General features: G+C 37.2%; 1 protein-coding gene across 14 annotated transcripts; it reads left to right on the forward strand.

The window, feature by feature from the left end:
• Positions 1-14,027: 14,027 nt before the first annotated feature.
• LOC127988079 (target of Nesh-SH3) lies at positions 14,028-39,146 on the forward strand. 14 transcript variants are annotated; one of them, XM_052590594.1, is made up of 22 exons: positions 14,029-14,373; positions 19,403-19,578; positions 22,010-22,078; positions 22,280-22,412; positions 23,157-23,338; positions 23,416-23,468; positions 24,316-24,352; positions 25,148-25,225; positions 25,416-25,490; positions 27,258-27,458; positions 28,892-29,062; positions 29,822-29,887; positions 32,101-32,172; positions 32,359-32,472; positions 32,589-32,678; positions 32,796-33,005; positions 33,983-34,088; positions 34,685-34,764; positions 36,018-36,047; positions 36,664-36,822; positions 36,915-37,037; positions 37,777-39,146. In XM_052590594.1, the coding sequence occupies exons 1-22, from the start codon at positions 14,279-14,281 to the stop codon at positions 37,890-37,892; spliced, it is 2,436 nt and encodes an 811-aa protein (XP_052446554.1). In that variant the 5' UTR covers positions 14,029-14,278; the 3' UTR covers positions 37,893-39,146. The 14 variants fall into 14 exon arrangements, with proteins under 14 accessions (XP_052446556.1, XP_052446558.1, XP_052446554.1 ...); XM_052590595.1 differs by having other exon boundaries at positions 14,030-14,373; positions 32,362-32,472; XM_052590596.1 differs by lacking the exon at positions 29,822-29,887 and having other exon boundaries at positions 14,028-14,373.
• The last annotated feature ends 32,943 nt before the right edge of the window (positions 39,147-72,089 follow it).

Genomic DNA, 72,089 nt, shown 5'->3' on the forward strand with positions numbered 1-72,089 from the left:
CTATAAAATCTATGTATCTCTATTGTGATTGGGGTTCGGCATAAGGCTTATGGGGGGGAAAATCATATATATATATATATATATATATATATATACATATATATATATATATATATATATATATATACATATATATATATATATATATATATATATATATATATATATATATATATATATATGTATATATATATAATTCCCCCCCCCCATAAGCCTTATGCCGAACCTCAATATATATATACAAAGCATAAGACAAATTCATGTACACTGTCTTCTATCTGGCGAAACCTAACCCTCTTAATTCAAAACAATCGTTTCCTTAGATCCTGGCTCCAGAAAGGAGTCGCACATCTTAGATACATTATGTATGATCGTAACAGCTCCAAGAACAGTCTTGACCATGATCTCTAAACACCTTTTGTTTCTATTCACTATCAGATCCAGTCACGAATGAATTCATTTCAAAACATCACACCATTACACTAAGAGACTGCATGTGGTGGTTAATTGGCATGTTAAACTAAGCTAATCATCATTTAAGTTACATCAAATACCCAGTTTTATGTCTGTGCTGCAATTTCTGCAGAATGATAGTACATTGCTTTTTGAAACAGAGGAACATGAATCTGGTAGCGTTTAAATATTACATTGGTTGCTATTGTGAAATGTCAGACGAATGGTGCTAAAAGATTAATGCTCTCGCATTTAAAACCGACACTTAACCCAATCCTACACCTAACCAACAGTGTTAACAAAAGCAAACGTGAGATAAAAATGCGTTTGCAATTTCTGAGCTTTCAGTTTATTTCCCAAGTCTTTTAGCTCTTTATCATGATTCATGTTTTAAGAGACTCTAAAGGCCGTTTCACACTGAGCGCGACGCGGAAAAGTGAGGCGAATTGCTGACGAACGGAGCTTTCACAATGAGCGTGAAACGATTCCCACCTGCATGTGGTTGCCAGCAATGCATTTTTCCTCAGACACAGTAAACATCTCTTCTGTGGTCAGCTGCTCAAAATACAGCATTCAATTAAGATAAATAAAGTTTGGCTCTATGCAGAAACACAAACTATATATAAAGCTTTAAGTGAATAGCTCGATAAGGATTGATTGTTTCAATTGAAAGGTGTCATCGCTCTAAACATTCGTACCAAATTTTTACGTTCAGATTGTTACACACGTGTGAAAAGGCCTTAATAGAGAACTTTGCATTATGCAGTGCTCTTCCAGGTGAGCCACGGAGCAAGTTTATTATGCCAGGAAAGGCATTCATTTGGAGCTGGTTTTGTGATGCAAATTTCTAAATATATTCGTTTACACAGCATGCACTACGGTAAAAGCTTTTGAGGTCATAAAATAGTATGGCGCAAGGATCTGCATGAAAATAAGTCTTTGTTAATCAACGATGTTTTGAAAAAGCTCAATTACCATTAACTGAATGAACCCATTAGCTTTCCAAGGGAGGACAGTTCAGGAAAGCATGTTTAATTGTTACCTGCTTTCTCTTGACTTCTAAGCTGATGTTTGATGTTAGTATTAGACATATGTGCATTTACTTTCCTACTTCTTTGTATTCAGGCTGGGCCTCCACAGTGCTACTTACAGTCTCTTTTCTTCAAAAAGCAATAAATTATGAGCAGCTTGGCAAGCTGCATGTTAAATTAGCTTCCCCAACACTAATAGCTGTCCTTGATTAACTTAGATTGAGTGTTACATGTACCTCATCCTGAGAACCAATTTTTTTTCTACCAAGTTTGACTATCTTTAGAGGGAAACCTGGCAATAACAAAGAAAATCTAAATCTCATGAGCTGAGAAAACATCAGCTGTGTAAATACATAAAGGACATCTCTGTGGAACGGAGACATTACTAAAACATGGCTCTAGAGGAAATGTTCTTCTTTTGGAGACCTCCATTTTCCCCAGAATCAATTTATTATGTTTTTTTTTTTTTTTTTTTTTTTTTTTTGGCATTTTAAGGATTTAAAACATTAACATTTTGTGGTTTCCCATATTGTCATATAAGGATGTATGGTTTTGTTAGAATACATTGCAATACATGTACAGGCCTCACTTATAGGATATTGCTGTCACCAATATAATAATTTTACAACTTGGATATATACCATTACTTAACTGTTACATGGTATTTGGTACATGGAATTTCAAAGAGACATAAATACTTAAAAAGTTAGATGGGGGGTGGTAAGATGTTTTAAAAGAGTCATCTATGCTTACCAAGGTTGTATTTATTTCATTCAAATAATAATAATAATAATTAAAATACAGTAAAACCTCTAATATTGTAAAATATTATTACTGTTTTCTAATTGAATACATTTTAAAATTTAGCAAAGCTGAATTTTCAGCATCATGACTCCAGTCTTTAGCGTCACATGATCCTATAGAAATCATCCTAATATTCCTATTTGTGTCAGGAGTCTGGACTATGTTCGTGTTCGTGTGTCACTACTCGTTCCTATTTCCTGAGCTGGATTTACCCCTGTGTCTTGGATCTAATAAAGACTATTTTGTGTATTCGATAGCTCCATGTTCTTTTTGGCAGCGATCGTGACAGAAGCCCCGACCAAAACAGACTCCGTGTGTTCCCTCCGTTTTTGTTTCCGTTTTTTCCTCCGTGTTTTTTGTTTCCATTGTGTCCACGGATCCCCTCTTTCGTCCTGAATATCTCCTCCTCCTGTTGGAGCAGGGGGAGAGATCTCTCGAGGGCCACACCAGACTGTTCCTTGTGCTTGCCAGCCTCTCCAGCTACCCGGACGATGTGCTCTGTGCATTCTATGACGCCAGTTTAAACTCTGCATACAGAGCGCCAGAGTCAGAGCCTGCTGGAACCAACAAGTCATTGCCACACAGAGCGAGAAGCTGCTGAACTCATCAGACCAGGTGCGAGAGCCGGTAACCATGCCTGTCATGATGGAGAGTGCTGTGGACAGTGAGAGCATAAAGAGGAGCTACACTCCCTATACCGTGGCTGAGGGTGAGCTAAGTATGGTGTAGGAAAAGTGCCACACCGAATGAGAGAGGGTTCCTGTTCCCATGTCAAGGCCAGAGAAAGTTACTGTTCCCATGTCTAGACCAGAGAATGCTCATTTTACCACGTCCATCTCTGAGAGGGCAGTTGATCCCAAGTTAAGCCAGGAGGATCACAAAGGCCCGCCCACCCACCCGCTCCTGCCTCCTCCACCACTGTGGCCTGGTTGCCCCTCTGCTCACCCTCAGCCCACCATCAGCACAGTGTGAGCTCTGCGGGACTGCCATCCTTCAGCGCTGGCGTGGAGTTTCCACTGACTTCACCTCCAGCCTCTAAGCCCCAGACTCCACCTCGGCCTGTGGAACCGTGGGCTCCACCATGGCTCTTAGCTCCCTCCTCTCCGCCGTGGCCTGTCAGTCCACTTGCTCCGCCGGGCTCCCTCGTCTCTCCGGCTCCACCTTGGTCTCACATTGACCATCCCACACCTCGGGACTCCCCTCGTCTGACAGCGCCTCCTCCATTCTTCCCTCCGGCTCCATCAGGCTCTGAATCCTCCCCATCACCCTGGCTCATTGGCTCTCTGTCTCCGTCTTGGGCTCCTCTGCCACCTGCTCCTCCACCGTTGGTCGGCCCCCTGGAGTCGCCGGCCATTCCTCCTTCATTGCTCCTCCATCTGTCCACCTTGGGCTGCCATCATGGCTGTGGCTTGGGTCCCACCCGGCTACTCCTGTTCCAGCTCCAAGTCCTTCTGTTTTCTTCCTAGCTCCTCCCTCCTTCGACACCTCCCTGGACTCTGTCTGTCTGTCCTCTCCATGGTGTCTGTCCTCCTGAGCCGCCTCCGAAGTTCCCACCTGCCCTTCCCTTTCTACAGTGTGTGGATGCACCTTCCTGGAGGGGAAGTAATGTCAGGATTCTGGACTATGTTGTGTTTGTGTGTCATTCCTCGTTCCTGGGTTGGATTTACCCCTGGGTCTTGGATCTAATAAAGACTATTTTGTGTATTTCCCAGCTCTGTGTTCCTATAAAAAGCATTTTATAAATATCCAATTGCATGTAAAGACTGTTTACCTTTGTTTACTCTCATTTAATGCATATGTCCAAATCTGTAAACACTCATTTCCATGGTATTCTGGTCCAATAAATACATCTATGTCCAAATGCCTGGTACCTGAAGTGTGATAAGCCTTGTATTGATTGCTTTCCATTTGGCAGGGTTCACGTCTGAGATCACTGTAAGCATATGGTCTCCAGACAGACTTTATTTATCTTACACCATGCAAAATGGCGAACAAATCTTGAATTGATTCCAGAGATTCCATACTAGAGAACACCTTTCATAAACCCAAACATGAGGCCTTCAAGATGTTTGCCTACCAGCCACATCCATCCATGTGAAACCGACAGTGGCTACCGTTCTGGTGTGACAGCCGGTTGAAACAGGATTGATAATTTAAGTAAAAAGACCAAATTCACTGGCTGGAGCGGGTGCTGGACTTGGCTGTTTTGTATTGATCTTACAGTGGTTGGAAACTATCTACGACTGGCAGGTTGTGCTGTTTGGAACAGCAATAATGAAACTGTGAAAACAAGAGTCTCCCTACATCCTCAGCCTGGGGAGATGGTAAAAAAAATTGGATTTGCATCAAAACTCTGTCATCGTCCTTTAACAGCGTCATCACTTGGTGCCATAATTAAATCGTGTTTTGTATCCAAATTCAAGGGTCTTTCCCTACCAGGTTTTCTGTGGTTGTAAAAACACTGTTACGTAACCGCCGATGCCTCTACGATACATCAGGGTTATGCTGGATCAGTAATTAACACCATCTGTGCAGGAGATCCTTTTGCTTATGTCCTTAACGGATGTGAACTGAGGCCACGAAGGCACTACCTAACCTTTTCCAAAGGAAGTGGAAAACAAGTAACATGAACTAAAATAAACCAGAACAAACATTTACAAAAACACAATATTTCACAGAACAGAAAAATTGGTTTCCCTACATGTTTTTAAACTAAGTGGATTCTGAATGCAACTTAACATTTAATTAAGATGCACAATATTGTATTTAAAATATGTTTTTCTAAGTCATTTTCTAAATATGCTTTATTGTTTCAGTAAAGTAAGTGTGTACATCTAAATAGTGAGTAAAAAACATATTTTTTTATTTAGTCGTTATGTTAAGCGATAAATTAAATTTACATTACTATAATTTTTTTTTTTTTACAATTAAAAAGCCTCTCTGAAGGCTGGCACAGCACCTACTGGGCTTTGCTCATCAGCAAAAACATACACCCACATTTGTCCAAAAAGCAGGCTAACCTGACTAGAAATAGCAACATTACAAAAACTGGACTGTAACGCGACTAATTTGTCAAGAATTTCAACTTCATCACAGCAGGCTTTTAATGAGCGTCTTATGGGCTCACTCACTGATGTCCACTTACATAACTTTCTGGACACACTGTAAGGAAATCTATGATAGCTGATTGTAATCCAAACATCGATCTACAGCTGCAAGTCTCTCTACAGCTGCTGAGGGGTTAGTCACGGCTATAGATAAAAAGAATAAATAAATAAATAAACACATGATGGGTTGAACCATCGTTACTTCAAAAACACTTCAAGATATTGCGTATCCGTTTTTCTAAAAGGAATATATTAAAGGAATATATTTAAAGAATAACAATAAGAGAATGATTAAGTGATCACAGAATCTCACACACTCGAAACAGCCGCATAACTACAAGAATTGGGCAGAGATGCAACTAATAAATGCGTAGCCACTGTTTTACTAGCCGTGCACACAGAAGCTCAGCTTCATCACAGCAGGTATTTAACAAGCTTCTGACGAACAGAGCCCATTCACTGACGTGAACCTGCATCACTTTCTGGATGCACCGCAAGGAAATCTATGATAGCTAATCGTAATCCAAGCACTGAACTACATCTGCAATTCAGACTACAGCTACTGACGGGTTAGTCATTGCCTGCAGATAAGAAAAACACACACAATAGCACTGAACCAACATTTCCTCAAAAACACTCAGAGCTAAAACAGTTTTTAAAGTAGTGCCTGGATTTATGATGGAAGAGAGATTAAAAACACTTCCTGCTTCTGTTTTCCACTTAGATTTAAGGGGATAATCAAGCTTTAGTTACACCTAGAGCAACTTTTATGGTGTTTGTGGTGCTTTTTGTCGGCATTAAATGGAAATTCACCCTAAAATTAAACAGTTCAACAATATGTTATTTTTTTACCTCAGAATTTTAAATCAAAATATTCTTTTACAACTTGGTTACATATGACATTCTTTTCCTATCATGTCTTTCATTCAGATCTGCTTCAATCGATTCAACAAATTAAGCATTAGCGTTAGTTCTGGCAGGTCATGTGAGTCAAGCTTGCTTTATCTGATTCTTAGCTGATCACATCTACCTAAAGGAGTACAACAACTATCGCGGCATTCCTATATAAGCTCTATTCAGTAGTATTCAGCAGCTTTTAAGCTTGCTTAGGAGCAAATTACCCTTCTCCATCCCCAGCTCCTCCTTTCGCCACAGTCAGAACATGTCTTTCTGATATTCCTTGCAAATCAGACTTATTTATCTTAAATAAAGTGTTACACTTAAATATCATTAAGTACAGTAATTATATCTGCCTTATTCTGTTCTGTTTACCCCGGGAGGTTATTATTGCTGCTCTCCCTGCTCATTCATGACAGGCTGCATGGATGGGCAGGGATTTTTGCCCAGAACAGAACCGTACCGCCAAACCGAAGTTCATGCTAAGTATCTACCATTGTGACGATAGTGGTCCTGACAGAACCAATGGTTAGAGTTCTCGCTCTACATTTTTTCTGTTCAATCATCAGTTTTACTCAGATATACATCAAAATACACAAGAAAAGATGTGTTGCTACTTCCATTACATCACATCTTTAAAATGTCTTCTTTCCAGCACTACGGTGGAAAAAATGTATATGGGTTTGGAATGGGAGGAAAAAGTTCAAGTAATGTGGTAATAGCTGTTTTCACATGCCACATGCAAACAAACCCCACCATAAACTCATCAACATGACCATTAAAAACTCTTTCTTCAAGCTTCAACTATCATAAAACAAATACTTATTCACATACACATTTTATGTATCATTAATGAAGAACAGTAATAAAATTAGCCAGGAAACTGGTTTATGAGGAAGCGATATTATGCAACCAGACTACATTTACCATCATTCTCTGCTGCAACACTGGAATCATAGAATATAAAGATAAGTCATCAGTTTCACCAAATGTGCATCTATTCATACTTCATTAGCATTATACAGCTTCTAGCCATTTTGGAACGTCAAAAAACAAAGAAAAGTATAAAATTTCCCAGCTTTAAAGTCAAAGTCAAAAGTCCACTTTATTCGGACCAAAAAATGTCTAACATCATGTTTTAATTCCCGAACTAGGAACAAGGCATAATTCCTTAATTCCTTCAAAGTGTTTTAATCTCTCTGCTGTCATAAATCAAGTGAAGTATATTGGATAAGTAAAAGCCATTATTTTTTGCTATTTGTTTTTTAAATGTATACATCAGCACTTATTTGTTTGTTATTAATAGACTTTGCATATGACAACATGCTCAGATACTTAGCCGTTTCTTTAATATACTATAATATAGTATGACATGTAGGATTTGCTTCCATAAAGCTCCACAAAGCATTTGAGAATTCTTGGGTTACAACCAATAATAAATGCTACTCCAGAAATTTTACTGCAAACTGATGTTCTGTGTCATTTTAATTGATTGAGATCTGTTCTGGCGCAACAAGACGTACCCAAATAATTCCTAGAAGTTGTTTCAGACAAGAAGTACTTCAAGATCCTGGTGAGGAAACCTTTGGTGTTTCTTGATTGGCACGAGCAAACATGGAATAAACTTTTCAGCAGACCATTGGAAACAAGACTGGTTAGCATATGGCCAGTGGAATATTATATAGCGACAGCCGGTTTGACTGAAACCAAAAGTATGTTTAAAAGGTTTGTATCCTTCATGTTATATCCTGAATCAACAGAAAAATTGACATTACAAATATTTAAATCATTGCCAGATTAAAATAACATGCCTGAAATTCCTCAGCATTCAGTGTTTGTGTATTATGATTACTAACATTTTTAGATGCATTCAATATGTGGACCTTAGGGTTGGGATTGGGAACTTTTGTAATATTGGGAATGATGTTTTGAATTTCTGCAGTCATTATGAAACATTAATGTCACTATTTTTGCCTTGTTATTCAGTAAAAATATTTTACCATCTTTTAAAAAAAAATTACTTGAGAAATGTATTTGACAGAAAATAAATTAAGTTGGCTACGCACTACTATTCATACAGCAAATACTTACATAGATTTCTATTTCAAATTTCAAACTTCAGGTTTGCCTTCACACGAATAAATTACATTTGAAAATATATTATAGATATATATTTTATCTTCGGGATATTCCAATGTTTTTTTAAACTGGAAGCCAAGACAAAAATGCTGCTGAAGAAAATGTTTAATGGGCTTTTAAAAGAATTCCCACTTAATAGTCTCTTCTTTTCACTGCTAGGCTATTTCCTGTACCTCTTTTTCTGGTCCATCTAACAGAAATACAACCTCAGGTATAAAACGCTCTTGCGGATGGTCAGGGGTGATGGCCAAGATCATCGAGAATGAAGCCTTGGAACATTTAACAAGGAAAGATAGAAATCTGAGTTTAGAGAACTTTTCCATTAAACCATGAAATGGCAGCAGTGGCTTTGTTAGGGTGTCATCAGACAATGTGATTTATGATTCTCTGAAACCGCTGCTGCTTCCACCAAATTAAGATGTTTTGGCAGCGGATCATAGATAAGGAATTTGACAGCGTTACACGGGAAATGTGGGAGAAGTACATATTTGAGGCTAGATTCTGTGTCAGTGCTTCCATGGGGCTTCTGTATGTGAAGTGAGGCTATTCAAACTCATGTTTCAGTAACACTGAAATCAGGATCTTATAATTACATAGCACTTAAATGGCTAAAAAGGATCATGGGATGGCTGTGGCTTAGTGGAAGTTGGTAATTGTAAGGTTGTAGGTTTAATCCCAAAGTGTGATGCATGAGATACCATCATTGTAGCCAGAAATTTGATGAGTGTCAAAAGGTCTGGTCCAAAATTTATCTTATTCTGGACTTCAATAGGAAGAGACTTCAGTGCCTCAAACAAAACTCCTCAATGAAAATCATTCTTAATTGTACAATATCACTTACAGCAAGGATGCTAAGGAAGCTACTTCCATTTCCGCCTTAAGCCACTGTGTTGAGGGATGAATCATCTAAATGAAAGTATAACAAATCCAGAGAGTCCTCAACAAACTGTCCAAAATACTACATGCAAATGGAGTTGTTGACAGGACCTAGTTTTGGGAGCATCTAGATGTGGTGTGATGGAGATTCTAGGTCACCACTTAAATTAAAAAAAGCAGAATTTTAAGCAAACAAATGCTCCAGTGCTGCAGTTTTGGCAAGAACCAACTTCAGCCTACCATCAATGGTCTACCCACACAGCACCACAAGAAAAGTCCATATGCGACAATCATAAATGTGTTGGCTGAAGCAGATTCAGCCAAATTATTCAAGACCAGCCAATATTGGTCACATCTGCAATCAAACTGTATACCAAACAAACCAAATAGAGCATCTCCTTAAATTTGTATATTTGTATATTACTTACTTGGTCTAGTTTTGTCATAGGCAACAATTTTCCACTCAAGATGTATTTTATCTTGTATGACTATTATGATTACATGATAGTTGATAAATATCTCTTCCTAGGGTCTCTTACTGAACTTCTTTTTCTGATTATGCGGGGTCTGATCACAGAAAAATGCAGAAAATATACGTTTTTTTTTCCTACAACTGCTTCAGCACTCCCCTTATAAAGATACATTATACTTAAGTGTAGTTATTGCCAGTATGCTAATGTTTTATTTGTCAAAATGTTCATCTCTTACCTCTGTCTGTCCAAATATGGCACTTGGTGGATGGATATCATCATAAGACGATACATCACTGGTCATAACTTCTCAATAGCGACCTCTAGTTTTGTGTATGAATGAAACGCACATCAAATGTGCGTATTAAAGCGGCCTAATCAGTCCATCAGTATTTCTCGGCATGTGCCCACTTTTGGGCTAAATCCCCATTAAACGCCTCGCATAAACAGGTGACGCTATGTGCTGCTTTATTAAAACAGTTGATACTAGAAGATACTAAACCATTTTTATGAAGAAAATATTCAACAGAAGTGTGCCTCTAAGCAAAATATATAATAATAATAATAATAAATACATATTTATGTAAGTATATAGAAAATGTATATGTTTAAAGGCAGTAACTAGTCAATAATTATAGTTTTACATCATATTTTTGTAGTTGATGTAAAATAAGCCGTTTAAAAGTGTAAAAATTTTAGATGTCACCCTTCCGTTAAATGTGTCTTGTCAGCTGCCCACATGTGGGTTTTTACTGAACACACTCCTGTCTATAGTGTCAACTGTGCTAAGAGTCTGGGTGTGATCCAGGCCCCTCAAGCAAGAAAAATTAAAGTCTGACGCACTGCAGCCTCTTTCACCATGAACATGTGGAACATGTAACGTCCGCACATTTATGCACAAGATGTCCAGAGCATTAATAGGTATTAAAACCCAGAGGGTTTGGGTCTCATCTGGATCGCAAAAGCGGAGCGAAAAGACTCTCTGACCTACATTCACCCAATGATCGTCTTTTCCCCTTAGACATGCAAATAAATTGGTGGAAAATACCCAGCATGCTGTTCCTGCAAAGGGGCTCGGGACGTTTCTCTTCAGCTGGTTCCAGATGTACAGTACAGCTGGTCTTCACAGTGTTCGGGTTGAGAGGGCCCCCCTGACCCCCTTAAGAGTTAAGGGACCAGAACAAATAAAACCGTATGATTTGCATTTGTATGTGCTTTTTTGGAATTAACACGCACATACACACACAAAACAAAATATCATTAACTCGCATACAAAATTTGATTAGGAAATCCCATGAGCTATTCAAGCACTGGCTGGTCCCCACAAAGACAAGGTCATCCCCTCATTCTCACTGACCAAAACAAAACATAAACCCCTATTATGGCCACCATCCACTTACAAGCAATTACTTATGTCCAACAACTTCCAGCTGAAAAAGCTTAACAAACTGTTCCGTTCGTATCCTCACTCAATTCTCAGCAGCCCAGGGTGATCTCTAGGTAACAGATGGGTTACATGCTGGAGAACATGTTCAGCGATTCGCTCGAGCCGATAAAATACAATGATTGATGGTTTAGGAATAGAGGTTAATGTCCATGAGCACATGCTGGAGTTCTTTAAGATCAATGTGCTTCTTTCGGGTCAGAGAGCAAAACACGGCACTGGAGGGTAGGAACAGACAGATGATGAATGGATGTCACAAAATAGGTGAGTGTTTTTTCTCGGAGGATGAGGATGATGGGTAAGAAATTATGGTTCATGTGACTCAGCAGGGAATTTCGGAGGGGTTTCGGTTTTAAAAAGTCAACCACGCACATTTGAACCATTCCAGATCATAAAAGCAAAACATTTCCTGTTTTGACATCAGTGGTTGAACTTACTGGATATTTGCACCAGTATACAGTAACATTTTCCCTGTCAAATCAAAAGTGCATCCAGAAAAAGAAACTTTATAGTATTTAGCATTTAAAAGTCAGTTCTACGACTTCTATTTGCTCTATTTGAACACTTCTTCTGGTAAAACAAATGTCTGGAGTTTGTTGAAAGTCAACAAAGAGTGTTGTTGAACGTTTGCCGTGGTAATTCAGAGCCGCTTTGAGCTGGGCTTCGTTTTAGCATGAAATGTTTCACAGATGGGACCAACAATGCTTCTATGTACACATATCAAACAGACATTGAGATCCAAGGAACTGCTTGATGTGTGCAAACTGAATGTCAAACTAAAGTTTAGAAATCAGAAATGTGCCATTAACGTGATGTGACATTTTCATTGGCCATTTTTGCCGTAATATAAGTTCAGACGTTTAGATCAAATTAGCTTTAACTTCTCGTCCATGTGGAATACAATGGAACAAGCCCAAACCTGCGAAGCATTAATGCGGCCTATGTCAGTGATACCTGTGAGGAAGGCAATTCAGCCTGACAAGTCATGGAACATCTCATTTATATAATCCGTTATATATGTATAGCAGGGGGAGCTGGAGGGGATGCTTTAAAATGTTTGTTTCCTTTTTAGAAAAATTTCATAGATCCTCGTCACTCCAGCTGATGCCATTTGCTAAAGGCTAAAAGACAATGGCTGCTTTGTAACGCTAAGAATGATTTTCCCTTCTAAAAGGCTCGATTTGCAGGCCAGACATGGTGGAGCTGTTATATAAGCTATGATTTCTATGACATACACAGTGCATGGAGATTGTCATGTCTTTTCTTTTAGTTTCAACAATTATAATTTTGATATGTAGCAGGATAAGCCATGAGTAGATTGTAGGCCATATGTGTGTGTTCTTCTGTTAGTATGGACAGATACCAAAATTTCAGTAGCTAATATAAAATTTTTGTGGTTCAACACAGTACAACACAACAAAATTGCTATGGAATTTATTTTTTAAATAATTACGTTCATTTTTTTTTAAATGGCTATGCTGGTCCACCAGTGAATGCTGATCTAGGTCAAGTTTTCCAATATGAGGTATCCTTACAAATGAACTGTATAACCTAGAGAAGTGTTGGCATACCATGATGCAAGCTGAAACATTGCAAAATCCTTTGCTCAGTTAAAAGGTGAGCGGCTTGACCTCAGGGTGATGGTTGGGCAGTTAAAAGACAGAATATCAATTTAAGGCATATTCCTAGGAAGGGTTACAGGTCATCATGTTTTCAGGTATGAAAAGCAAAGCAGTAATGTCCTGATTCTGGTCTACAAGTCTTCTCTAATTTGTCCAAGACTCAGCGCTATCCAGCTCTGTCTTTTGAAGTGACTCATTAAGAGTTTACAAGGCAATCACAGAGACTCAGAGTGGTACCAGCTGTAGAAACCATATTTATATATACACATACATAGGGTTAAAGCTCTAGCCAAAGGCATTGCATGGCCTGTTGAGTTGATTCTGGCAGCTCACTTGGTTGTAAACTGTTGTGTTGGTACAGCAAGCAGCTGTAGACATGATCACAGCTGCAAACATGTGACGTTTTGTTTGAGTCATGACAGGGAGTGGTTTTCAGTTTTTCTTTTTTTTGGGGGGGGGGGTTAAAATTACTCTTCTCAGAGCACGGGATGTTCTGGAGTAGAGCTCTTGTTTTATGGTGCTCTGTGCTGATGATGTAGTAAGGAGACACATGCTAGGCCGTAGCTGTATAATTTTTGGGCGGCTTGATTCATGAATATGTCTTTGTTCACATCCTGTCGGTCAGACAAGGCTCACTGGAGTGAGTGCTTCCCTTTGCACATTGCATGCAGTGGCACGTGTTGGAAGCACTTGTCATTATAATAACTTTCCACCTACATACCACCACCCACCTCCCTAATTTTTGCCTATGTCCCTAGAGGAGAGGTTACTTGGCAGAGAATGTGTGGCTGTACGACCTTCTAGACAAGACGTAATGTACAGTGGTTAGCAATTGGCACAGATAGACAAGTGCTTCTGTCCGTGATGATGAAATAGAGGGTTACTATATTACCACCAGGTCATATTATGGAGGAAAGGAAGTTTATGCATCTTCCTGTCCATCTGATGTCCTTCTCATATACTAAATAATGTATTGTCCTCCTGAAACTCAGACTCATTTTGGGCTGTTTGCCATTGTAGGGGTGCCCCAAGTCCGTGTACTAGGACCAATCAAATTTTAGAGAGAACACTCTGACATAAGCACAGACTTGCACACCCACAAACACACATGCTGCAGGGAAAAATCCTTGATGGAAGAAAAAGTGAGAGAGCGTATGGCTGAGTGAGACCAGTAAATGAAAGCCATGCTCACCCCCCACAAATGTGTGTGTGCATGTGGATCGGTGAGAGTGGGTGTGATTGAGGCACGCATCAGCAATCTCCTCCCACCCTGGTCACTATACATCCTGGAGGACTCCTCGCATTGTCTATCACTCAGCAGAGGCACACGGTGAGCTCAAGAAATCCTGACCTGACACCAGCACCAGCAGAAGAACCAGCAGCAGCAGTCTTAGAGAAATCGGGCAGCATTCCTTCTCGATTTGAGCAGAGCACCATGGCAGGCAGCACTGTCCTTCACTTGGGCTTCCTTCTGATGCTCGCAGGAATTCTCCTCCTTCCATGCATCTCAGCACAAAGAGTCAGAGGCAAGTTCAGCACCACAGTGCCACATATTCACAGTGTCATGCCTTACAGCATGGGGAACTCATGTCTTTTGGTGAACACTTTTTATGATACACCTGTTTGTGTTTCATAAGATCATGCATTTCTGCAGTAGTTCTTGTAAAATTAGGATTGTAACTTGATGGTAAAAATATTTTTTGTGGAGTTGCAGGTGTTGAGCTTTAACTAGGACAAGGTTCATTATGATTAACCTGTTGCATTTGCAATGCAAGATGCCCTGAGCAAGTCATTGGTTTTATTTTTCATACACATTTAAGAACATGTGGTGCATTTTGCAATTGCAGGTGCATTTGGCTGTGCATTGTGCAGATTATTAGAGAAATTATATGTAGCACGATTACAGTTGTGGGTGAAGCCAAACTCTGCAAAGGGGGAAAATAAATGAAGCTGGAGCCTGAAGGGTGCTGGAAAAAGAGGCACGTGCAATTTGTCTGCCATTGTCCAGAATCCAACATCAGAAAGCAGCCAGACACTTTGATTTCTTGTCTTAGTCGGTTGCAAAATGACATTTAATTTTGATAGGCTAAACTCTGAAACGGTAGAGCGATAATGGTTACCTCATGGTGTTTGCAGCTGGCCAAAATCAATGTTTTTTTGCGCATTTGCATATGTGTGTGTATGTGTGTATATTCCATGATGGCACTTGATTGTGTGTGTTCTAGGGCTTGCTGAACTAATTTATTGCAACATAGCATCATATTCATAGTGCATTTTGGGCATGTAAACATATGTTCCAGCACCAGCCTCCTCAGTGCCAGAGGAATACAGTATGTGCGTATGCAGTGTATCGTTGCAAAGATCTCTAGCTCCCAGCATCTCTGTGTGCTCAGATTAGCTACGGCATTAGTAATACAAGCTCTCAGTTCACTATCAGCACTCGTTTATCAGCTATTAAAAACCACCTCCATCTCCGGAGGGGAGGAATATCTGCACTGGCTCAGTGCCCTGTCTCCTGTTCCAAGCGTCAATCTGCACAGCTAGTCAAAGCGCTCTGTTTATATTTCGTTGGCCAACTTTGTTTCCTTATGGATGTTGACTGGACAAAAAAGACAGAGTTTCAATTACCGGGAGGGGCCGAGTTCAGCAAGTGTGAAGACACATTGAAAATGAATAATCACATCCCTTATGAAAAGAAATACACTTATCTTTTCAGGCTTGTCTGGTTTGCTGGTTGTAGAGTGGTTTTGGGCACTTTTCAGCCATTTTTCACAAAATAGCTTAACATCAGCTTGGTCATGCTGGGAGACCACATATACCAAGACAAGCATGACCAAGCTGGGAGTTTCTAGACCATCTAAAAAACCAGCGAAGCCTCTTAGCATGGATGAACTTGTATGATAATTTAATTAAATTTAAATAAAAGGAAACAGCAGTCTAAGATGTCTGCATGTTCACCCGGCTCAGACGTAGATTCTACTTCTTACTGTATTTGCAACTTGCCGTGGGGCAAAGTCATCTGCAGGCAGCTGTGCTGAGCTGAGCAAGTGCTGGAGTTTAACAGTGCACGCTGAGAACCAAAGGCAAACACTATCAGGGGAAAAAAACATTGAATTTTGAGCGAGCATGTGCTTAAGAGTGGTGTTAAGCAATCAACGTTCGTCTGTAAGCTACTAATACTGGTTGTGGTGATATCAAAATGTGTCTAAGTGAGATCCTCAGAAAAGTCAGAACAAGACAGAAAGGAAGAAAGGATTTGGGGTGGGGGGAGAGGAAAGCAGCTGTTGAGTGCAGAGATCAGAACTGTTGTAAATGTGCCTGAAAGACGAATGATTTGCTGAAGTCTGGGGAAACAGTATATTTGCACTCCCTTCACGCCCTCAGGTGTTTTGCTTCTTCTGTAGTTTAGTGCCATTTTTTTTAAATCATCTTAAATCATTTTTTTAAATCATCTCCTTGGATATTTGGGTCATGTTTGTCCTGTAATATGGTGCGTATGAGACTAGAGTTCTACATAAGGACCAGATTTCTGGAATTTCCATGAAAAATGCAGATTTAGCTAAAGGAAGAGTTCACCCAAAACAAAATGTGCCATTGTTTACTCAACCTCATGGCATTTCATTCCTGTATGGTTTTCTTTCCTCTGCAAATTAAGATATTTTGAAAAGAAAAACTCTTTTTTTTTGTTATGAACATGATGAAAAAACAATTTAGATAAGTTGTTTGATTTGATTAAAAAGGGAACTGATTTCAAATGCAGACTTGGCAAGTGTCTTGTGTAGCATGGCTTCAGTCCAGGAGGAATGCTATGAATCAAACTGACCCTTCTGAAAATCAGTGTGTTTGTAAATTATGTTGCAAGTGAAACAAGTGCCAGACGTCCGATAAAAACTGGAACGCATTCACGCACAAGCTAAAAATGAACCGTATCTGACAGAACACAGCTTGGGGCAGGGCTTTAGATGGGGCTGATCACTCCGAGTCTGGAAATCATTCAACATCAGCGCCAGTAAAGAGCATGCATGATTACACTTGTCAGTGGTGTCAAATGAGATATAACTAACCCCTTTGCTTCCCCTCTATATCTTTGCTATTGGCCCACCCTCTGCGTTTCTGGTTTTTTAAGGAACAAAATAAAATCTTTGGATTCATTTTCTTTTTCATTCATGTGCAATCCGATAATTTAGTGACCATTTTATTTACTTTGCAAAGTGAATTGCACAACGTGACTTGGCTAATTATTACTCGATTTATTGAATCCTTTAGGGATAGGACATGTTTTTCTTTCGAAGTTGAAACGTAATATAAGATTTTGGCTTGTTGGCTTTTGTTTTCCCCTTAAGACAAAAACTTTTTTTTGTAGACTATTGGTGAACTTTGAAGGTTTTTTTTTTTTTTTTTTGACATTGCATTAATTCACTTAGTGCTAATAGGCCTTTAATGAGAAATTTGAACATTAATAATCTCATTTAGTTTTTCACAACTGGGAAGTTAAATAGGAATGTATAAAAAATATATATATATATATGTATTATTTAAAATGATTTAAAAAAAAAATACCAGCATGATTTCCCCCTAAAAAAATATGTTTGTGTTTTTCATTGCCCTTTACCACAGAGGTCAAACCACTGTCCAGCCCTCCTCCACTGGAATGGTAAAACTCTTGTAACTGCAAAGCGGCTTTTTACGATACTTGTCAGATGTAAAACCATTAAATGCTAGGAATGGAAAAAATCCCTCAGCCTCAGCTTTTAAAATATTTGTGGTGACAAGCTGGTGAGAACAGGTAAACCAATAACAACACTATACCACAAGTGTCAAGCCTATCCATGACTCAGGACTTTGGACCCAGTCTAAAGCTACAATGACATGGTTTAGGAATCAAAAAAGACACCTGAATGAATGGATGAAGGAACAAGACTGCTCCTGCCTGTTAATTACACGCAATCAAAGTGATACGGTGCATTGTTGTAATGGTAGGGAACACCTAAAGAAGAGTTCATTTTCAAGTACTTTTCACTGAGGAGTTTATTTTACAATGATCCCAGTGATTTAGTGGTTTGTATTTTTTCCCTTGTACAAATCCAGCAGCTTCCCTGACCACACACGCTTCCTATTTTCTGTTTGTTTAACTGATTTCAAAAGATTAAGACGACGAGTTGCTGAATTAGTCTGTCGGCGTTCCACATCTATGCTTCAGTGTAGTGTGATTTGAAAGGCGTCTCCAATAGAGGGTTCGGAAATTAAATTCGGTCATTTTTCTTTTCAGACCCGCATGCTGCTATTGTTTCATTGAACACAAAAAGCAATTGCATAAAATAAGAATATTCATGTAGCTTTTTTTCAAGCAATGTTCAAAGTGATCATTGACATCCAAAAACAACAGCTTCCCTATTGTAAGCTGTTAACTCAAGAATCACTGCAACTGAATCAGTTGAGTTGAACTCAAGAAGTGGATCAATTAATTTATTATCCAAAGAATTTGTCCACTGATCAAGTTTTTGCATTCAACTCATGGACTCGATCCGGTTTTGACTTTATAATACAAAGCTATGTGAACATCTGATGGTGCTTTTTAGTGGTCAGCAAGAACTGTTACTGTTTGGAAAAGATTTACATGAAGATTTTTCACAATATCAAAAATGTTTTTCTTTAAAGGTTGTTGGGTATATAATGACAGAATATTTTTGGGTGAACTTGATTTATAGGGCCGATGAGCTTTACCTGACACACTTGCAATTACTTATGAAGTTAAATACACACATCATTTTCCAGCGGCCCAGACCAACCAGTTTAAATCAGTTTAAGGAGGACATTTCGTGGCCTCTTTAACTCAGCGTAATCGTTAAACAGTTCTGATTGATGGGAAAAAGGTGGAAGTGGAAAAATCTCCACTCAGCCTGGTGGCTTATTGGATTTAGAATGGGCCAGAAACTGACTCGAGACATTTTCCATGCTGCAAATTATCCAATGAAATGGCAGTGAAAGACGATGCTGGTATAAAAGGAGGTAATTTATAATGAATTGCTTGGTGCATGATTGAAAAGATAATGATCAGATCACTTTAAATGTGAGTCTGTGTCAAATTCCTGAAACTGTACAAAGCCTCAAAGGCTCATAATTCCTCTAAATGTAATGCTGCATAACCAGGGTGTAATATTGGAGGTTCATATGCTACTGTGCTTTGAGGGAAGTGATGAGGAGCTCAACTGTGAAAGCCATTGTCCTTGATTTACCTCAACAATGATTTTCATGGCACACACTTTCGCGCTCCTCAAAAGAGTGCTCCTCTGTTCCCCTTTGGCCTCATAAATCAATAAACCCAATAAATTCACAAACCCCATCCAACTCATGGGAAACATAAAGTCTTACTCTTTGCTCTTTAAGTAATTAATCATTTATTCATTGCGGTGTTCTGAAAGTCCCTCTTTTTGTGCAGTTCCTCTTCACTGCGATTGAATGTCAAACATAGAAACCCAGAATGTTTGAAGAGCTGCAGCACTGTTTCTTCAGCCAATTAAAAGTATTTCAAACACTATATTTTCCTATTCACAGTAAGAAGACAGAATATGAAAGTTCGAATCAACGCCACTGGGGATACTATAGTTCTGAAGTTCGTTCGACCCAACCCCGATGTCAAACTTGAAGGCTACATCTTAGGCTATGGTTCCAGCATGTTCTCCAAGCAGTTCATTCAACTTCCAGAAAACGGGGAACCTTATGAGACGGAGATTGGTAAGTTCGAGTTTAACCACATGCAGCCGTTATTTCACTTAAGAGCCCGAAGGAAGCCCACAAAACAATCACTAATGTTGTTTTGTGGGTTACCACGGGAATGGTGGAGTAACCACAAATGCTGATTTCCTTGACCCATCAAAACCACCGTCTTGATTTGCACACCTGTGTTTGCGCCAACTCTTCCATTCTTTGAAAACACAAACTGTAATTGAACCCCAAATGAATGCTATTTGTTAAATGTTTGGTAACCACAGTATTTGTCATCACCAAAAAGCAACACATCATGCTTGACAAGGTAAAAAGGGCACATATTACTCCCAGCAACATTAAACACATTTATAAAAAATAAAAAAAAACTGTAAAAAAAAAACTTCCTGTTGTCCATTCATCATCACTCTCCCTTAAGCTACAACCCCAAAGTTCACTCTGAGGAGGTTAAGGTCAGGTCATAGGTACCCTAAAGCTGTTTTTACAAAATTAGCCCATGCCAGTGCTTCATTTTACTTCTGCAGGAATAACAGAGTGCAGTTGCTTGTGGATATATCGGTACTCTATTGGTTATCAGTCGATATTAGAGATTTTAAAAAATTGGTGTCTGCCGATATTTTCTAGTTAATTGTTCATGCCCATGTCTCTTATTTAAAAATTTTATACAGTTCACTGCCATTCAAAATGAACTTTTAAGTTAAATTAAAACAATATTCATATTTTAAAAACACTGTACAATGTAACTTTTAGTAAATCTCAAAATAAATTAAATTAAAGCATTGATTGTAGTTTTAAGTGTCTTATCCAACTAAATTGGATAAAAATGTATCGGCTTATAAAAGAATATACAAACTATTTATCGGTTTATCGGCTATAACGAAAATAATTATCAGCTTTGCATAGCATTTTTATATTGACCATTTTTCAGTGATCAGTCATATCATAAAAATAAGTATTTGTTTTATGTAGAATTGGGTACTTATTGGTTAACAGCTATGACATTGAAATAATTATCGGTTTGTCAGGGTCAGAGTTTTAATAGAAAGAAAACACAGTCATGGTCACTACATAACATGTTGATGGCAAACATTATTTAAGATTAAAGTGGATTAGGTCTCAACCTTCAAGTCAAAGACTTTGAAGTTCAGTTCAATGGAAAGCACTGACCTAAGCATAAAAATAACTACACATTGACACTTACACGCTTATCCAGAAGCTTGCAAACAAAGCATTGTTTGTTCCAAAAGGAAGGGCCTCTGAGTTTTTGGCTTCTTTACCTACGCAATTCAACACAGGAAAACACAGTCACATCATTATTCAATACTGGCTGCAGGCTGAAGGATCATTTCACTTGAATTTACAGTGTGTGCTGAAATTTCAATATGATACACGTGCACAACAGATGGTCGAAAGGCGAAAGCAGCTATTGGCATTTTCCCAACTGGACATGCCACAAGCACATACACTCATAAATGTCCAGATTTTTGTGGACTTTGGTAATGACCCATTTTGTATCAGTCTAATGGGCGTTTTTGTCTAAATGAGTTTTCCTGTGTACATATTCATAACTTTTAGAAAGGCATAAATAACAAACTTATCACCCCAGCAAATCAAATTTTGGCAAATGTGCGGTTTAATTCTGTAACAGTGGAAACATGGATGTTTAGCAAACCTTTGTCACCACAGAGCTATAAACTGTGTGAAAAGATTCACATTAAACAAATCAAGACATTTTACTAAACAAAAGTCTACCAGAATTCTTGAGAATTGTGGGGCTGTGACAAATAAATATTATTGATACAGAAAAGACCATTAGAAAAATCTAGCTAGAGTCACACGTAATAAGTCATAAGGACAAACTTTTACACTATTAAAGAAATCAATCAATCAATTTAATGACTCGTGTGGTATAACAAACAAACCTTTTTCTTCCTATTTTAAGTTTTCCAATTTTTTTTCAACCTAAACTAACCTTGCTATGTCATAAAACAGTGGTTCCCAATCTCAGTCCTGGAGAACCCCCAACACTGCACATTTTTTGTCTCTCTTATCTAACAGACACATTTGAGGTCTTGGAGTCTTTACTAATGAGCTAATGAAATGAAATGTCTAGAGAGGCATCTAAAATATGCAGTGTTGGGGGTTCTCCAGGGACAGGACTGGGAACCACTTTCATAAAATGTCAAATTATCTGATTTTTTGAGACATGTTGACATTGATGCACCATCATGGGAGTCTTCAGGGGTCAAACTTTTGTTGACGTGTTGTAGCCTTTGCAAAAATTTATTATATATATATATATATATATATATATATATATTGGTTATTTCCTTCATGTTCTTTGGAAGTTCATGAAAGAAACTGAAATTGTACCATGAAATTGTCCTTTTTTATGGGTTTGTTTGAACCCTTTGATAACTTGAGATGCTTGCTTTCATAGATGCTGAGCCTAAGTACCTGGTAGCTGTTCAGCCCATCCCAACCAATGACGTGAAGAAGCACTGCACAGGTAGCATGCAAAATATTTTATTTCTCTTTTTTTAAGAAAAAAGAAAAATAAATGTATTGGCAATGGATTAAAAATCAAAATAGTCCATGACAGGGTATATTTAGTGGAAAATATGCAACAGATGTGCTATTGAACCACTGGGAACCTTTGAAGACCTTCAGTTAGCATTGGTAACATTGAATAAATCTGGACTTGAAACAGGTAAAGTGAACCTGGACAAACCTCTTCATCTGGTCATCGATTCTGTCACACCGACATCTGTGCTTTTGTCCTGGGGAACCTACTTAAAGACACCCTATGAAGGAAACATCATGAACGAGTGTTTGGAGGATGGGTGAGTTACACAACATCTGGATTTTACTTTTTCCTCCACCAACATGTTCCATATGAGTGCTCAAACCCCAAAGGAAGACTTAATTTACTTCACTTCATATTTAGGGACCATATAACCTAACAATAAAAATGTGTGTGTGTGTTGGGGGGTGGATGGATAATGAAATAGCATGGCACCTTTTCTCCAGCATTGAGGGGTCCCATCCTCGGAAGCCTAACAGTGCAGAGCAGGTTTTTATTCAATTACACGAGACTGGATTTATGTCGCATAACTGAGAGACCCATTCAATGAGTGCAATGTTTTTCTACACGGAGGAAAAAAAATGTGGGATATGGATCCCTGCCACTGCAGGTGTGGTGTGTGTGTCTACGTTTAAATGCTTTTTGAGGATACAGGCACTGTTGGGACGCACTGACATATTCTCAGCCTCCCTAACTCACTCTGGTTTTCACTTGCAGGAGTATATGAACTTTTTTTCTCTGTTAAGGGGAGACTTTTGGAAAGGCCATTGGAAAAGTTGACCTGGGCCAAAACAGTTGGGAGCTAAAATCGAGTACCAATGCTCTTAATACACCAAACATAAGACCCACTGTTTAAAGCCTGACCATAGCTATGTTGATAGAAATCCAGTTTGTTAAAATTGTGGGAGCTCACCATCATGTGATGCCAAACCTAGGGTGTAGAAATTATTTTTGACCTGTTTGTCTATTAGATACTTGAATAACCAATGTGTCTTTGAACCAGGCATTACACCATTCGCTATAGAGAAAGAAACAGGAAGTGGATCTACCAAACCTGCCCCACGTCTGATACCGTAATCGATAACCTCAAACCCAACACACCCTACGAATTTGGCGTCCGATCCAACAAAGATGACCGTAGTGGAATGTGGAGCAAACCAGTGATCCACAACACCAACATGGGAGGTAATAGAGACCCCAAACCTTGATTGAAGTTATTTTGGCAGAGGAACTGAAAGATGATCATACCATTTCATTTTCAGAAAAAAACATGCAGATACCCTACAAGCCAAACCGACCCATTGTCAAGACTTTGGTATGTAGTGTTCTTTCATGTGAACTTGCTGTACTGTAGTATAGAGCAGTGGTTCCTAACCACGTTCCTGGAGGCCCCCCAACACTGCATGTTTTCCATGTCTCCTTAATCAAACACACCTGATTCAGTTCGTCAGCTCATTAGTACAGACTCCAAGACCGGAATGGTTGTGTTAGACAAAGGAGAGATGCAAAATGTGCAGTGTTGGGGGGCCTCCAGGAATGTGGTTGGGAACCACTGGTATAGAGGACCCTCAACAGTTTATCAGGGAAAACCACATGCCATACACAACTTGTAGTATTTCTCTGATGCTGCCATTATTTATTTAGTTCTGAGACAAAAAGATCCAATTTAGACTATTTAGAACTTAATATGTACTTATATTAATAAGTAACCAACAGGTAAGGCCATTAAGAAACCAGTTTAAACAAGTCTGGGGTGCCTGTGTAAGATGGTTTAAGATGGTTTAGCTGATCTAACCTCCATGCTTTGCCAAAGTATTCTTTCCTAGTTTCTTGTCTGCCATGGTCTATTTTTGAACTGTCATGAAAACAAAGAATTATGCCTTCGAGCAAACTCTTTCTCACATATTATCAATCTCTTGAGTTAAGAATCCAGTTGTTGGCATATGTATGTGTGTAAAGGACTTTATTTTCTGAGTGGAGGCTGGAAATAATACATGCCTGTCAGGGCATTTCAGAAACACTTTAGACACGGTGGAGAGACCCTGATTACAGAGTTCTTTTACATGATATGAAGACAGAAAGCTGCTCTGTGTTCTTTCACTCTACACTTCTTTTTTTTTTAAGAGGGAAGGAAAAAAATGTGTGTAACCCTCTTTTTACAGGCTGGAACCCACAGCAGTCTGTTCCCACTTCGACCTGGTAAGACCATCAACTACTACTTTTAAGAATTGCCCCAAGCATAGTAAAGAAAACAAGAGAATTCTGTCATTTGCTCACACTCATATCATTTCAAACCCACAAGACTTCCTTCAGTAAATCAAAAATAATTTTGGACAAGTCACACTGTTCTCTTCCATTCAGCATACAGTGACAAAGTGCTGTCAAACTTTAAAAATGACAACAACAACAAAATGATCAAGACAAGTAGTTCTTGGCATTTAAAGAGTAAATGTAGCTTGGTGTGAGAAACCTAATGCAGTTTAAAGGTGTTATTTCTGTGCTTCTAATGTCCACAGTCTGCCATTGGTCGAACAAACAGATATCTCCGCCCAAAATTTACACAATTGGTTGAGGCAGTGTTGCTATGCTAGGCTGGTCAGAACCCTCAAAATAAACAAAGGAATGTTTTGATAGCAGACCAGTGTTTACACTTTGGGAAACTGAACCTATATCTAATTGTCTCTATATATTAAGATAAAAAAGGTTAAGCTATTTTTAGGTACCTTTACAATGCTTTTGTCATTTTTAAACCATGACAGCCTTTTTTGTAGCTTGACAAATCCTGGTCACTGTATGCAGCATGGTTACTTGTTTAAGTAAGTAAGAGTAAATCATCACAGTTTGATCATTTTTCGGTGAATGTTTTATCCTTTAATCTATGTTTCGGTCCACATGTAAAAGGAGTCAAACTGCATTCACTGCTTTTTTTTTTTCTGTGGAGATCTGTTTGAAAGCATTTTATGTTGGTTTCTTCCTTCGCAATCTTCTTTCTAGCTGTTGTATACCACAACATAAGCCAGGCAGGACTGTCCAAAAACACAGGTGTTAATGGAGGTCCCAAGACATCTTTTGGTAATTTTCCCTCTTACTCTCTCTGCACTCTTCTTTCATACAGGATTTGGTTTTATTCCAGTCATTCCTTTTAAACTGCCGTTCGAAGTCAAAGTAAAGACATTCAGTACTTTCTCCCTCTCAAGAGCCTTGTTGGGGATGCTTGCTGACTTTTTCTCAAATTTTGAAAACATTGCATTATTTCCCACAGCACCACCAATGGGCCATCAAGGAACTGTGGCTGCTCCAAGAGCCAATGAGCCAAAATGGCCTCAGCTCCCATTGGGTAACCGAGAGACATTTTGCTTTAAATCACTCGGCTTATGAGCAGTCAGTTGGTAATCGCTTTGCTGGGTGTGTTTGGGGATTAAAGACATTCGCTGTTATGATTTGCTGCATGCTGGCATGCCCTGTAAGAACATTGAGTTAGAAAGTCCCAATCCTGCCGTGATGAGGATTCCTGACTGGTCGCCTCCACAGTGAGGAGGAAGTGTTGAGTGTAAGTTTTCCCAGGGTTCTGCACAGCGAAAGCCCCTCTGTGGTCACGCATGGTCACGCACTGGCGCAGTCTCAGTAGGCCTGCTCACGCTCCACCCATCAGCACCAGTCAAACTCTCTGTGTCCACCAATCAGTTCTTTCCCTGTCACACTCATCTCTGTCCATCCTGTTCCCTGTCATTTCATCACCTGTCAATCACATCATAACTTAATGTTATAAATGTTTGGTTTCCTCAGTCCCCCATCTGTTTTATTACTGTGGCCATAAATGACACTCTTTGTCTTTATTTCTGTCCTTTTTTTCTCTTTGTCCCTCTGTTTCACAGTAAATCCTTTGTTTATACAGTATGTAGTGGTAAAACAGCAAATTATGGCACAATTAAAACTATTTATCAAATATTGCATATTTATTGGTAATATGCAATTTAAACATGGTTAACATAAGATAACCTTTGTGAATATCAGAGTACCATGGTATCAACCTGTACTGCCTTAAAAATATAATGTTGTTATTTTTTCCATCTGTCAGTCAAGTCATCTTTATTTATACAGCGCTTTAAAAAAATAGCATCAAAGCAACTGAACATTTATTAGGAAAACAATCAATTATTAATCATTATTCGAGTCAGATTCTGTACAAAGACTTTTTTCATAGTTTCACAGTCTAACCTCATCTTGTATTTCATCTTCTGAGCTTCAAAACCATCTCTTTCCCCTTTCATTCAGAATTTTTGCACTTTGATTCGCTGACCTTTGTTCAATCTGCATGAAGTCACTGCATGCAGAGAAAGAATCAGTCCCATGATAGTTCTAGCAGGGAAAGGCAGAATTCTAGGAGTCCCACCTCCTTTCCTGTCTTCCTCTGTCCCTGAACTCTGGATGAGATAACAGTACAACACTCTGTGTTTTTCCACTTGGAGCCAAACTGATTATGAGTCCAAAGTCATTCGGTTCATTCAAAAACCCTTTAACGAAACTGTCAAAACAAATACTCAACATCGGTAACAGGCACTCAAGCATCCATACCATCAAGAGTCAATGGGATGGAACTGAGTAACTTTTACAGATGTGTTAAATATCATTGCAATGCAAACAACTACCAAACTATCTTAACATAACACTCTTAAAAATAAAGATTATTGGCATTGATGGTTCCATGTAGAACACATGGAACATGTTTCTTTTAAGAACTGGTCACTGAAGGGGTCTTTGGAGAAACTTCAGAGACGTCACTGCAAACCCCAGCCCCTGGATCCTTTATTTGTATGAGTGTACAGTCCACCCTGTTAGGAAACTTGCTCTAATCATGGACTCAATAATCAGTCCTGCTGGAAAATCCAGATAAAACCAGTTTAAGGTGGTCCAAACTGCTGGTACATGTTAGATGGATTATCCGTTGTCCTACTACCTGGTGGGAGGTCTGGTTGACCTGTTTTGAGCAGCTAGACCACTTTGGCTAAGCTAGTGTTCCATCTTCAACTGGTTGACCACCTTTAGTTGTAAGGACTTGGTTTTTCCAGCAAGGAGAGCTCATCTGCCCCTTTCTCTTAAACAGATTCAGACAGCCATGTTAGAAATGACTCCTCTCAGCTGGTGGAGATCCTTCCCATCCTTCCCCAACTCCTATCCACTAAACCCTCCCGTCCTTCGGTCACCCCTACCCCCTATTCCTTACCCAGCAGTACCCGGACACCCCCACATGGACACTCTCAAACCAGTGCACCTAGTGCCACTCAGATGCCACATAGTTCCTCTGGTAATTCCAACGTTTCCTTTTTGTTCTTTTTTCAAAATTCTTTTAAAATACCATTTTCAGGATCTGATGGTTGACAGGTAATGAGAAAATAACATATTGCTTTAGTGAGTCACTATTTATGATGCAGATACTTGGGTATTTCATATTGGCGCCTTGCTGTTCAACCTTTGGCTATGCGTTCTACCACCACAAACTTAGACTAAACACCAGAATATCAAACTTCAAAGCTTTACTCAATTCATTCCCCACTTTTTTGGGGTGGTTTTTGGAAAAAAAGTGATACGCAGGAAATTAATGAATGTTCAAACCGCGTTTCAATCAAACAAAGTAATTCGGTAACTTCAGCCACAAACAGACATTATTTCACACTCCGTCTCAATGGATTACAGGAAGAGCTGTAGTCTGTAGTCTATGTGAGAGAGACCGCCAGTAAAAACAGCAAGAACCAGTGACATCAGTTCACATAATCCTCTCATTTATTTGCTCTGTCAGATGAGCTATCACAACTGTCCCATCGGCGTATATCATTTCTGTGTTATTTTCTGAATTCACAGCTTTCCTGTATCCTCCCCTACACCATGTTTCGTCTTCACAGGAATGCACTGCTGCACTTTACTGCAATCATCAGCACATTAGATTTAGTCTTACTGCATTCAGAATAGACAGAATTTATTGTTAAAGTCACATCATTCAAGTTTTACTATAAACAGTAGCTTTTCTGTTTCAAACCTTGGAAGCTACCTTACGTAGACAGTTTTTAGGCATTAGAGATGTTCCAAAATGTACGCAACATGTTTATCACATCCAATGTGGGAAAGCCAATCCCATGATGTATTGCTATGTAAGTTCAGTAATAAAAATCCATTCAAGGCGAAGAAAAAAGCAGTTAAGTTAAAGTTATATATTTATAGATGTAATTCTTCCAGTACCAAAAAGGATCAATAAAAATGTGATTATAATTGAGCTAACATACGCAACCTTATACGATATTTCCAAGTATTGTAAATGCTTGAAAATGTTGCGCTGTTAGCTTAGCAACATGCTAACACAAAACTACTGAAAATGTAATTGTAAGTCGATTCTCTTGTGTAATTTGCATGAGGATCATTAAATTAAGTTGCTTCCAAGAGAAAGTTTTTTTAGATCAGTCACTTAAGAGGGTGATTTCAGATGCTGCCTATGTAGGCACTTGTTCATTACAAGGAGCTCTTATTGTACTTGTACTTTTAGTTCAGTTAAGATATCGGATTTGTTACTCAAAACACGGCTAGCTAACTTTAACATCTCTCATCAGTCCACAGATGGCAAATCTTTTTAACACATAGCAACCCTCACATGATTGTATACAGTACCTGCCACAACATGCAGTACTTCCCAGAGTTGACAAGGCATAACCAAAGCTGCTGTTGTTGTTCTTTTTTTTTTTTATCTAGGTACAAGCATCCGGAAAGATTCCATCTCTTCTCTTCCATCCAAACCGCTCGATTCAGTCTTAACAGTGACCACCAGGAACCAGACATCACTGAGCAGATACTCTTTCTCTCTCTCTAATGGCATGAGACCTTCTTCCCCCAGGCTTGGTGACTCCTCCAGAAGATATGGGGGTAAAAGTCATTACTGTTACCCCTCTTAAGTCTTTTTCTTTCTTTTACTCTTTTTCTTTTCTGCTTTACTTTTTGCCTCCTTTCTCCTGCACAAATATTTTTGTCTTATTTTTCAGCAAAAAAAAAATATTTTTATAAAAAATTATATTCAATTAAAATCATAATTAGGTTTGTATTTCAGGAGATATTTCTGAAATTCTAAATGTTGTTAAAATACTGTATGAAATCCAAGGTTATTTAAAATATATTATGAAATATGAAATATATATATATATATATATATATATATATATATATTTTTTTTTTTTTTTTTTTTTTTTTTTTTTTTGCAAATCAACAAAACATACTTAAAAAAACAATTTTCCAATTTTCTCCCCGGTCAGCTATTTATTCTTTCCTGTCAGCAAAGTTATTTTGGTTGCAGATCTCTTGGGGCAGTTTTCCTTCAAGAGTCAAATTCTCTTCTTTGCAACATGTGGTGTGTGTGTGCAAACCGGCCATCATACTCTGTCACACCTGACAGTTTTACTGTCAGTGAAGTATGTGCGATTTAGCCCGATGGGCATGCAGACCGCCAACATTTGCACTAATCTGATCTTGAAAGGCTTCTTTTCCCCTCAGGTAGTTCAACGGCAGCCTATAACTCTTTATGTAAAGCCTCAGTTGTCTTCAGCTGCTGTGCACCTCAGCAAAACAACAATATGATGCTAGCTTAGTCTTCCTTTTCTCCATAACACCCACTCTTTTCCCCTTCAACAGCTAACGGTGAGCACCATAAGGGACTTTCTCTCCCCAAACCAGCCATATGGTCCAGAACAAGAATGGGTAAACAGAGCCAACTCATCCTCTGTGTGTGTTAGCCATCATTAACCTGCAGAAAGTCTGTTTGTGACGCAGCCCATGTGCCCATGTTGGTGTCCTTCCCATCCATAATCTCCTGCAAACTCGTGTCTGTCCATCCATCTGTCCATTCATTCACCAGTCAACCCATTTACTGCCATGTTGTCTTTGACGTTTGTTGTTGTTTTGCAAGCTTCTGCAGATCCCATGCTGCTGCGAGCTTTGCGGTGTAATTGTCAAAGCTTTCCACCAGATTGGTTTCTTTAACTTTTAAACCATCATGGTGCTGTAGGACATTTATTTTCAAGAGAAAATCCATGTCTTTTGGAGGACACAGAAACCCACCGCAATGTCCTAAACTGTCTCATAACATTCTGTGGCTCTTTTATTTGTGCATTTTTAGCAATAATGTTTAAAACTTATGCAGAGGACTGTAGCTGCTTCTGGTTTAATTTCATTGTGTGCATGACAACTTGCATGCTTTGTTGTAGTCACAAGCTTCCATGTGAGGACTTTTTCAGTCTGCCTTATTGTTTAACTGTGTAGAAGAAACAAGCCAGATTATAAACGATTACAACATTGTGGTAGTTATCCATGAAATATTAATTCTCATTTCTGTTATTTTCAACAAAGTTAACATGGCTAAATATGTTTATATACTGTAACAAAAACAGCTACAAAATATGTGCTGAACATAATCTGAAGAACATATCGGTTTTGATTAGTCTTGATTTTCGAGAACACAGCAGACTTCTGCAATCTGGTGTACTTTGTAAAGTGGCTCTCTAAATTTATAATAAGATGTTTAATTACATTACACATCTGGATATTTGTCTGGTTGTACAACTATTCCCTATTATTTGATAAGTTGATGAATTACTGCTGCCATGATCAGAAGAAAAGCTAAATAAAAACACAGACAAAATACATTCTGCAAAATGATTGGCGCATCGTATTACTTACAGCTTGTGCGAAAACAGTGGAATACAACAAAATTAGCGCAGATTGTTAAATTCTCTTCTACGGACCAAAAGTTCTAAGGAGATCATGGCTGATTGGTGGTTTACATTGAAGAGAGGACCTACGGCAGATTTGTTTGAGTGAATGCCTGAAATTGTCTAACCACAACAGTTTTAGATCACCCAAAACATCGGCATCACCATCAAAAATCTCAGCTAGCTTTCTGGAAATTACTTTCCCTCTGCAAAAGTATGACATATGTTGGTCCATAGTTTTAGTATGACTTTTTTTCGCCACCCAGCTTTGCAGTTTTTTTTTTTTTTTTACTCGTACCACAGGGTTTAGGGAGCTGAGCTCCTTCTGATCGCCCTGTGATGAACTGAGAGTTTCACAACTGTTGTCTCCGATGTAAATTGAATCAGTTTTCTTGGGAAGAGTCCACATGCTCTAGCCTGTTTGCTTTTGGCGGGACTGCAAGATGGCATTGAGAACTGAAGGCTTGAAAGGCAGTTGAAGTGCCAATGTTTAGACTTCAGCCATGCAATCAGAAAGAAAACAGGGAATTTTGTTTAATTTGCCGTTAACTTCACAAGTGAGTTTGACCTCTCAATTTGCTACTCTCATTTAGCAAAGCATCCAAATTGCAGGTTCTTAGAAGTAAACAAGCATTATGCTCAATTTTATTATTTAGAGTATCAGACACTCCAGTTTCCATAGAATAGGAGAAAGATTTGAAAAGCCGTATTTTCATCTTAGGAAATGTTATGTTTGAGCACATTGTGGTTCAGAATGAGGGCTTTTATCTTGTGTTCCATATTTTGAATTCAAATATTTCGAGTTAACAACTTTCTGTTGTTGGAGTTTGATATATGATTGTTAGATATTTGACTCTATAACAGAAATTGTTCAGTGAAAAGAGTTGTTTTGAAAGGACACATGTTAGGTGTTTCACTAAAATGTGAAAGCAGTTCAACCAAATTGAGGTTGGTAGTGGTGTGTTCCACTGTTTTTCATAAAATCATAAGTTAAGAGAACATGATGAAGATGTGTGAATATTATGAGAATATGTGGTGATTAAAGGGAAGGGCTACTTTTGACCTGTTATAGAGTTTTTGTTGATATTTTCGTCTTACGGTGTGCTTGTTAGTTCACAGTGGAAACAGATGAAGGAAGTGGGAGAGTAGGATATCTGAATTTGGCAGGTTTTTACTTCATGACTTTTGCTTCCATCATTACAGGTTCTCCGGGTTCTACACGCCTTTCTATTCAAGCAAAAAAGCCTAATCTTGTTGGCAAACATGGAGGAATAGGTGGGTAAAATATCAATTTAACTGAAAAGACAAAATGATTTTGTCCAGCTCAGTCTGCAAATTTAAAACCACAAAAATGTGAATACAAAAAAATTGTTTTGACATTATCTTCTGCCATTGAACGTGAAACGGCTTGGCAAGATGCTATGTTTAAAGCATTGTGTAATCACTTGTTTATGTGAACAGCAGACAAGATAACAGGCCTGAGTCAGGACAAATCTTCCATCTTGAAACCCAAGCTGCCACCTGTTACAGCAAAACCATCCAAACCAAAGACAACATCTTCTCCTACAGTGACAGGTTTGTCTTCATGGGATGTTTTATACTATCATCTTCAATGTTCTGCTGAAGGTTAAACATCTTTTGAGTACTTGGTGTATAAATATAGTTGACACTGTTGATGTTTGGTGTCCTAGCACCCCGATTTGAGACATGGGAGAACTCTTCAGTATTCAGCTCTGTTCCTGCTTCTAAAGTTGATGCCATGGGCAAAGAACGCTACATTGGTAATGAGACTTTATTAACTACTGTAGCCATGGATGCCAAATACCCCCAATGATACAAATGTGAAAAGCCAAAGCAAAGAAGAATCTGAATTTAAACACTAATGTGTTGTTGCCCAGCTCCACATGTGGTCTACAAGACAGATAAGAAGCCAGATGAACCCTGCTCCATCACCACCTCTCTGAGTTACTTCCCTGAGGAGGAGGCTGGAGGGCAAAATGTCACCAACCCTCCAAGAACACCCCCATCCAACCTTACAGTTGTAACCGTGGAAGGATGCCCCTCCTTCATTATTCTTGATTGGGAGAAAACAGATAATGATACGACAGGTGGGATTAAGGGATGAATCGTCAAAGAAAAAGCATGTATAGTGGTCTAGTGCTTTATACCTATTTGTATCTAAGGAATATAATGTGTAATATATTGTGGTGTTTAAATTAATTTAAACCTTGCCTTGATGAATCAAAGTTGAGGTTTAGGGTATGACTCAAACCCAACCCTTGACTTTAATAAAACACTAACCTAACATTCTTTGATCAGTCAAATACTACCCCTTGACTTTAATTCATCCAACACTGACCCTCTAATTTGATTGGTCAGCTTTAATCAGTCAATAAATAATCTTTTATTTATTTCCTCAAAAACCAATCCTCTATTTTGATCAATCAAACAGTCACTCTCTACTTTGGGTCATTCAAATACTAACTCTCCACTTTCAATCAGTCAAACACCAACTCTTTACTTTGTTCGATCAAACACTTACCATCTACTTTGAGTCAAACACTGATTCTCCACTTCAACCGGACAAACACTAACCCTCTACTTTCATCGATTTAACACTAACCTTCTACACTGGATCAGTAAAACACACATTCTCAACACTGATCAGTCAAAAGCTACTTCGAGTTACTCAAACACTCTTGATTTCTGATCATTCAAACAGTACCCTCTACTCTGAGTTACTCAAACATGGTCATTCAAACACCAACTCTTGATTTTGATCAAACACTTACCTTTTACACTAAGTCAAACACTATCTCTTAATATTAGCTGGACAAATACTAACCTTATACTTTAAACAATCAAACACTAAGTCGGTAAAACAATAATTCTCAACTTTGATTGGTCAAACACTACTTTTAGTAACCCCCCAACTTCAATTTCAGTCTAACCCTGAAATCTGAGTCAGTCATACACTCTCCATGTTAACCCTCATCTTTGACTGGTCAACTTTGATCAGACAATACTAACCCTCAACTTTGATCAATCCCTAATCCATTTCCTTTTCAATTGTCTTTTTTCACAGAATATGAGGTTATCTCAACTACTAAAGGTCCTGATGGTGAACAGGTTTCCATTCTGACCACCAACCAGACTCATACAGCTGTGGAGAACCTCAAACCAGAGAGCAGGTACAGTCTCCATGCAGAACTCCAACATCTCTATTTAACGCACCCTGCTGAATTTGATAGATGTATTTTAGTTGATGTGGGTGTCAAATACCAGGGGTGTTAGGACTTACATGCATCCTGAGGTCTGGACAAGGTGTTGGACGTGCGCTCTGTGGTCTGGCTGTCAGGGAGCCGCCACGCTTGCTTGCTTTTTAATGAGGCTGAATATAGGCTCAAGATCTGGTGACACAATATAAACCAGTGCTTGCTATGGACTGCATCTCGAGGCACGTGGGCCTTGGTAATGTCTCTACATCACACATGGAGGATCCATTAAAGAGGGGCCACAGACTTTAAGTCTTCAGACTCTGCAGAATAAATATATCAAGTGTCAGGGCTCAGAAGACAGGAAATAAGGACCTCATTTTGCTTGGAATTTGACAACAACCCACCAGGTTTCCAAAACAGAAATCATTTTTTAATCATTTTAAATTAAGCAGACTGCCTGCTGTGTCAGGAGTATAACATATGATGTGAAATGGAATATATCTAATGGTCTTATGTGGATCAAAGCCGAAACCTAATGTTCATTCACCTGTCTTTGTCTTACCTTACAGTTATGAATTCAAGGTGAAGCCTAAGAATGATCTCGGTGAAGGGCCGTCCAGCGATCCAGTGACCTTCAACACAGAGTCTGGTAATGCATTTTAGTTTCTTTTCATGTAGAATTACTTCTTAGAAAGAAAAAAAAATAATAATAATAAAAACTTTTACTGCAAAACATTGGTCCCCCAAATTAAAGTCATATGGTGTGATGCTCTGTAAATTTTTCAAGGTGTAAGGAAAATTACATTTTGGCATTTTGACATTTTGGAGTCATTCAATTTTTACATTTCTTAAAATGGTATAAAAACTTTTTTAACAAATCCATGACTACAGAATACATTTTTGGCACATTTGTTTTAAACTAGAAAAATAATGACATTTTAAACTTATCTTTTCATAAGCATACCTTAAAATATATGAAGTTTTAATGTGGAAGAAATGTCTTGGAGCTATCTGAATGTTTGTTTATCTCAGCCATAACTTAACCATGAGTCATTCCTATATTCTCAAATCCCAGTATTATCATAAAATAGGTTTTTAAAGTTGTACTTTAGGCATAAAATGGAAATATCCCCAGGGAACCACTGCAAATTGCTTTACCATGGGTTTGCATGCTGTCTGTGCATGCCATCCAATATTTGTGGCATCTCCTTTATCTCTTATAGATATATGTAATGAGTTGTTTGTTATTAATTTAATGACTCCAGCATGTCCCCGTACTGTTGTATTGTTTGGCCCTATCACTGCCTGCAGATGACCCCCTGGAGTGCTGTCACACAGCCAACCTTTCCCTGTCTTACAAGCTCCCTAACAACATATCTTAAAAAAGGAACAAATAGAGAGCCATATCATCTACATGTTTTATGGGAGGTTAAACCTCGCCTGGCCTTCATAAACACACTAGCAACAGAATGGAAAGCAGGAAAAAGGCAACTAGGAAGGAAAGAGAGTCCATATGTGCGATGACGGGAAAGAAATAGAGGAAAACTGAATTATGAGATTTTACCGCCAAAGCTTCTGAGGCTCAGTCTCTCCCCTATAGCTTTGGCAGATCCGGCAGTTTAGTTCATGCCAGCTAATCTCTCTTCATAAGGGAGAATCAAAATCTGCTGGAAAAGTGAAGTATTTTCTGCTTGTTGGAATTTATTGTACTTTCTTTTCTTTCTTTTTTTTTGCTTAAGGCACTCTGCCCACCCATGGATAGCCAATGCAGAGTTGGCTGATTAGTGTCAGTAACTTTCCTACGGTCTACAGATCATTTTGATTGTCTCTACGACCAGGTGGCTCTAAAGCAAAACCATAATTTCTGATTTCTCCTCATTCTCATCCTGTTTTCTCTTGCAGCGGATCCACGAGTAAGCGAGAACGTCTCAGGTACGTTTCTTCTTTGCACCCTTTTTCTCTCAGGTGACAAATTCCTATCTGTTGAATAAATGGATAATGTAACAAGCAGTCCTAGTAGAGGAAAGTAAGAAAAAGAACGGGTAAAGGAGCTGTGGAGACTTCCTATGAGTTCACTTCTTCCATACCAAGTTCTCAGCCAGACAAAACATTTACCCAAGAGTGGCAAATGGATATCTCCATCATTGCTCTCAAATAAGGGCCTCGGTACTTTCTTGCACTCATTGAGCTGCAAGAATAGGCCAGTTTGATATCCATCTCCCTCCATTTCTTCCTGTGTATTGTCTATTCCAGCCAGAATTGACAGAGTAATGGAACAATGGATATAGAGGGTGAAGTTAGCCAGTAGTAAGACAGGCTTATGACAGGATTCAATGGAAACAGAGACTAATGGAGCAGCCCCTCAGCTCTTAATGTCCAGCAGGCCTTTCTGAACACGTGTATAAACAAAAATGGGGTCTTTACTCCAGTAATCTTTTCAGACGACTACTGAAAGAAACTATGTTTTGCACAGTCTGTGCCAGAACATAATATCTGGCCTTGTCAGTTCATAAAATAACATCTTGGGGTTTCTCGGCATGCCGTTCAGGTAAAGACGCCATTTGGACCCAGTTCCCCTTCAAAACTGACTCCTATTCCGAATGCAACGGCAAGCAGTATGTCAAGAGGACGTGGTACCGCAAATTTGTTGGCATCCAACTCTGCAATTCCCTACGATACAAGATCTACCTGAGCGACTCCCTCAACGGTCAGTCTTTGGAAAACTAATCCATACCTTGGGTTCATTTTGTGTTAGAATATATTACAAATTGGCAGCTCTTTTCTTCTTTGTAACTTCAGGTAAATTCTACAATATTGGAGACCAGACGGGTCATGGTGAAGACCACTGCCAGTTTGTGGACTCGTTCCTGGATGGAAGAACAGGCACTCAGCTTCCTGCAGACCAGCTACCAACCAGGCCAGGTATAACCACAAATATGTTGTTACTGTGCTTTTAGTTAAGAAATTCAAATGAAAGAAATTATATTATGCACTCACCTTTTTGGTGTTCCAAATCCAGAATGAGAACCAGTTTACGAAACAATTCCAAATGATTCATTCTTAAGATGCTTCTGAACTCAGCAAATCATGATCCATTTCCAGAAGTTAAGAGACCGCTAGTTAGGAAGACCATTATTTGGTTATTCACACAAATCTTATCGTATGACTGATATACAAGTCAAATAAACCACTTTCATGAAACGTTTACCTTTGCATGCTTTTTGAAGCTGGAAATCTCCAGTTCCCATGTGGACTTCACAAGTTCACCCTTACATCTTATCTGAAGGCGAATAGTAGGCATATTTTGGCGTGCTGTCCTGGGGGAGGGGTCCGGGCCCGGAGCATAGCCCAAACCCAAATAACTCCCCCTATCCCTAATTTGGGATAAATAGATTAGAAGTGAGGAGTTGGGGTGGAGGAGGGATGCCGAAAAACTGTCGTGGGACAGGAGGTAGGAAGACTGGATATACGCTTGTGTGCTAGTTAAGATGATTAGCTAAACGAGATGCACCTGTGCCAAATTGGATGATTATCTGATCGTGCTCCTCCCAAACTTTCTTAATAAAACCACATTAATTGAATGGAAAAGTGAAACCTGGCCATTTTCCAAAATTAGTTGAATGGAGTAAACTATTCTAATACTTTTCTTTGTGATTTTTAGGCTTCTACAGAGCAATGAGACAAGAGCCAGTCCATTTCGGCCAGATAGGTGGAAACTCCCATGCCACCTACGTCGCATGGTACGAATGCGGTACGCCAATCCCAGGGAAGTGGTAGAACCGGAGCAAAAGTCCGCAAGGAACTCTAAATATTAACTCTCATTGGTTGGGGTTGGTGCCCGCTAAAGTAACATGACAGGCTTTTTTTCCTGAACCCCCCCTCCCCACCACCACCAATGATGGTGAGTTCAGTAACTCCTCAGCCTACGTCACCAAAGTTCATACCATGTATAATAGTGTACAGGAACAAAGAGTCAGGGAATACTTTTGAGTGCATTTGTGACATGTAATAGCAAAACAGTGCCTCATCTTGTTATTTATCATACAGTAACTATAACAATGTAGTAGTAATAATAATAATAATACAAATAGTTAATTATGAGAAAAACACTTTAGATACATTGAAGTGATGAAAATAACATGAAAAATACTTGTTGAAATATTGGGAAGCTGGCTCCCTGAAACTATTTTGATATTTTGTGTAATATTATTTAACAAAGTTTGTGGTTTCTTCACTGGCTTTCTTCCAGTGAGAAAGGGCCAGGCTTTTATTAAGCGCTTTAAAGACAGCCTGGGCTTTTGTCTACAACCAGAGGCAGCTGTATTAGTTTAGGTCTCTGATATGTCAGATGATATGTATAGCTGGGACTCTTCGCTACGTTGCTTTTATGAACACATTGTACTGGCTCAACAAGTCTGGTTACCCACACTAGAATAGACACAATGGACTCAAGACGACAGGTCTATGTTTACAACGGGTTGGGATGAACATGATCAATTTCTTGACATGTGCACACACATCTACACACACGAAACATGCAAACTAACATTCACTTAGATGCTTTGTACTATGGCTATAGTCTTCCAATGTAAGTCCTGGTATATTTGATGGTTCTAGATTGTAAGGACAACCTGACACTTGCAATTTGCACAGCACAAAAATATTTATATGTATATGGAGAGAGTATTTTTTCAGGAAACCTTTGAGAGACTTATAAGTCCTTCCCCTCAAGCTTGTAAAACATGATAAGTAATAATAAAAAAAAGAAATAATAATAAATAAATAGTGCTAACCCACTGAATACTTTCAAGGAGTCTCGAAGAGTCTAATACTTCAAGGAGAGCTTATCTGGGTCCCATATTTTGTACAGTTTTGTCCCTGCCAAGCCCTTGGCAGAGTTTCTCTGGCTTATCCGTATTTTCATGGAACTTGTTTGTAAGATGAAACTGTTGTTTGTTATTGTTCTGGATTTGTTTTCATCTGTATGTATTTTACAATAATAAAAACCAGAAGTTTTGTTTCTTTTTTTAATCCTCCGTGTCCTGTCTTTGTCGTAGCACCATTTATTTATTTCTTATTTTTATGGATTTCTGGAGAATACGACGAAACGCATTCTCTCAGGTGGGTCTGTTAACACTTGGAACTCTGGGAATTTGACCACCATTAAACTCCACTTGCCTCAACTCAAATTATAAAAAATAAACATCAATACATGCTTTACTGCATTACTATACTTTTCCAGAGCTAGAAAAAGAGAAGAGTTTGCTCTGCCAAACCCAATACAGGGACATTCTCTGAAAACCACAAAGCTAGAGGGGGAAAAAAAAAGACTATAAAATTCAAAATGCCTCTCTGTGACTTTATTAGGTTTCCAAGCCCCCCCCCCCAAAAAGAAGGGGAGAGCATATAAGAGAGAGATAGATATATAAATGTTAGTTTGGGTTGATGACAGAATCAAAGACGATATACTGTGTCCAAATAAGCACAAATGGCAAAATAATCTGTTTGGTCATAGTTTTCCACAACTTTACATAAAAACGTTGCTGTAATGCAACCTAACTTTGTAGCCCATTGAATGACGTATATATATTTGTATAGAGATTGTTGGGAAATGGTTCTAAAGTCCAGATTGGGATTTTAAGGGCATGAGATTTTACAGGAAGACAAAAATGGAATGACTATAAATGGGGTGACAAGGTTTTGAATGGCTTTGAATGTAAATTTTGATAAGATTTACCTAAACTCATCTACTGCAGGCCACCCTCACAACTTAACTTGGCTGTTTTCAACAGTGAGGCATTCACACAAATCAACAGCTCTCTCTCTGCAGACTTTACAGCTCACTTTAATCTTCTCACAGCTGCGATCAAAGTAGCCACTGCATGGTCCATGCCTGGCGTGTCAGCAAGAACGCAGCCAGGAAGAATTAAGCTTCCCGCGACAAGTCCAGTGTCCAATTTAGGTCCCAACACGTGCTGGGAGGACCCCGGGAACGTTCACAAATACACTTTGGTTTGTTATTAAAGGGGCTTTTGGGTTTACCGATGAGACATTGGTTGCAAATTTGGGCTTTAGTTTATTTGTGTGCAACGGGTTTGCTCAGTGCAAGCATGAGGGTTGCTAAAGTACTTAAACCTGGCAGGCTAATGCTCAGTTTGGGGGTTGTTTTAAGAGCTGTACATGCAGGATTCCTTCTTGCATGCAAAGCAGAGTGGAGCAAGACTTTATTATTATTATTATTTTTCCCACAATTTTTTTAATAACTTTTTTAATATATATATATTTATATTTATGGGCTTTTTTGTGACAGGATAGTAGAGAGATGACAGAAAAGCATTGGTTGGAGAGAGGGGAATGGTATCGGAAAAGTCAATGCACGTGCAATGCATGTTGATGGACTAACAACAAGGCTATTACCACTGTTTTTTGCCTTTATTATAATAGGACATATATGTAGATAGGAAAGTGGGAGTGACGATAAGGTATTGAGTCTTACACAGCAAATATTGCAAGGAACTGGGATCAATTTTATTGGGTTTTAAAGCCCTAAACTGTGCGCACAAACCAAATGGTTTTTGGCGATTGAAGATTAATGGGGAAAAGGAATGAATGTGCTGACTATCAACCCGAACCAAAATAAACCCCACAAAGCATATGAAAACGTGCTGTGGTCATTTTCACGGCTCGTTGGAGTACTGCTGAATTGCTCTCTTTTTATGTGTGCACATGAGTGTCCTTGTCACTTACTGTCCTCGATCAGCTGTGGCAAGATGGATATATATACGTGGTTTTAACCACAGACACACATGCACATAGACACAATAACCAACTCAGCATGTTTTCAGTGTTACTTAGAAACAGTTACATCTACTTTCAAGGGCTAACAGAACATACTAACTACCCAAACACTGACCCTTCGACACTGACTCCCAGACTTTATGGGAAACCACCCAATTGGATTGAAGCTTTCGATATGTAACACGTGGTCTATGAACAGCAGGATAGACGAGCACTGAAAAGATTCAGTCTATAACACAGAACTATCCTTCACTAGTTTTGTCATTTAGCCCATCCTGTTTTGAAATGTAAAAGTTTCTCAGTCACCCCTCGCCCCCACCCTCCACCCCCTTTTTCTTGGAGGAGTGCAGTATCCATTTGTTTTCTTCTTTTTCTTCTTCAAAGACTTAAAACCAGATGTTCATGTGCATTTTGTTCACAAGATGCCTCGAAACCAAGATGGAAATATTCAAGTGGAAGTGAGAGTGTTCTATATGAACACTTCAAAGGTTTCTCTTTTTTCTTTTTTAGCTCATAAGCACAACACAAATTGTGTTAATCCACCATGGAATTACATTTTAAAAAAGTACTTTAAACATTCTAAAGCCAGAGAAATAAAAAAGGTGTCTCACATAGTGTTTCATAATTATTTTCTCACTGTTGTCTTCTAAATGTAACCATAGTCTCACAAGCATCATAAATTAAGATGTTTATACAAATGTAGTGTGAATCTTAATTATATTGGCCACATCCCATAGGATGTTAAACTGCAATTTGGCATCCAGGAATTGATTAAAATACATTTCAAGGAAATTCAAAAATTATAATTTAATTAGAGCAACACACTTTGCCATTACTCATAAATTCAAACTATACAGTATTATATCCTTAAATAATAATAATAATGAATTAATGAATCATCATCATTATTATTATTATTCATTGTATTATTATATATTTATACAACAGTAACAGTACAGCTACATATTATTTAAAATCACACACAAAAAATAAAAATAAATAAGTCTACTATCTAATCTACTATTACTACAATTTACTGTTAACATCATTATTGATATTTATTGTACAGTTAGGTCCATATATATTTTGGATACTAAGACACTGTTCATAATTTTGGCTCTGTATGCCACCAGAATAGAATTCAAATGAAGCTATTTGAGATAAATTTGAAATGCAGACATTAAGCTTTAACTGAAGGGATTTGAACAAAAATATGACATAAAAAGCATTACATGAATTAGAATTACAATTAGAATTACAATACATTAGAATTAGTAATCATTTTTATACCTTTTAAATTTCCTGGGTTGCTTTTGCAGTATGTTTTGGGTCATTGATCACTTGTACTATGAAGTGCTGTCAATCAACTGACTGATATATACAGGGTATATGCCTGTACACTTCAGAAATCTTCCGGCTGCTTCTGTCCTCTTTCAGATCATCACTAAACACCAGTAACCCAGTGCCACTCGAAGCCATGCATTCTCATGCATCACACTGCTCCATCACTGATGATGTGATATGCTTTGGATCATGAGCTGTTCTTCCTGTCATTTTGGTACAGGTTGGTCTTAATTTCAACCATCCAAAGAATGCTTTTCCAAAAGTGGTCTGGCCTTTTTAGATGCTTTTTGACAAAGTCAAATCTGGCCTTGGTTGCACCTTGTGGTGAACCCTCTGTATTTCCTCTGGTGAAGTCTTCTCTTGATTGCAGACTTTGACAGTGACACATCTACCTCCTGGAGAGTGCCCTTCTCTTGGCTGGATGCTGTGAAAGAGTTTTCTTTACCATTGAGAGGATTCTTCAATCATCCACCACTGTTGTCTTCCATGGACTTCCAGGCAGAATGTACCAAACTGTTGATTTGGCCACTGATAATGTTCCTGCTATTTTTCTGATGAATTTGTTTTGTTTTTGAAGCCTAACAATTGTCTGTTTCCCTTGTATGGAGAGATCCTTTAAATCACCGTATGATTTGCCACTAAAGTTAATCATCCTGGTCAGAATCTGGACTTACAGTAGTGACACTAAATTAACTGAGAGCTGGAAGAGATGAAAGCAGGAGAGAGACTGGTATTACCATTACCATCCTGATGAACGCAACTCACCAATCAGCCAGCCAATCAACACAGAGACAAGCATCATCAATCTTGTTTCTTCTCTTTCTTTCTCCTACACGCTTTCTTGGGAGCCAGGCATCTTCTCCAAGCGGGCCACCTCTCCATCCTGCTTGCTCACTCAGGGAATCCCAACACCAAGAAGTTCAGGGTATTTCCTCCATGTGATTTGTCAAATCTTAACCCATTGGGAGAGACATGTCAACCAGAGAAAAAACCCAGGCAGACTCATTATTTCCAAAACAATGTCTTGAGAGTCGCCTCCAGCAGAGAAATGGTACACACAAATACAGACACAATGTTATTCACTTTTCAACACCAAAATGATTACCATCGATCCAATATGTGGTTTACTGAAGCCAAATCACATACTCCTATAGCACATTAATCATGTGAAAGACTAGGGAACTGCTCTTATTTTCTCTTCTCTTTCACCTCAGATGACTAAGCAACAGGCTAGCTCTGCATTTAGCATCCATATGCCTTTCTGAATGTCAGTGGATAAATATACTTTGTGCAGCCAGAGTGTTTCTTCAAATATGAAAAGGACAGTGGTGGAAATGGCATTTGTAAAAATTATATGGATGGAAATGGCTGACATCTTTGTTTTCGCTAAGGCTAATTCTATAGCTAGCATTTTATTTAAGGGAAATAGATTTACAGTTAACAATATATTCACACTTTATGCATAATTTTTTCAAAATCGAATGGCTGTTTTGGACCACTGATATAAATCATTTTCACACAACAGTAGTTTTAAATATGAAATAATTTACTTTTTCTGATAAAATTTCATTTCTAAAACAAATACTATTAAGTACAATTTTTAGTAATTGAAACAAAGCTGAAATCAAATAAAATATTAAGTGAAAATTTAAACTTAAAATTTTAGTTGTCAAAGAAACAGATCTAATTTTAAGCTAACCTAACTTAACTTGACATAAGCTACATATGAAATGAAAGCTAATTTCAAAACTGTTTTCAGTACTAAAATGCTAAAAGATAATGATAAAACAGAACAAAATCTATATAAGAAAAAGGAAAAGTAGCCAACGTGTGAGATAGACTGTCAAAAAACAAAAACAAAAAACAAAACTGAATTTAAGGATTCAAAAAAGGGCACATTTTAAAATAATAAAAACTTGCCTTCCACTTGTCAGCTAACAAAAGAATATTGTGGTGACCTGATTTCCGAGTGCAACAAAATTGCTTCAGACCATCTTTCCACCAGACGCTACAAGATGATCTTTAATTCAATTTCTTTAGCGGACATGTAGGTCAAGAACTGTCTTCATAGCTTTTCATAACGTGTTTTCATTGAAATGACTCCTTGCCCAAAGTAATGCCTGAAAGCTTGACAGTGTCCTGCTGAAAAGATCAGTTTTTATGCTAATCTAGGTAGTTTATTGCTGCTTTCAATTCAAACTTTGTTTACATCTCACATTACCGAGTTTATATCTCACAGGTCTTTTTTTTTCTCACAAATTACTTTTTTTAAATCAAAAAAGTTTATATCTCACAATTTAGACTTTTCTTACAAATTAAGTTTATAAACAAACAGTTTATAAACTCACAATTGTTCCTTTGAATTGTGAATTTATTTCTTGCAATTCTGACTTTGCTTCTTAGAATTAACAATTAACATCTTGCTCTTGCGAGCTATAACTTTAGCATTTTTTTAAGAATTTAGCTTATATCTTGCTATTCTAATTTAAATCTAAGTTAATTTTCAATTGCAATTGTGAGTTGATCTTACAATCCAAACTTTTATTTAGTTTATATCGTTCAACTGTATGTTATAAATGTATAGATTGAGAGTTAACATTAAAAAAATTGGGACAATTTTTTATTTTTATCACATTTGCGAATTAACATCTCATAATTCAGACTTTATCTCACAAGTGACTTTTTATTGCAATTGAGTTTATATCTCACATTCCACTCTTTTCTTCTAAATGTTGCATTTTTGTCTAAGAATTGTGAGTTTATATTTTGCGATTCTGACTTTTTTGCAAATGTATATCTCAGAATTCAAACTGTTATTCTCTGAATTTGCGATTGCGAGTTTATATCTTACAATTCAGGATGTTTTTCCTCTGAATTATGTTTTTATCTTGAAATTGCGAATAATAAACTCACAATTGCTATTTAACATCTCGCAATTTTACATTTAATTGAGTCTCATATTGAAGTTCCGAGGTTTAATCTTGCAATTATTAGTTTATATCTAGTTACAGTATCTTTGTTTCTCATAATTCTTAGGGGAACAAAAAGTCAGAATACTGAGAAACAAAGTCTAATTTGTTAATATAAACTGAAAAATGCAAGAATAGTGTCTGAATTGTGAGAGTTGTTATTACCTTTTATACCATGGTGGAAACGGCTTTCCATACCACTAAAAAATAAAAATAAAAAATAAAAATTGTAGCATGAGTGGGCCACATTGAATACCGTATACATTATCCTAGAATTGTGATGGTATGGTTCGCCCCACTTAGTAATGGCTTTGTTGCGAGTAAGAGCGAGATTTTTCAGATATTTCCAATCCACTGGAGTCATTTCAGAGTGACTGCATCTGTCATTATCCTTCCCCCCTCTTTATTCGCTTGACCCCATCAAGTGGAATGAAGCAACACTCCACAGATTCTCATGTATTTGGACACCTGCGATTTAAAATTACATTTGAGAGAAGGAATAGTTTCCATATTGCAGTTCAACAAGAACATACGCTGTCAATTACTATCATGTGTGTTCAAATCGTTTAGCAAGAAAGCCTCCAGTAACAGCAAAGTCCGGTCCTGTAAAAAGGTCAATTCTGTTTACAATGTAGTGCTGTGTGATATGATAAAAAACTGCATTGGGTTTCTTAATATGTAAAAAACGCAAATCAAGCATATGGCTCGGAAAATGCTAGAGAGATGGAGTGAAAAAATTTTTTAAGACCAGGCTTTGTGTCAAACGTTTTGTTCTGCGCAGGAATTTCCTGAAAGACTTTCTCCATCCTGTGCCCGTGCTGACCCAGCCCTGCCTTCACCTTCAGCGCGGCTCTGCACGCCACATGGCTCGTTTTCGAGTACACTGAGAGCTAAAGCAAAAGAAAAACTGCTAGAGATGGCTTCACCACCTGTTCTCTGGCCTGGTCTGAAGGCCAAAAGTGGACAGCAATTCTTTACAGGACCTCTGGAGCCAGAAATACAGAGAAGATGATGGAGAACAGTGCTGGGTTACATTTCACAAACCAGTGGGAGTGGGTTCTGAAAGAGTCAAGGAAGCTGGTGTTATATCATCCAAATCCACAATGCAAGTGCAGATATGCTGGTAAATGCCAGTTAAACTGAATATTTTATGGTGTGCTTTAAGGTAATAAATGAAAAATCTGTCAAATTCGTCATCAAAATTTTATGACTTGCCATCTTTCCTGGAACACAAAAGATGAAATGTTCAAGACAATCTGGTCCACTCTTTTCAAAATAATAAAAGGGAATGAGTGAAGGCAAACAACTAGGCAAAAAGGCATAATAAAAGAATTTAAAAAGTAGTACTTATACAATTTCAACTATATGCAACTATGATATAGATTGTCGTCATACGATGGGTCTCTATTTACTACTAACTGTTTGTTATTATTAGGGATGCAACGATACCATTTTTTTCAGAAACGATTCGATCTGATACCGAAAATTCAGAGTATCTGCTGATACCGATCGAATCCGATACTAGTGCAGTTTTTTTTTTTTGTTCAATGAAGAATTTCTATACTTTTCTTTCCTTTTTACCTGATCATCACTCTTTTGTGTGTTAAACACAATCTACTACATATAGACAACATCATTTGAATGAAAAATAACAAATGAAAAAATATAGAATCACAATCTTTGACAAAACCATTATATACATTTATATAGAAATCTAAAAGATGTTTCTTTTAAAGGGTCATGAAACTCCCAGACTACTTATTCTAAGATTATAGCAGAGATGTTTGTGTTGTACATCATCGAAGACAATGTTAGCATCCGCTAATTTTAACTGTTGGAGAAAATTGGTTAATTTTAAGCTTTTTTGCTCTATTTTCATCTTCCGGATTTAAAATCTACATTGTGTTGACGTCACGATATGTGACGTGGCAATGGACTATAGTACATTGATGAGCGTCGGTGTCTATTCAAATTATTCATGAGATCGCATGTTCTTATCCTATGAGAAGACGCTTCACTTAATTATTCACAACAACATGTGTTGATTTGCTATGAAAGACGCATCAGACTGTGAAATAATATCGCACACATTAACAGAGAAACATTCATGGATCGCAGAAGAGTGTTTTTTCTTTGTAATAAGAGTTCGTTTTTATAGCTCTGTGACGCAACCTGTCAAAAGGCTTATTTAAACGCCACAGAATAATATATATGTCTCATTTTGTGAGTCGCTTTGAATAAAAGCGTCTGCTAAATGACTGAATGTAAATGTAATATGTTTTTGATGCAGGGTAAATCAAATGGCTGTGCATTTATTTGTGTTTCTAACTCGATGGTAGTGAAATGAAACTGTCTGAACGCAAAGCTGTGTGTGCTGTCTGTCTTCCCTCTTCCCCCTCCCCCGGTCCGCTGCACACCACGCCCACTTTTTTAGCATTTTTTAAAACTGCGGTGAGAACTAAACAGTGCAGAAATGGGGGGTTTCATGACCCTTTAAATGTATATCACAGCAGTAATAAATGCAGCAACATGTGATAGATAGGACAGAACAAGTAAGACTATTAATAATATTTGATGTTTGCACAGAAAAGTATTATAATACTAAAGGCGCCAATACAGAGCTGCACAGAGTGCTTATGCACATCCTGTGTGCAGAATGATGAGCTTGAAACAACACAGAGTCACAGTGTGCCGGCTGTGCAGCCCTCTGAGTCCACAAAGAAAAGTTAGTACAACACACAAGCTGCTCGGCTCGGTGTTCATCTTCAGTTCTCACAGCAGTTCAGTCACTGTACTGTTTGAGGAAATGAATGACTCCAGGATATTGGTTAATTTCTACTCCGAGAGAGTGTCAGCCATGTTAAAAAGGTGAAATAAATAATTTATGGATTAATGCTTACTGGAGATGCAACTGGTTCAAACGGTTCACTAAGAAGAACCGGTTAAATCAAATGATTTGTTCGCGAACCAGTCATCATTAGTACAAAGGGAAGAGATATTGATATGTAGTGTATTAAATATTATTAAAGACATGCAGTTTGATTGCTGAATGGAGGATGACAGACAGGCGCAGCAGTAAAACAGTATAAAGCAGACCACTTGAAAATATAGTGCACAAAAACAGTATAAAGCACCAAATTGTTTTTGTGCACTATATTTCAAGTGTTCTGAGGCTGTTCCATAGTTCAATGTGAGGTACAGATTAATATTTAAGTCATTAAATTCAAGTTCACCTAAACTCTTCTTTGTGCAGAACACTTGAAATATAGTGCACAAAAACAATTTGGTGCTTTATACTGTTTTTGTGCCTTTTGTGGCACTCAACAATGACACAGAATAGTATACGCACAATATCGGATTTGGATCATTCTCGTCTGAAGGATACCAGATCCGCAGAAAATGCCAGTATCAAGAGCTGATACCGATTGATGCATCCCTAGTTTTTATATGCATAACTTATAGCAAATTTTTTGAACACATTTTGAGTATTCAAATTTTGCAACCAAATGCCCAAAATTTGTCATTTGTATAAAACACAAAATTACTTTTCTTCGTTTAATGTAGAACCTTTAACATACATGGAACCTTCCCATTCTTTATAGTGGAAAAATGTTCTTCAGATAATTAAAAAACTAGAGTTATTTTAGAAACTGATCACTGAAATTATTTTTGAGGAAACAAAAAATGGTTCTTTGGCAGCATTTTGAAAACCTGTGTAAGGTCCAAAAGCTGGGATTCAAACTCAGGATGCCCCGAAAAGCAATGGCACTATATGTTAGTGTGCTGCCCACGCAGCTATTGCCACCGAATCTTGAGTTTATCGTGAAGACTTTAGCTATATACACATTTCTTGTGTTCACTGAAAGTCTTTGTATGAGGAACAGATTGAAATATTTGTTATTCACCGAAAATACTTAGTTTGCCATTTCTAAAGAGGACACAACTAGAAATCAGTGGTTAAGTTCTATTTACAGCACTGTTCCAGAACAGTCCAAACCAAATATTTGTATGTGTGCAACGTATTTTATGGATAACTGTTTCCAGAACCTACAGTTCTGACTGTTCTGACTCTCGGCCTGTAAGTATGTTTTCATATTTAGAGAATTTGCCACTAACGAATAACACTGACTTAAAAGGTGAGTTTTGAGCAGTGCAGAGTAGCACTTTTTGTTTGTCGTTTCTCTCATCACAAATGCATTTTAGATATTTTACCTTCTTTTGTGTTTAAGAGAACCAAGAAACTCATACAGGTTTCGAACAACTTGAGTGTGAGTATTTTATAGTGCTGTCAAATGATTAATCATGATTAATGGCATCAAAAATAAAAGTTGTTTACATAATATGTGTGTACTGTGTATATTTATTACCTATATGTAAAGTGTGATTAATCGTTTGACAGCACTAGTACATTAATTTCTTAGTTGAACCACCAGTTTAAATTTTATTCTTTTCCTCACAAAAAGTTTCATATGGGAGATTAGGAATATAGTAGGCCTACTTTTGATAGTTTTATGGTGCTTTTGTGCCCTTTTAGAAACTTGAAAGATCTGGTTCTCCATTGTAATTCCCCAAATGGGAAAGAAAGAAAGAAAGAAAGAAAGAAAGAAAGAAAAGTTTGAAACAGCTTGAGAAATCTAATTTTATTGCAGTGCCTGTACATTTGAAAAATGGGAAGCAAACCTTTACGCAAGCCATTTTCCAGTCGCATGTAAATTGACCAACAAAAAATATATATATAATAATATTTGCATCATTTGGCTTTTTACAGCTGAATCATCTCCACTCTTCCTGATCTATAAAGTGAAACATCTCTGGAAGCAGAGGCCATAGATAATATCTGACATGATTATTGGACTCGCAATGGACTGGAGTGCAATGCTGCAAGTTTCTTAGGTCGCAATAAGAAGGAAAAACACTAAAATATTCTGAAGCAGTTGGAAGATCAGCAGTCCGTGATGAGCCCTCTGAGGTTTCCCGGAGAAAATGTGTCACCTCTCTCTCGCTTTCCTTCATCTCCCTTTCACTCCTGCCTACCCCACCATCTGCTCTGGTGGAGATTTTCCTTGGAGCCCAAAACAAAAGAAATAACTTAACCGGCACCGGCTCCAAAAGACATCACTTAATCACGGCTGGAGCGGGATCTTACGCCAGGGACCTCGAAGGGGACGCCCGTCCAATACTCTGTCATGTCCAGGCCTTAATTGTTTAAACAGACAAAAGAAGTGGGAAACGAATCCTCTGAATATATCTCCACCTGATGAGCTCGGCAGTTGCAGGCCATCACCAACCTGGCTGTCATACAATCAGGCAACAAGCCCTCTGAGCGATTGTAATCTCAACTTTTGGCGCAAATCGCGCATTTATGCTTTGAAGTTACTAATTTGCATCGTTGTAGGTGCAGAAAGGCCTTGGGCCCAGTGAGGGACTCTCCACATTTCCTTGCGATTCGCCAGGTTGTTTGTTTTCCGAGGTTCCCTAATAAAGAAAACAGATTTGCAAAATTGCGCCACTCTGATCCAGTTCAATTGCGCATTAATCGAGAAATGCTACGGTCCTCTTACAAACTCAAGATGGCCGTCTGCAGATCCAATTAGAGGTTTGCCAGTTGGGAAAAGAACCGGATGCTGAAATCAAAGAACGAAAGAACAAAGAATGGATACGCGATCGTTGATTGTCTGCGGCTGAGTTCGTGACACAGGAACAAGGGGGTGTGAATTCCCTCCCCAACAAAAATCGCTTTCCTGTGTTCGCAACCCTTTCTTGTAATGTTGAATGACAATATTTGTGATTAAACGGCATCTTTGCACACACATGCATGATTCTCGTTGGCCGTAGAAAGAGGGAAAGACCACTGAGGGTTATATAAGAGAGAGGGGCCTCACGGCTTGCATGCTTGTGATGTAATGTAATTACTGCTGATGAATGGACTGCATACACTGTCTCGCCATCCTTAGACCAGTCATCTTTTAAGTGATTTTAATGTTTCGTTGGCTGTTTTGATAGCCCTGTGGTTGATTAAAGCAGCATACATGAAATTTGGAAATGTTTTCCAGAAACATTTGGCTTTATGTAAGGCATGCTGTACAGTCAGGCAATCATTACTACAAAGGTTAAATGAAAAGGCTAAAGTAGGGGAATAAACAAACGATCATGACATTTTTGTTGAAATTACTTTTTTATTTGACATCTTATGTTTAAGACATCTTAAGCTTCATGGATCATGTAGGCAGATAAGCTCATAAAATAAGCAGCTACTATTCCACAAATACAAACACTGCAACAATATCATAATATTCATTTAAACACACATATTTTAATGTAATATATTTATATAAATAATAATGTTATTTACTTACTGTTAATGTAATTAATTTAAATGCATATTTTAAAATTGGATTCACATTAATAATCATAACAATATATATATATATATATATATATATATATATATATATATTTAAAATAGCAATAATGATGACAATGCAGATAAAGTGTGTATTTGTTCATGATTTGTATAAGAAATGCATTATTATTGTTGTTGTTGTTAATGGCCATTCTTATCCAAAAAATATTTTAAAACTATTATTAAATTTAATTAACTTTCAATTTAATTAACATTTTAAACAACTATAACAATACATCTGTGATAATAATAATAATAATAATAATAATAATAATAACACATTATCTATTATTATTATTATAATTGATGATGATGAAGATGATAATACACCTATAATTATTGTGATTACATATATTTCTATACTATTCTATCTTTTTAACTAATAATGGGCATTTAAAAAAATATATATAATAATAATAATAAATGACTATTCTTATTAAAATGTTTCAAAAACTATTAATAAATTAATAATAAATATTTAATTACAATTTGAAACACCTACTATAATACATCTGTAAAAATACTTATAAAAATAATAATCTTATTAATAATATTAATTTTTTATAATAATAATAATAATAATAATAATAATAATAATACTTTTATTTTTATACTATATAAATATGTTATACTAGATATCAAATATTTGTTATACTATTCTATGTTCTATGTTCTACAGCATAACAGTACATAACAGTTTAATACATAACAGTATTATTATTATTATTATTGATGATATGATGATGATTTTTAATAAATCTTTACTTATTATAATTATTGTTAGTAACAACAACATCAACAATATATATTTTTTAATAATTATTATTCTTACATCATGGTTTTTATGATTATTAATATATTCAAATATTAAATACTAATACTACTACTGATATTACTACTACTAATACTAATAATAATAATATTGTAACATGCATAATGCAAGTATTGTATTGGAGAGTAATGCAACATGCATATCCCATTGGAGAACATATGCAAACCTTGTCACCACCCTCAAGCCGAAAAAAAAAAAAAAACCTTCAAAGTTTCCCTCAAACACCACCAGGGTAAGTGAGAGCGTGAGGTGAACAGACCATCAAGCATTGAGTTTGGCAGCACAAATGGACTCTCAACGTGTTCAATGAAGGATCTCATTTCAGACATTTCATAGTCATATTGACTACTGGCAAGCAGAAAGCCATGTGTGTGAGAATTCAAAGTCTCAATTTACAAGGCCAGTAGCACTGAGGTGTGAAGGGAAAATGGTTTGTTGATGTAAACTGGCCAATCGGATTCATTTAGCCCTCCATCAGTGCTTCATCCAAATGTACAGCTAGCGAATTTCTCAATTGAAAGTGAAGGGTGAAGTCCCTCGACATTAAAGCACCTTTGTTTCAATGTTCGTTATGAACGTCATCTTTGATTTCAAATGATCCTGGTGTTTCACTGACGTCTGTCTGTGCATCAGATTAATAGCCGACTCTTTCAGGAAGAGCTGACACATTTGGCCAACATGACTGTCTTTATGTCACCATACGGAAGAATCGTTGGAACAAATTATCATCGACTCCTATAACGCATGTCGCTTTACCACTAGGAATTACATGTAGATCCAGACAGCAGGTCAAGGTTTCAACCACATCATTTGGACCCAAACAGCATGTTTAACCATTGACATCAATTCAAAAGTAGCCATATGTATATTCTTCCCCCTGTCCAAACTTTCCGACCTACAGTATATGTCTTCATGAGGCACACCGATGCTGGTGCATAACTGCGCATGCGTTTGCGAAGAAAGATGTTTTTCACTCATCCTGTTCGTCTCAAGAGGGAGTGTCGTAATGAACAGACCAGATACTATCACAAGCCATCAAACTCAGTGAGCAAACCTTCAACAGGACACGTCTCTCAGGGACAGCATGTACAGAGATGGAGAAAAGATGGAGAAAAAAAAGATATTGTAAGACTGCAAAGACCCAAAGCAAATCTTTACGACAGAAACCTTCGTGTTTTTACTGCAGACGGATCTATCAATAAAGCTTTTGTCTTGTTTAGGCCTTTGAGTAACAGAATAGGTGCTGACAGTATGTAAATTTAGGCAAAATGTTAATTTTAGTTTTTGGCCTGTTCTCCCTCCTGTGTTTATATATGATTCACATATGTTGTTTCCTGAATACAAAATACATTTTGTCCTTATTCACTATATTTGACAATATATTATCACATTTGAAGACACTTAATAGACTTAAAGTCTTGAAGCAGTGCATTACTTTATGTCAGCCCTATTACCTTCATATTTTGTAAAATTGTTCTAAAAAAGAAAGCCATCACACCAAAGAAGTTTGTCTGTGTTTGTGAGGCAATATTAAAAAAAAATCAACCGTTACCGCCATATTTTATCTCGAAATATTGTATTTATAATATAATATAATATAATATAATATAATATAATATAATATAATATAATATAATATAATATAATATAATAATTAACACACACATCACACTTTTAAGAAGTGAACTCTTTAAGAAAGTTAAAAAATCAACCCTGTTACCTCTATATTTTTATCGGTTTTGTAAATTTATAAAGGAAAACACTGGAACACTTTCAAGAAGTGAACTTTTCAAAGAGGTTTTTTTTTTCTGTACTGTTATGTTTTTTGTCAACCCTGTTAATATATTTTATTTTAGATTGTTCTTTACACAAAAAAAAAAAAAATGCATAATGCTGCCATCATACTCATTAAGCATTTTTTTTTTTCGCCTTTATTATGATACAACAGTGGAGAGCAGACAGGAAGTGAAGTGGGGGGGTCGGGAAAGGTCCTTGAGCTGGGATTCAAAATCAGAACGCCCGTAAAGCAACAGCTTTGCTGTTAAGACAATACTAAAACATCAACCCTGTTTCCATCATATGTTTATCTTAAATTGTTCTATGAATATAAAAAAAATAAAGAATATAAAAAATAAACATTACTGAAACAATACTGCATATAATTTGCCTTGAGATGGCACAGTGCAATTTATTAGCACGATCTTGATCTCAGAGAATGTTTAAAATCACACACACAACTTGAAAAGGCAACGCTTCGTCACCCAACATATGTTTCTTCATATTGATTCTTTCCAAGGTACTGCAAGGCAAAACTCTTCCTGCTCCTCTTCCATCCTTTAGTCAGCTGCCAGAGAAAAGACAGGAGGACAGAGACAGAAAATCCTCAGTGAGCGGCTTTAAATAATACATTATACATATGCTAAGTCAGCACATCATTAATTATGTACCGCGAGTTGATAGATACATTTGTGGTTCTTCCCAGTTTGTCCTGATATGCAGCTAAACAAACATGAATCAGCATTTTTGCTGGCTGTACTGATTCAGTAATGTTTCTGAACTGCTCATATTAAACATCAACTTCTTTCTGAGTGAACATGTTCTCAATTAAAATACTTAAAGGACCCTAGAATGTACTCTTTACAGATTCATTTTGTCACTGGGACCTACAGTAGATGGAAACTGCATGGAAACTACATCTTACAACTGGCAAGAACACTAAAGCCTGGCAAAGATAATATAATTTTTAAACCCAGAATGTCCTTAATTATTAGCTATTTTAGTCAGTTAGCAGACACTTTCTTATCCAAATACAGGGATAAGAATATATCAGTCCCAGGCTGAATACAGCAGTTCTGTATTTGACATTAGCCTGGTTTCCAGTAACTACTATTGTATTCATCTGATTTACAGTTCCATAAAACACTAAAAACAGTACAAATTAGTACAAAATATGTCTAACGAAAGAACTAAATGAGTGAAAGAGAACACATTTGATGCTAATTTACTAGATTAGAGATGTAGAGCAAAGACAAGTGTTAATTTTTTCTTTTTTACTTATTTTGATGAAAATTTAAACTACAGTTTTCATATTTCTTGATTTTCATCTATTTACACTGCAGTTTAAAAGTTACTTATCTTTTTGAATGAAAAAAAAAAACTTTTATTCAGAAAACACTACATTTAAAGGTATGACCTGCCACTAGAGGGCGCACTTCCAAAACAATAACAATCGCGTGGTTTGATGATGTGAAGAAGCGTGGAATGATGGGATTTGTTGTCTTCTACCCAACCGCTGACAGCCATCAATCAGACAAAAAGATAAATCATGGATTTAACGCAAGTTCAACAATTTGCACGAGTAGATTACATACAAAGTCAATGCAAAGATGCGATCAGACTATGGATGAGACGTGTCCTCGTGCGGGTCTAGAGACACGATGTCCCGTGTTTGGTGTATGCCCAATAATACAAATCTTGTTGATCGCTATATTAGCATACATTTTCTGTAAAGATACAAATCAGAACAACTCACCTGTCGAGTAAAACTCAAGCAAGATCGGCATCTCTTTCTAGTTGAAGTTTGTCGTGAAGCTACTTCCGCATTTGTCCACGACACTGTTGTCATGTGTTTTCTACATCAGTAAAGGTGGTAACAAAGGGTAACTAACGTCATTGACAGGTGACTGCACTGCCCTGTGTCACTGTTTAGAATTGGAATTTTCTCATGATTTACAAGTAGTTGAAAACATTAGAGATATTGTTAGTAGTCAGCTGGACAAAATATATAACACTAGTCTAGTGGTTTTTTGATATTTTCAAATTGTACCTTTAAATTAAATTGAAGGTGGCAATAAAGACATTTTGTTATAGGAGAGACTTATGTCTTTAAAAAATAATTAACTCATCAATTATGACTAAAAACAAAACTGTAGTCAATAAAAAGTAACTTTTAGTTGACAATAATGTGTATGTGCAAAACTACAAATCTGGGTCCAAATGAAAAACCAATTTCAACAAAGGTACAAATTTATATTTGATTATAACATATATAAAAATTGCCTATACAAAATAATAAAAAGTTATAAATAGTAAAACAATATGAAAACCGCCCTTGTTGCAAAATATAAATAAATAAAAATAAAATATACAATACATTTTAAATGTAAAAACTTTAAAATTAAGGACATAATATAACTTAATTTTAAACATTATTAACATACACATAAGCAAATATACAAAGTTGTGGAGTAACTAGCTACATGCGTTACGTAATTTAATTACAAAATAAAGTTGCACTATATTAAAGTGTCCTTGTTACAGTGTAATCATCACTGTTGGGAACGTTACTTTAAAAAAAGTAATTAGTTATAGTTACTCACTACTTGTTCCAAAAAGTAACTGAGTTAGTAACTGAATTACTCTATAATAAAAGTAACTTTTTACCAGGGAAAGTAACTATTTGCGTTACTGTAAAAAAAAAAAAAAAAAAAAAAGTTGCTACAGAGAATTTGTTATTTATTTATTTTTTTTGCAGTTTTCACAAGTCAGTTGAAATGAGTATAACAGACAGGTGTTCGTACATAACTTTCGATATTTATTGCACATCAACAGACAGCAAGAGTTTTATCCTGCACTTCAAGTATTATCTTTGTAAGAAAAGTGTTTTTGGCCACTAGCTTTGTAGATGCGTGTATCACACATTACATGTAGGCTACACATTAAATGCACGTTCTTGCCTTTGACCACAATGAATTTGAAGTAGTGCTTATATCTCCACCTTGAAAATGCCAACTTTTCATCGGATTGCTCCTGACTCGCCATTTCTGCTGCTGCTGCGAATCTCTGTGTAGCTGTTGCATGTGTGTGTGTGTGTGTTTGGTGCCGTTGGTGCTGCTGCATGTGCCGGCATGTGTGTAAAAACACTGGCTCTGATTGGCTACCATGAAACACATGACTCTGCCTTAGCCAATCATAATCGCTTATCTCGTCATTAACCCACCTCCTCACTCGCTGTGTGAGCCAGGTGTGCGCAGTGTTGCCAACTTAGCGACTTTGTCGCTAGATTTAGCAACTTTTCAGACCCCCATAGCGACTTTTTTCCAAAAAAGCGACTAGCGACAAATCTAGCGACTTTTTTTTTGACAGACGTTATTTAGTCTCTGAGACTCTCCGACACTGCCGCACGAGCTCTCTCTCTCTCTCTCTCTCTCTCTCTCTCTCTCTCTCTATCTCTCTCCCTCTCCCTCTCCCAGCGTGCACACACGCCTCTCTCTCTTTGCATCTGTTATGTTCGGCGAGCAGAGAGGAGCAGCACTTTCAGTTAAAAAATATATTCTGTTGCTTCTAACTCTATTTTACATACAAGTATAGCCGAAATCACAGTGCAATCATTATCTTAATCTTATGTGTATGTGATTTCATTAGACATTGTCATAAATAGGATTTGAGAGCTGGTTATGTAATCTGGACCGCGTTTCATTCATTATAATATCAATTCCGTTGTCGGACAACAGAAACATTAAAATATAATAATTAAAAACTTGTATTGGAAATTTTAGCTGCCTTAAAATGCATTACATGAGCACAGAAAGGGCAAGTTAATATGACGCACTTACGTCATGAATATGCTAATTAGCTTGTGACGTCATCTAGCGACATTTAGCGACTTTTCAGTCAGGGTTTAGCTACTTTCCATTGAAAGAAGTTGGCAACACTGGGTGTGCGTTCGGATTGCATAGTTTATTAAATCAATGCATAGTAACGCACCGCATTTAACTTTCAGTAATGTTAACGGCGTTGTAACGGCGGGAAAAGTAATTAGTTATATTACCCAGTTAATTAAAAAATAACGTCATTACCTAACGCCGTTCTTTTAAACGCCGTTATTCCAAACACTGTTAATCATACATATAAGTATATATAAGTACTGAGTGATATTAATTAACTATATGTACTTACTATATGGTTTGGGTTAGAATTAGGGTTTGGTTTAGGTTTACTTGCATGTCTTCAGAACGCAAATTAAGGTATTTTCGATGAAATCCGAGAGCTTTCTGACCCTCCATAGACAGTAATGCAATTGACATGTTCAAGGCCCAGAAAGGTAGTAAGGACATCATTAAAATAGTTTTACATTTTAAATAGAGTAACATTTCAAATAGAGTAACTGCTAATCTGTATCCCATTACATTTCCAAAGTAACTGTAAACATAAATAATCTTACGAAATTCAGACTGATAATGGAGCCCAAAACAAGTGTTTATGAAATACTCACCTAAACCACAGCAATATGGGACTCCTGCATCCTCTGTGAACCTCGCCGAGCTGACAGCGCCGTGAAGAATTGAAAACAGTCACGATACAAGATGAAAGCAATTATAATCAGGATGGAATGAACCTCACAGTCGTGGCAGGCAACAGTTGGAGAAAGCAGGCCAAACCCCGCCACATTTTCACCATCGTGGACGGCACAAGAATTATTAAAAACCTCTCAACTTTGACAAGCCTGTCCAGGAATTAGACATTAGACACATTGGAAGTGTGTTGTTTACAAAAGAACGACGATATTTCTATCTTTTTGGGTTCATTTTGATACTATAAATGACCCCTTAGCATTAGCGCACATAGTTTATCTTCCTTTTTTCTGCTTCAGCTTCATATGTTTTTACCTTTCAGAGTAGGCCTGCCGCAGAAACCACACTGGCTTCACTCCTGCCATCCTACTCCCTCCACATCGAGACTCCAGCTCATCAGAGCGCTTAGACAGCATCGAAACGGACAGGAAAACTGTAAGACAAGAACCACAGTGTCATTGCTGGAACATCCAAAGTGTTTTCTGAAGACGAATAGGGTTTCCATTTGCATGTCAGGTACCAATCTTCGCAATTAATAGTTTTAAAGAATAGGCTTTTAATCAGAGTCTTGATGTTGTGGGTTTGTTCTTGAGATCTCTCGAGACCACATTAATGTGACCGTGGTGTGGCTCTCATTACTCAGTGTCTTGGTCTGGATCTGGGTCTCGGCTTATGGCCTCGGACAAGACCGCAGTCTAATTCCAGCGTATTAAAGGTGAAAATGACCTCAACCGCAAGTCAGCAGGGTATCTTCATCATTCAGCAGGAGTCACTGAAGGTGTCTGGCACGCGGCCGTCCATTGTGAAACCTAAAATCCTCTTGATTTAAATCAGTGATTCTCCATATTGTTTTACTTTGTGACCCAGTTTTAGCTTCCAAAGTGCTTGCACCCATTCTACTTTAAGCTGCACACTTCAGGAACAGCCAGCAAATCAAAAAAAAAATAAAATAAATAACTTTATTTAAAAAAAAAAAATATATATATATATATATATATATATATATTTTAAGCACAAGAGAAGTAGCTCATAATGCAGTTAATACATTTCAGTAATACTATTTTCATATTGCAATATTAAATAAAAATAAAGGTAAAAAGAGAATGTGAGTAAAATAAGGAATATAAGCAAAACATACAACTATATATATATATATATATATATATATATATATATATATATATATATATATATATGATAATTATTATTATTATTAAATTTGCAACATTTTTATTTATAAGCAGATTTGTTATTATTTTTATTATGTGTACTTTTGCACTGAGAAATATTTTATAATTATAATACACCTTATATATTTTGTGTATATTATATTACTGTTATTATATTATTATATACCTTATTAATACAATTTAGATTCCTCTCATTGTTTTAAACTAATTTCATTTTAAATATAAGAAAGTGTCAGGTACAGCAATTATCTTTACTTATTATATTATATTATATTATATTATATTATATTATATTATATTATATTATATTATATTATATTAGTGCCTGTGAACCTGAATTTTAAGAAATATTTTTATTTACATTATTTTGGTACTTAATACACTTTTTTAGATTTCTGTAATTAATCATTTGTATAGTTAACAGATTTTTCAGCAGTCTAAGACAAATATGTTAGTCATTTAATAAAAAATTAAACAATCAGTCAATAAATAAATTTAACGACTTAATTTTTATAATTTACTTTGTGTTTTAAATTTAATTAACTAATTCGATCTTACAGTACAGAAGGTTTTGATGTATGGAAAAATCATTAATTGAAAATAAGGCGAAACTTGGTTGTTGGACATATGGAATTAACTGCATTTTCTTTTTCTCCTTTCACTTTATTAAACTGACAGGTCTTGGTTTGGATCTGGTCCTTCAGTGTTTCAGTTTTGATATGGATCTGGGCCTCAAGGGTCTAATATTGGTCTGGGTCTTGGAGGCTCTGCTTTTGTCTCCAACTTTGCTTTTTAGCATACAGATGTCTCCAAAAAGCCCTTTAATACACAGACCGATGTTATCATGCTGTCTTGTGGCTAGTTATACTCTCCTCGAGCTCTTACAATATCAAAATCCACGGCTGTGTTGAGGTTTGGTGGTAAGTTTATGCTGAAGGTGGATTACGGTGGTTGGGCTGGCACGGGGTTTCTTCTTAAATACGCGGTTTACCTCAGAAACTCTTCAGACGTATCAAATGAAAGTCTCAGCAGGGCTCTCTGGCCTCCTTAAAGATGACAAACACACCCTAGGGGATGAATAAAAAACGAAGGAGGACATCGTTTGAGCAAGAGAGGAGTGTAAAACCACCTTTTCCTGTTTGCCGAGATAAATGGCCTGTCGACAGAAAGCACTCTGGCAAAAACGTTGAGCTTAGCTTACAGCATCGGCAAAAACAAACCTCTCTCAGTCCTTATACGACCCTCATAAATACACTGTAAAAAATGGAACTACATATTACTGGAGTACGTTTTTACGAGAAAATACTATTATTTGGGGTCTTCTGCTTCAAAAACTTCATGTTCTATTCAATGTGTCTTTGTAATTGTTTACGAAATTTACTAGCCGTTTCTGAGTGAAAACTCTTTCTACATCCATTTTTTCCACAGATTCAGCTTCATTAGAGGAAAACAAATGCCTCCAAATGTCTGTCATCTTTGTAGAGGTAACAAGCACGAGCCCGTAAAAGAAGAAGGAGCCCACTGGACGCGAACCTCTTCCAAAGCCGTAAATGAACCAGGCAGATCTCAGAAGTCACATTAAATATGTCCCAAACAGCTAAAAAGTACCACCCCTGTTAAAAACAATGACAAGCACCATAAACAAGTTTATCCACTCAATGTTCCTTCGGCCGAACAATACAGGCAGCGTTTGCCACACCAGCATCGTCTAATGAGGCATGCTGAATCAGGCTTTTATTACCAGGAGAAAGACTGGATGAAATATCATGTCCTTTTACCACAGCAATAGGCCTCTGAGACCCACGTAGGCCAAGGTAACGGGGAAAAATGTGGGCTCGAGGCTGTCCTGACCTTCCTGGTTTATGAGTACATTACTAGCTTGGCCTCAGACCCCATTCAAAACTCCTATAAATGAACAAACTGATGCTATAACTTCATATGACACGAACACCACCAACGCCTCAAAATACAAAACCCCAAACGCTGGTTTTACAATCAATATGTGATCCACTGTCAGAGATTTTAGGATCTTAATCAGTGACATAAAAGGATACGTTTTCAGTTGAGTAACTTTCCTGTCCTCCTAGATTGATAAAAGAAAAGAATGTACATGTACTGAAACCTATTTCCCCTGCGGGCTCAGTTTGACAAATGCAGGATCTCAGTGGGGACCAGGAAATTAAACACCATCACTTGTCAGGTGGCTTTAGCCAAGGGAATCTCTGGGCTCTGGAGCCGTTCTCATCTCGTGGTGTTGATTAATACTCACTGAGATGCCGACTGACAAGATGCTAAACCAAACCAGAGCACAAACAAAGCTCTAATTCTTCAGCTCCACCTGTACATATCAGTGAGGACCGAAAGGAAACCCAGCAAATGAAGCTAGAGCACTGCGATCCATTACTTTTCAGGAACAGGAAATGAAATTAATTTCCAAGGCATGGTAAACTTTACACCAGCTGTTAGAGACGGGAAATGTCACTGTACTTGATATAATCCAGTGCTTCCCAACCTTTCTTCACATATGGACCTCAAAGCCCCTTCAGACTTGTTAGGGAAAATAAATACATTTTTTATTTTTTTTATTTTTAAGTCTCTTATACTCACAAAGACTGCATTCATTATTAAATTAAAACCAAAAATGTTCTAAAATATTATTATAATTTATAATAACTAGTTTTTATTTGAATTTAAATTTTAAATGTAATTTATTTCTGTGAAGCAAAGCTGAATTTTCAGCATCATTACTCCAGTCTTCAGCGTCACACGATCCTTCGGAAATCATTCTAAAATGCTGATGTGACACTCAATATATTTTTTTTATTATAGATGTTTAAATGTTGCTTAATGCTACTTTCAGTATTTTTGATTAATAGAGTTTAAAAAAAACATTTATTTCACTTTGATCAATTTCACATTCAATTTCACACAATTAATTTCACATTGATCAGTTTCATGCATCCTTTTTAAAGGGGCCATTAACTGAGAAACCAAAATACCACTGAGCTTTTCACATATAGCGTATTTTTCGGACTATAAGTCGCACCTGAGTATAAGTCGCATCAGTCCAAAAATACATCATGATGAGGAAAAAAACATATATAAGTTGCACCGGACTATAAGTCGCATTTATTTAGAACCAAGCACCAAGAGAAAACATTACCGTCTACAGCCGCACTGAGCAGCATCTCTGGCAGCATAGAGCGCCCTCTCGCGGCTGTTGACGGTAATGTTTTCTCTTGGTTCATTTCTCTCAGTTCATGTCAAATTAATTTTGATAAATAAGTTGCACCTGACTATAAGTCGCAGGACCAGCCAAACTATGAAAAAAAAAGTGCGACTTATAGTGCGGAAAATACGGTAAGGGGTCATTGTACGAAACATTCTGTAAGTTTAAAAATTAAAACATTCTTGTTAGTCTAAAAACGGCTTATATTAAAGGCAGTCTGGCAAAACAACAACTTGTGGAATGTGCTACTCTATGATGTAATAGTGTGGCTAAACACCACCTCCACAGAAGAAGATAAACGCCTGCTTCTACATCACTGCCTGTTCAGCCCCGCCCACTGAATTACATATGTATGCTACATCCAAAAACGTAGGCAGCTGACTTGCTCCCTTGCTGATGTATGAGACAATACCTTTGCAGGCAGCGTTTTTGTACGAAGGCACCTCATGAAGGTGATTTTGGACAGGCTTCTGAGGCAGTGTTGCAGTTTAATGATTTACAACAAAAAAAGAACAAGTTCTGGGGATAATTAAACAAATATTTAATTACTATAGTACTGATTTCTTGCGAGAAACAACATCTAAAGTGCAAAAAGTTAGTCAGGAATATACATTTACACACAAATTACCCACCAAACACAACTTTCAGATGCCATCTTTAATTTTTAGCTTCACTGTCACAGAACAGAACGCATAGGATTGTGGGATATCAAAGGTAGCGAAGGATACATCCATGCTGTCTTCAAATTCGATAAGAAGAAGGTACCTCCGGAGACAGGAAGTAAAGCAGAATTTGGATACGGACATGCTTTGACGCCATCCTGCCTTTAAGAGCTTTCGGATGCACCCAAAGTGTTTATGAGAGAGACGAACGCAGGTCTATACAGAAACCAGATGATAAAGATGCTCTGAAGACAATAAGACACTGTGCAGTGCCAGGTTGTGGAAAAACAATCTTTGCATTGCCTTCCTTTTGATCGAAACATTAGGAAAGAGGAAATGGACTCTATTTTAATTAATTACATTTTTCTGCGATTAGTTTACAAACAAGACTCAATCCAAAAAAAAAAAAAAAGAAGAAGATTTTAACTAAAAGACGATGCTGTTTTTACCATTTTATATTTTAGCTATCATTAAAACCGTATTTGATTACCGCGATTTGAACAGTTGAGGACAAATAAATAATATCCTGCATAAAGCACAGTTTTAAGTTACAGTTTCAAGTGCACACAGCACCCAGAGTAGTTTCGTTTTGTCTGAAAACATGAAAGAAAAGATGGGAGGTTTTAAAGTGGTCATATGATGTGATTTAAATTTTGCCTTTCTCTTTGGGGTGTTACAAGCTCTCGGTGCATAAATAAGATCTGTAAAGTTGCAAAGACTAAAGTCTCAAATCCAAAGAGATATTCTTTATCAAAGTTAAGACCCCTTAAACAGCTAATTTAAACACGGCCTCACGTCTACATCACGATATGGGAAGAATTGCAAAATGCCACCCAAATGTTCATGAAAGGAAAGAAGACGTCCCTTTTGTTCACTTAGTTGCCGCCGGTCCCATTAGCACCAACCTGGGTCCAACCTTGGGTTGTCACATGTGGCTGGTGCAACCCCTAGCCGCTCCTTCATCGAATCCACCGGCCGTTCCTTATTATAGACGTTGGTTGCTGCTCACTCAAGCCCCCGGCTGTTCCTCACTCTAGCCGCAGACTGCTGCTCACTCAAGCCGCGGGCCGTTCCTCACTCAAGCCCCATGTTGTTCCTTGCTCTTGCCACTGGCTGCCGCTCACTCTTTGCAAGGACAGTCAGGAGCTTCTGACTCACGGTATGAAATTAAGTTTACATATGTAAAGGATTTGCCACTGATGACTCAAACACGAGTTTTGAGCAGTGTAGAGTAGCACTTGTTGTTTGTAATTTCTCCGATCACAAATGCAGAAGCTGCTCGATATGCAATGCAACGCGTAAAAAGACAGTATAAGTCATTATATTCAGTAATTATGTCCCCACTGGAAGCTACAGCTGCCACGTTTGTAATGGGTTTTATTGTTTTTGTCCGGTCATGCTGGTGTTCTCACCGGGACAGGTCATAACAGTACATGTTGAGGGGTGTAACATTTCCGTCAGACGCTTGAAACATTTGGCCAATCACAATGCACTGTATAGCTGGCCAATCAGAGCACACCTAGCTTTTCAGAACAATGAGCCTTGTAAAAAAAAATCGACGCATTTCAGAAGGCAGGGCATAGAGGAGAATCAATAATGTACATTTTGTGGAAAATCTGTTCTTTGAAACTTAAACCACATAAACACATTTCATTACACCAAATATGCACAAAAAAAATATTTTTTGCAATATCATATGACCCCTTTAAAAGAGCGCTAAGGGAATTATACAAGGGAATATATTAATTAATTGATTATATAAATGTATTTTAGAAGGTTCTGATTATCTTCAGAAAAGATTGGATGACATTTTGTTTTCACCTTCGCTCAATGTAATACCTAATAAAGTTGCAATGCTGCTTTGTCCATTGAGATTACGGAAACAACTCTAATTCCGCTGTTCCATTAGTGCCACCTGCTGTCAGAGAGTGGATCAGAGAGTGTGCAGTTTCTGTCTTGACAAAAAATGGACTGAATTTGCATACCTTGCTGTAAATTTTGACCGGTTGGTGCAAAATAAGCTTTTGGGTATTCTACACATAAAATACATATAATCATTTATTAATTATCATTTTGATTGATCCCTTTTCTTTAATGGCTAAAATGTAAGGTTTACCATTTTATCAACCTTTTTTAAAGTTATATTTGGTATATTTTGTAAGTAATCTTAAAGATTCCTAAATGCATCAACTTTCAGATGTCCAACTAAAGTGCTTTTGCCAAGATTCACACAGCATCTCCCTGACATGGCTGCTTCAACACTAACTGTGGTTACTTGAACCATGCTTTCTTTCTTTGCGTGAACATTTGGGTAGCATTATGCAAATATATCCACATAGTGACATTGACATGAGAGGGTGTGTTTGAACGAGCCGTTTTAGGGGGGCGTGGCAGAGTCGTAACTTTGGATTAGAGACTTTAGTCTTTTCAACTTTAAAGATTTTATTCATGCACCAAGAGCTTGTAACACTCCAAAGAGAAAGAAAAAATGTAACCCCTTTAAGGCCAAAGATCAATAAGACTTAATTAACAGCCTAAAGAATTCGATTTCTGGATAATTTGATGACAAACACTGACCAGTACTTGATGTTAAGGCCAAATTTTCACTGCCACCAAGAAGAACCCCTGATCAGAGATGAATGATGGCGTTTCCCTGAGTTTAAACAGCACAACAACAATCCTGGAGAACAGCTGTGTGCAATTACAGCAAATTGCACTGCATCTACAGACGGATTCCTAGAATCACCCCAAAAATCCTTCAAGCTCGTAGGCACTACAAGAAAACAGGCAAAAAAAACATATATTACATTTTAATCTCTGACTCTCCCATCTCATTGCTTTACAAACAAATCAAAGCGAAATCTTGCGTCCAGTCCAAAAAAACACAGAAAGATTGTGTTGGTTTCCAAAAGGGAAAAACTGAGAAGGAGGTTTATCATTAAGCTGAGCTAAGGAAACCTTCAGAGAGAAGAAGTATTGCTGTGCTCGGTTGATGGAGGAAGCAGAAAAGCTGGCGGCGGGACAGTGTTGTGTGGTCTCGACTGCGGAGAAGGGCTTCGGAGCAAAGGGTGGCGTAGCATTACATCACATCCATAGGGACCTTCTTCGCATCACATCATGAACAGAAGTGCTGACTATGTTTTGAAATTAGGAAGATGAGCCGCATGACGCCACAGTCGCCTGTTTTTGTCCAAACAATGGAAGACAATGGGGTCCAAAACAACACTGAACCTCATTTCTGACCTCATTTTTGTGGAGAAAAACAAAAGCACAGAGAAATTAGCCCAAAAATATATATTTTTTACTTTCCACAGAAGAAGATAAGGTTGGATTGTAACGAATGTAATGACGTTAGGGGTAGTAAAGTATAGTGTATGATTATTTTCTCAAGTATAGTATGTAGTCTATATAGCTTTTTTTTCTGGTCATTGGACAGTATTGTTTTTATTTATGGACTGATAAAAATATATTAATAAACATGAAAATGTTTTATCCAGTGTTCAGATTTCCATTCTGGAAATGTATGCACATTTATGCAAAAAAGCATGTTTAATTATATAATGCCGTATTTGATAAATGAAAGTTTCTGAAAACTTGTCATTTTTTATATAATCAATCAATTGGGTATTAAGTATTTATTGATATCTAGTGATATCTATTAGTCACTTTCTAATTCAGTTCTTTTAGTAATTTACTTTTAGCCATTTTTAAAAGTTATTTTAATGTTTAGTTGTTATTTATTTATACTTTCTGACTTTTAATTTTACCCTATTCTCATGGGGTGTCTTGCCTCAAGGATGTTTGGCGAAAAAACACCACTGAAAATAATTATTTTTGTGCAACCTCATTACAAAGGAATGCACTATGAGAGAACATGTGTTTTGCAAACGCAGGTTTTGCGATCACATTTCGTCATGTGGAATGCAGACAAAGAAATAATTACCTCCAAATAAATTTTACTTCTCTTCCCGTGACGAAGTACAACAACATTTAGCTTAGGGCGCAGGTGACCTTGTCTGTTCCTGTCAGGAGAAACCAGATGAAAGAGTGGACTAAACGTAGCCCTGCAAAAAGATAAACAGGGGATAACCTGCACACAATGCTACAGAAATCACGTGAACACAAACAGGTGGCTAACAACACATGCTAACTTGATTTTACAACATGAATGGACGGGCAGAACAATCCCACCTGCAGCCCATCTGGTACAAAAGGGCTGAGAAAATTAAACAAGGCCGTTTTGGTGTCTAAATTGTATATAGAACTGTACGGCTTCCAGAATATGATTGTTTTTGGGTTATTAAAGTTGTTTCTCATGAAAAGATTCTGGATAGACATTTGTAATATGCAGTTGGGTCTTTGCACATGGAGAACCACCAAGTGAGATGCCAAATTACTGTGAAAAAAACAAAACAACAACAAACGCTAGCATGCTATAATGCTAGCGATTCCATGCTGATTTCAAATACTTAACAGGTTACACAGTGTGTCTGCTAATGTGTCACACAAATTTCACTTCGAAACTCATCTGACTCATCCTTACTGCCCGCCAAACTAGTCTTTAGAGGCTTTCTGAGCTGAAGAGCAGAAAACACAACCAGAGGTCTTATCAAGTGCACACTCACATGTAGCGACAACGTGAGCTTCGTATTATTTGTTTCCTCACATTTCCATTAACATAACAGAACTGAACTGTTACAGAAAAGAGAAAGAAGCACAAAACAGAACTTGTCTACTGTAGCTTGATGCTATCGTTTAAGGCCTTGTAAGAGTCTTGTAAGGCGTTAAATGTTATACAGTATATATGGATTAATGCTGCCTTCACATGCTATTGGAAACTCCCGACTTTCCACTTTTAGTTCTAATTACGAGTTTGTCATGTTAAAGTGTTCTGTTGCTGAAAAGATCAGAAATCATGGTGGACAGTCTATTCATTCTTGCCTGTTTCTTGGGAAAATGTTATTAAAGCCAAAAGGTATAGATTAGAAGATATTTAGTCAATATCCAACAGGATTTGAATAAAATGTAGCATCACATTCAATGATAAGAATATAAACATTCACAGCTCTATCTAGATATTCACCGACTGACGATTCTTAAATATCAGTTGAATCCATTGAAAGTGCTTCATTTTAGTACTACAGCTATGTTAAACATGCAATATACCAAGTATGTTTCTCTTCTCTGAAATATATGGGCCAGTTTTACTAAACAGGTCAAATTGGCATGAAAGTGCAATTCCAAATAAACACCGATGGGCATGGAAATTTCTGCAGGTAATTTAATAATAACGCGCAAATTAACCTCAGACGCAGACGCAACTTTCATTTATATATATTGACCAAGTCAATATACCAAGCACAGCATAAATTAGCATAGTCACAAACACAGAATAAAGACGTAGAGAAGCCACAGTACATTGATGAAATGAACATGGCTTGGCAAACGATACGTTTGGACAATGTGTTTTTCTTGCTTTCTGAATAAATAAATGTGTGTTGGAAAAAAACTCTCTCTCTTCTACCACGCGGTCTCTGATTGCAGTAATTTCAAGAGCTAAATAGTTTAAGACATGCTTTATTTGGGCGTTACATAATTGCGCAAATATCATTTGAAGAATGCAAACTAATAATTATTATTAAAGCATTATTTTTAAGGAATATTTAACAGAAAAAATATATATATTTACCATAACGTATTTATCAGAAAAATTAAAAGACACGCAGTATTTCTAAATAAATAAATATTCGATAAAATCATTAATTGGATATAATTTTTTATATTAAATGGGAATCCAGAAAATGTATAGAAAACCTAGAATTTTGTAAAAAATACAACTGAATTTATATCAAGTAAAATATAATCCTTTCACAAATCAATTTTTGTTAAATATCGATGAAATTGTGTTTCATGAAATTCTTTCTAATTAATACATTTTCATTTAACCATTAAAACAGGGTCTAGAAAAATTTAAATGAAAAAAGAAAATGGAGAAAAAAAGAATTTAAAAAAACTAAGTAACACATTAAACAGAATTTGGAGGAAAAAAATAAAAATAAAATAAAACTAATTTCATACAGAATCCATATAGAGAGGACAACCACACTATAAGCTGTGAAAATTGCAACTCTGAGGTTATTCAGATGAATGAAAGTGCAATTGTTCTACCAAAAAAGGTCTATAAAACATGAAGAAAGCTATCCCTTAGCATTCCCATTCATCTCTATGGCAGCTGCATGGCTGTTAATCAGTCATTTTTGCTTGTAGGACAACAAACCTTTGAGCCAATCACCAGAGCTGTGAAATCCCATGTGATAATTTTGAAGAGGGAAAAAAAATTACCTCATGACATTGATTTGCTGATGAGTTCTAGATAATATACGTCCCTCTTTTTCATTCTGACACACTTTTTACTTTGACGCACAGCTTTGCAGTTTTGCTTTTTTCCGTATGACTGAAATACATTTACACAAATATGTGCGAATTAATAAAAATCTGCCTCATATTAAGGTCTACATAAAGTTATATCATTGCATATATTCGTTTTTCTGTTCAAAAACAGCCCATGCTAAAGATTATTAATGCCAGATTATTTCGGATTTATTATTATGTCTTTCAGAAAGCAATTTTGCTGCCAACTTGGAAATTCACAATGATTATTCCCACAATGCACATTCATTTAAGTCGTATTAGCTTCTGAAACAACTCAAAAAGTTATGATGGTCTGGAAAGAAAATATAGAAACTGCAGAATTGCTTTATGGGATGCTCAACATAAAATAAACCTCAGAGATACTGTGCTCACCTCAAAACTACTGGCGAGCAAGTGACAAGGACAAAATCCAGATGGAAGCAGCTATACAACGCACATTCTGAAGCTCCCTTGCGTCGTTTTCTACTTGCTCATCCATCTATATTTCCAGCGTAATCTGCAGCTCTCCCCTGGTGAATGATATGAACACATAAATATCACACAAACATCTGCTTTTCTGTGTCTGACTTCGACATAACCAGCTAAAGCTTGGAAAATCTGCGTAGTCCTTAGGTTGACAGGAAAAGACGTCTGTGTTATATCAAGGTTAGTAGTTTAATCCTCCCCTACATCATTTAACTAGAGCAAAATTGAATGGAAAACCTATTTTTGTTCAACCTATTTCTGTTCTGGAGGCTTAAAGATAAAGTTAGACGTAATAAATCATAGCTTATATGTGTCCATTTTGGACAACATTCATAGACTCACTCAAAGAAGTTTGCCAATCTGTGTACTAGACAGCTTTTTAAACAAATAAGCGGACGAAAATAGAAATCAATAGCAGCATTAAACTAAACATTAAATCAGCTATTCAACAAAAGATTGAAAAATCTGTCCAATTCAATTCAATTCACGATACGATACTTTTCATGATACAATTCATTGCAAAGCAGCTTTACAGAACATTTAAGTTTCTAGATTGTATTTAGTAATAGCTTATCAGTGGTGACTATCTCAAGATGATGAACGGTAAATGTACGGTAAGTTAATGTCGTGTAATGAAATAGACTTTGGTTCTTTTCATTGTGATGATGTAGGCTCACATTTAACAAAAAACCACCAATTCACGATCTCAACAAATTAGAATACTTCATGAAACATTTAAAAAAAAAATTCAACTTCAACTCAAAACACGCTGCAACAAAGAGGTAGACATTCCAATGAATTGATTCGTGACCTTTAAGTGTGACATGAGGAAAATTAGGACAGTTTAGGTTTCATACAACCAAGTTGAAAACATAAAAAGCTGAATTTAACTAAACATAGGCCTACAGTACATTGGTATATAAAAAAAATGTATTAAAAATTATTTAGTTGTTCAAATTAATCAGTTTGCGCCATTGAACGAATCTTCCAACTCCATTTTCAAATCCAAGTTGCAACAAATTTCAACTTCATTGCAAACATTGTAGTTACTAACATAATCTACTAGATTATGCAAAAGGTGTATTCTGACTATGTTTTTGATTACTTTCGGATTGCATTTGACCTAACTTGGAAGAAAATATTTTCTATATATTCTCTGGTATCAATATCATGCATTAAACGTTATGCCAAGAGTTCTTATACTGGGATTCCTGAAAGATCTGCAGGGGATTTGGGAGGTAAAGAAAAGCAAAAAATTGTTTCCATAATTAAAGTCACCTGACTAGTGGCTGGTGTA

The sequence above is a fragment of the Carassius gibelio genome, chromosome B22 (genome assembly GCF_023724105.1).
Source record: "Carassius gibelio isolate Cgi1373 ecotype wild population from Czech Republic chromosome B22, carGib1.2-hapl.c, whole genome shotgun sequence".
In the NCBI taxonomy this organism is placed as follows: domain Eukaryota; kingdom Metazoa; phylum Chordata; class Actinopteri; order Cypriniformes; family Cyprinidae; genus Carassius; species Carassius gibelio.

What these genes read in the sequence shown, in the direction of transcription:
- LOC127988079 (XM_052590594.1), top strand. Translation starts at nt 14,279, where the DNA reads ATGGCAGGCAGCACTGTCCTTCACTTGGGCTTCCTTCTGATGCTCGCA. An exon ending in ACCTTATGAGACGGAGATTG is followed by an intron (nt 19,579 to 22,009) that starts GTAAGTTCGAGT and finishes TTGCTTTCATAG; the next exon opens with ATGCTGAGCCTAAGTACCTG. An exon ending in TGGCAAACATGGAGGAATAG is followed by an intron (nt 32,173 to 32,358) that starts GTGGGTAAAATA and finishes TTATGTGAACAG; the next exon opens with CAGACAAGATAACAGGCCTG.